Source organism: Phragmites australis, chromosome 6 (genome assembly GCF_958298935.1).
Source record: "Phragmites australis chromosome 6, lpPhrAust1.1, whole genome shotgun sequence".
Classification (NCBI taxonomy): domain Eukaryota; kingdom Viridiplantae; phylum Streptophyta; class Magnoliopsida; order Poales; family Poaceae; genus Phragmites; species Phragmites australis.
In genome coordinates this window covers 21,770,570-21,842,658 of record NC_084926.1, presented here as the reverse complement: position 1 = coordinate 21,842,658, position 72,089 = coordinate 21,770,570, and the positions used below count along the sequence as shown (strand labels likewise).

General features: G+C 42.5%; 3 protein-coding genes and 1 pseudogene across 4 annotated transcripts; 1 reads left to right on the top strand and 3 right to left on the bottom strand.

The window, feature by feature from the left end:
- Positions 1–14,201: 14,201 nt before the first annotated feature.
- On the bottom strand, positions 14,202–14,945 carry LOC133920543 (protein MAIN-LIKE 1-like). The gene is made up of 2 exons (XM_062365155.1): positions 14,664–14,945; positions 14,202–14,588 (listed from the first exon to the last, which is right to left on the bottom strand). Exons 1-2 carry the CDS (start codon positions 14,903–14,905, stop codon positions 14,288–14,290), a joined length of 543 nt encoding a protein of 180 aa, XP_062221139.1. The 5' UTR covers positions 14,906–14,945; the 3' UTR covers positions 14,202–14,287.
- Positions 14,946–20,459: 5,514 nt separating this feature from the next.
- Positions 20,460–28,985, top strand: LOC133922109 (stress response protein NST1-like). The gene is made up of 12 exons (XM_062367285.1): positions 20,460–20,734; positions 20,900–21,050; positions 21,171–21,266; positions 22,069–22,145; positions 22,622–22,701; positions 23,283–23,343; positions 23,863–23,930; positions 24,009–24,090; positions 24,204–24,290; positions 24,586–24,663; positions 28,396–28,515; positions 28,612–28,985. The coding sequence occupies exons 1-12, from the start codon at positions 20,567–20,569 to the stop codon at positions 28,786–28,788; spliced, it is 1,245 nt and encodes a 414-aa protein (XP_062223269.1). The 5' UTR covers positions 20,460–20,566; the 3' UTR covers positions 28,789–28,985.
- Positions 28,986–29,384: 399 nt separating this feature from the next.
- LOC133923066 (stearoyl-[acyl-carrier-protein] 9-desaturase 5, chloroplastic-like) lies at positions 29,385–31,495 on the bottom strand (annotated as a pseudogene).
- Positions 31,496–44,167: 12,672 nt separating this feature from the next.
- LOC133922108 (F-box/kelch-repeat protein At1g67480-like) lies at positions 44,168–46,249 on the bottom strand. Of its 2 annotated transcripts, XM_062367284.1 has the most exons (3): positions 45,576–46,249; positions 44,687–45,352; positions 44,168–44,607 (listed from the first exon to the last, which is right to left on the bottom strand). In XM_062367284.1, the coding sequence occupies exons 1-2, from the start codon at positions 46,106–46,108 to the stop codon at positions 44,725–44,727; spliced, it is 1,161 nt and encodes a 386-aa protein (XP_062223268.1). In that variant the 5' UTR covers positions 46,109–46,249; the 3' UTR covers positions 44,168–44,607; positions 44,687–44,724. The 2 variants fall into 2 exon arrangements, with proteins under 2 accessions (XP_062223268.1, XP_062223267.1); XM_062367283.1 differs by having other exon boundaries at positions 44,168–45,352.
- Positions 46,250–72,089: the final 25,840 nt, after the last annotated feature.

Below are 72,089 nucleotides of genomic sequence, written 5' to 3'. Positions count from 1 at the left end.
ATGTTGGTAAGGCATATGTTCCGATCTTAGACACAAAACACGTGCTAGGACTACCGGGATGATATTATAGTTAATCGTTGAAGTTGTGCTTATATGAATAATTGACTTAGTGATTAATTAGAATATTATTTGGACGGTTTCTCATAGCTTGGTATCAGAACTTGGTTTAACAAAGTATCCTAACGATGCTTAGGATGTAGGTTAGCAAGTGTGTCAAACTCACTAAGCAACCCACTAAAGTTCCTTTTTGTACCTTTTTGTTCTAATATGTATAAACTTGCTATACTATGCCCCTAAGTGTAACGTGTGCTTGGTTGTTGCATTTAGAGTGTTTGTTTATGCATTTTGTTATTTCCTATTATGATGCATTCGTTAATCATGTTGCATTGACGTATCCCGATAGCGGCAAATATCGGGGGCTCAACCAGTGCGAGGTAGGGGCCTAGTATGTTCTGTATGGCGATGGTACGGAAAGTGGATACATTAGCAATAATGTATAGACCTCCAACATACGATGGTGGTTATGGTCGTCTACACATGTGGCGATTACATGAGGTATCCCGTAAGGCGATAGTACGAGACATGAATATGTTGACAACAACGTACGAGATGTTGCTTGTGCGGCGAGTTACACAAGCATCGTTTGCACAAATACTTATTATTTCATGCGAAGGGTGATGAATGTGATTTTGGTGATTGTTTGGGAGAGATGCACTCAAGAAAGAAATGTGTAGATAAGGATCGAGCATATTTTCATATTCTATTGTTCATTTCGTATCATACCTTTGAGCATGCATTTTCATCAAAAAATAGTATATGGGTCCAAGCAAGTGATTTATGACATAGCGAAAATAGCACTTGTTTGATATATGTCAGAGTTTGACCTTTGCCTCTCTTTCATCTTGTCGTCACTTACTTTGGAATTGACGACAGGATGAGGACTCACGACAGTGTGGGTGATCTTCCCGAGGGTTCGAATGAGAATAACCCGTGTCGCCTCCTCCACCGAGTATGGAGAATGTCCTAATGCAGATAGAGCAGAACTGTAAAGCTCAGGCTGTTCTCCTTGAGGCCCTCGTGCGCAACACGGCCCCTCATGGAGGAGGTGGGGCCGGGTGCCGAGACGACTTCTCGGATTTTCTTCGAACTTAGCCGCCCACCTTCGCGCGGGTTGAGCATCCTCTTGACCCCGACTATTGGCTTCGCACCATAAAGCAGAAGCTCACTCTCCTTCGGTGCGAGGACCATGAGAAGGCTCTATTCACTGCCCATCAACTCCAAGGTGTGGCTGGTGCATGGTGGACCAACTACATAGTCATGAACGCCACCGGTTATCATGTCTCTTAGGCGGAATTCCGCGAAGCCTTCCGTGACTTTCATATTCCTAAGGGACTAATGGATATCAAGAGGCGAGAGTTCCTGGACCTCCAGCAGAGGGGCAAGTTGGTAATGGAGTATGTACAAGTGTTCAATCACTTGGCACGGTATGATCTGGAAGAGGTCAACACCGATGAGAAGAAATAGTATTGCTTCGTGAACGGCCTCACTTCTAATATGCAAGACAGCCTCTCGGCATATGAGTTCACCGACTTTAACAAGTTCGTGAGCACCTCCCTTAGTGGAATGCAAGATGAATAACCACCAAGAAGAGAAGAAGCGCAAAAGGACTTCGTCACCTTCTGTGGGCGGGAGCTCTCAACGCCCACGTGCGGAGAGTCAACCTCCTCAATCCCACATGACGACTTCAGCTGCTTCGCGACCAATATGGATAGTACAACGTCCAACTTTCTCTGCTATGCAAGGACAACCTCTACGACCCATGGGGTCTCAAGGGAGTGTGAAAGGTGGCCTCGACGGCCAATGTTACAACTATGATCTCATTGGGCACTTTGCACGGGAATGCCCTTTCCCGAAGCCCGGAGCCACAGTGAATGCTTCAAGTCCATCACCACCTGCGCAATCCTCTCATCAAGCCTCAAAAGCTGCACAAGTCCCTAAGCACGATCATGTAAACTACACCACCACTAAAGAAGATCATGAGGGTGCCAATGTGTTGATGGGTACGTTGTTAGTGAATTCTAATTCTGCCATCATTCCTATAGTCATTCTTTTTTATTTTGGAGCTTCCCATTCCTTTATAATGAGGAGTTACACTCAGTGTCATGAGCAGAAGATTAGCATTGCTCGTGCACCTTATGTTATAGAAGCGCCCGGAGCCAACATCCTTAGCGCTAAATATGTGTCCAATGCAACAATCATCATCAATGAGATGCCCTTTTTTGTAAATCTTCTAGTGATCGACTCCAAGGGAATAGATATCATTCTAGGAATGAATTGGCTCACTAAGAATAAGGCTGTCATTGATTGCGCTCAAAGGACTATCACTCTCAATAATTTATCTGGCACTCAAGTCCATCTGAAGCTTAAGGATGTTGATCCTTGTATTTATGCCCTGAATGTTGTGGCCACCATGGACCTTTTGAATATTCTTGTGGTATGTGAGTTTCCGGATGTCTTCTCAGAAGAACTGCCAGGAATGTCACCTGACCAAGCGGTGGAATTCTATATTAATCTTTTGTCTAGTACGGCCCCGATTTCAAAGAGGTCTTATCGGATGCCGCCAAATGAATTGGCAGAGTTGAAGCAGCAAATTTAGGAGCTGCTTGCAAAGGGTTTCATTCGTCGGAGCTCCTCATCTTGAGGTTGCCCGACACTCTTTGCGAAGAAGAAGGACGGCACTTTGTGAATGTGTGTTGATTATCATCGACTCAATGCTGTCACGATCAAGAACAAGTATCAACTCCCTCGGATTGATATTTTGTTTGATCAACTGACCGGTGCCCAGGTTTTCTCTAAGATTGACTTGAGGTTGGGCTATCACCCGATAAAAATCCGACCAGAAGATATTCCAAAGACGGCATTCTCCACCCGTTACGGGGTTATGAGTTTACCGTCATGTCTTTTGGTATGACAAATGCACCAGAATTATTCATGTATTTGATGAACACAGTCTTCTTGGAGGAACTCGACAAGTTTTTCATGGTGTTTATCGATGATTTCCTCATCTACTCCAAGACCGAAGGAGAGCATGCAGATCATCTGCAGGTTGTTCTTGGCCGACTTCGAGATCACCAACTCTATACCACATTCAACAAATGTGAGTTCTGGCTCAAAGGAGTCACCTTCCTAGGTCATGTCTTGTCGGAGAACAGAGTGGCTATTGACCCGAGTAAAGTGCATGAGGTTCTCAATTGGGCTCAAGCCAAGAATGCCACCGACATCCGGAGTTTTCTCGGACTCGCAGGTTATTATTGTCGGTCCATCGAGAATTTCTCCAGGATTTCTAAGCCTATGATGGAGCTATTGAAGCAATAGAGTGTATTCGAATGGTCAAGTGAATGTGAGTCAGCCTTCCAGACCTTGAAGGGACTGCTCACGACCGCTCCAATTCTAGCTCAACCCGAGGTGGCTAAGGGTTTTAACGTCTATTGTGATGCTTGCTGCATAGACCTCCGATGTGTTCTCATGCAAGAGGGTAGCGTTGTCGCGTATGCCTCACGCCAATTGAAGCGGCATGAAGAGAATTATTCAACTCATGATTTAGAACTTGCGGCAGTGGTACATGCCTTAAAGATTTGGTGCCATTATTTGCTGGGAAATCCTTGCCGTATTTATACGGATCACAAGAGCCTCAAATACATTTTTACCCAGGATGATCTGAACATGAGACAACGAAGATGGCTTGAGCTGATCAAGGATTATGAATTGGAAGTTCATTATCCCCGGCAAGGCGAACGTTGTCACTGATATACTAAGTCGAAAGGCTCGATGCAATTGTCTCTCGCTCCAGCCTAGAGTGACTACGCTTTGTGATGATTTCAGGAGGCTTGGACTTGATATCAATCCACCCTCTTCGACCAAATTAAGGACGCTCAGAAGATAGACAAAGGCATGGAGAAGGTCCATGACAAGATCAAGGAGGGGCAAGCCAATTGCTTTGCCCTGGATGATGAAGGTTTCTTGTGGTTTAAGAAAAGGCTAGCTGTCCATAAGGTCCCGGAGTTAAGAGAGAAGATTCTGGAGGAAGCTCATGATTCTTTGTTGTCTATCCATCCCATGAGTACTAAGATGTACCAAGACCTCAAGTTCAGATTCTGGTGGACTTGCATGAAGTGTGAAATCTCTCGATATGTTGCTGAATGTGATGTTTGCCAGAGAGTGAAAGTCGAACACATCAAGCCAGCTAATATGCTCGATCCTTTACCTGTCCCCTCCTGAAAGTGGGAGGAGATCGGTATGGACTTCATTACTGGTTTGCCTAAAACATCTCACGTGTGTGATTCAATTTGGGTCATTGTGGATCGGTTGACCAAGTCGGCTCATTTCTTGCCCATCAAGACCGCATACTCAGTCAAGCAATATGCGAAGTTGTATCTCACTTGAATTGTTTGCCTTCATAGAATTCTAAAGAAAATCGTCTCCGATCAAGGCGCTCAATTCACCTCTCATATATGGAAGAGCCTGCATGAAGCTATGGGAACTGAGCTCTTCTATATCACCACATACCATCCCCAAACCATCAAACTGAGAGGGTAAACCAAATCCTTGAAGACATGTTGTGAGCTTGTGTTCTCACATATGGGAAGAAGTGGGAGATTTGCTTGCCATTCGTAGAATTCTCCTACAATAACAATTATAAGTCGAGCATTAAGAGGTCACCATTCGAAGCTCTCTATGGCTGAAGGTGCCAAACGCCGTTGAATTGGTCTGAGTCCGGTGAAATAGTTTTCCTAGGTCCGGCTTTGGTCAAAGAGGTAGAAGAGCATGTCTTAACCATTCGCCAGCATCTACTCACAGCTCAGTCTCATCAGAAGAGCTATGCTGATCGTCGTCGGCGTAAACTGGAGTTCAAAATTGGAGATTTTGTCTATCTTAAGGTCTCTCCTCTCCGAGGAATGCAACGCTCCCAGATGAAGGGAAAACTAGCACCCCGTTATGTTGGCCCTTTTTGGATTATTGATCGGTGTGGTGGGGTGGCTTATCACCTGAAGCTAACTCCATCCCTCTCCACCATGCACAACATTTTCCATGTCTCATAATTGAAGAAATGTCTTCGAGTCCCAACCAAAATCATTGAAGTGGCCGTTCAAGAATTGCAACTAGATCTATCTTATTGCAAGCATCCAATTCACATTCTTGATGAAGCCGAACGGAAGATGTGCCATCAGTCAATTAAGTTCCTCAAGGTTCAATGGAGTAATCACTCTGAAGATGAAGCAACGTGGGAACGAGAAGACCGGCTTCATGTCGATTATCCTGAGTTCTTCTCCAACCTATGAGCGTTACTTTAGTATTATTCCTCACAGCATGACATATTTATATTCCTCATATCTTTTTGCTACTGCGCAAATTCTGAGGCACCTCGAGTCACCATACTCTTCCCCTACTCGTACTGAATCTCGGGACGAGGTTCTTTTAAGGGGGAGTGGTTTGTCGCATCCCAAATCTCGTAAGCATGTATTTAAGACTAATCATGTGTCATTAGCATCATGCTTAAGTTTGGCCAATTTTGTTTTGGAGCACCAGAGTATCTCGTTTTAAGTCAATCGGAAGAGAAAATAATGGAATTTGCAGTCAATATAGTTTGTTTCCCGTAAGTGGGGCCCACATGTGTGGGCCAACCACCCCATCTTCTCTTGGGGCAGCAGCCCCCACCAACTCCCTCTCTCTCTCCCTCACTCTCCCAGCTCTCTCTCCCTCCCACCATGCATCCCGAGCAGCCCCCTCTCTCTCAAGCTCTCTCTCCTCTCCCCCAATTCCTCCCTCTAGAAGCCGAATCGAGGTACACATGTGGCATTCACATGTTCACTAGCTCATAAGCTTCCCCTCCATCCAATTCATTTGCATTTTTCCAGAAGATTCGAGTCATTCTTGATGTTTCTTGGTGTTCTTGCTTGAAGATGGAGGAACCGCGGTTGGACTCCTCTTCCCGGGCGATTTCTTTGTTTCCTTCATCACCCAGTGGTCACCAACCTCCAAAAGCATTGTGGATAAGTCCCTTAGGCTTCCCTCGGCAAGAACACATGAATTGGTGGGTCAATTTTACGTTTGGAGCTAAGGTTGTGGAGTTCTTGAATTCTTGAGCTTTGGAGCAAAAAGAGAGGATTCAAATGAGATTTGTGCTAGGAATCGTGTTGCTACATTGGTGAGTGAGTTCTAGACTCTATGAACTATCTCAAACATATTTCCTTTTGGTTTGGAGATGCTCTCAAATCAAATCGACCGAGTTTTCCCCTTTGAAGCAACCTCTCTGGACAACACAGATAGTCCGGGTATCACACGAATGTTTCGGGTAGACCTGTAACACTCCGATGAATTGTGCCCAAAAAATTTGTTAGGGTTTAGGGTGCAATTTGAGTCTAGAACACTTTGATTAGTGTATATCCATGTTTAGGTGGAATGAATTTAACATGCGAATCAAATCGATCGAGGAATATCATCGAGAAGTGCAAGTCTGCCTAACCCGGATAGTCCGGGTTAAGCCTGGAGGGTCCAGGTAATTCATGGTGCTTTTAACCGAGCACCCTCGCTCGAAGCCGCACTCGGATAGTCCGCCCAACCTAGAGATTCTGGGTATAGCCCGGAGGGTCTCGGTTAGTTCGCCGGAACTTTCGAGTAATCCAAAAATAGCTAACCGAGAACCCCTGTTCGGAGTATAGCCTGGAGAATCCGAAACCCAAAGGTTCCGAGTTCGACCTAGAGTCTCTGAGATCCTGTTAGCTTTCCGAAGTCATTTAGATCACAAAGTTTTCTATTATTTTGCATGTATCGTACCTTTAGCTTGTTGTTATGCATATTGTAACATACATTACTGTACTTCATTCATACTCATCATTGCATGTATTTTTCTTTAGTGAATGAGGATCCAGAGCATGACACAGGTGTGGTTGAAGGTGATACCAAGCCGCACAGGTTCTATGAATTCTGCGTGGGGTAGCATCAGACAACCGCCTGAGTAACAAGGCAAGCATCTAAGCATGTTTCTCCCATTAATTTGAATCATATGTGTCTAATGTGATAAAATATGCTTTATGTACGTTATGCATGCTATTGAGTCGATGTCGGGTCTGGTATGGCTAGCACCTATGTTGATGCATTACACCCCGTCTTGGGTTATTGGTGACCTATCTCCTTGTAACTGGGGTTTAACTTGATGATGGTGTAGTCTAAAAGTTAATCGAAATGCTTAGCCATGCATAGATTCTTCTGTAGAAGTCGAGTGGTGGTTCAACCCCCGTCTGCGAGCTATAGGCTTTAATTACCGTCACATTGATAACAATGTTGGCTTGATGCTGTTGGTTGGTTGAGTAGTGAGTATGAGGTGAGATGCGAGCAGTATTAGGGGTGTTTCTCCTGCCCCGATGTGGAGTTCCCTGTGGTAGGTTGGGAGGGGAACCCGGACACCATAGACTACTTGTGTTGCTTAAACATCGATCATTATTGCAGTTGGCTGTATCACTTACCGTATTTACCACATGTTGATCTAATGGTAAGATAAGTTAAATACCTCTATAGTTGTGATCATTTGAGCTTACACATTGACAGTGTGAGAGGACGGGCCTATAAGAGACACTTGAGGTTGCTCCAGGAGTTAACCTAAGTGAACTCCGCACAGAGCGATGCTTGATTCAAATGGTTGGGGCTTATTGAGAAAAGTTGACACGAGTACCCCTTGGATGGACCTGTGTGGTCACTTAAGCCGTATGGTCCTTAAGCCTTGTGGGTAAAGTTATACCCCCTGCAGGGTCCAAAAACAATTTGAATTGTCGCGATCTCAATCTTGAGCATGCTTTTATCCATTTGCAGCAGTCTTAGAGTTACGAGTGTGGTTTGAGATAGTTCTTTATAGATGTTATTACTATGGTTTTTTTTTACATATCAGCAGGATCATCACGATGAGTGCATTCATAATTTGACATCTAAAAATGCAACTAAACCCCATATGCACTGTTACACATCAACAAGCCGTTGGATTCACAATCAACCATTACAAAAATCGGATAATCAAATTTCAGGCAACAATTCAACAAAGTATAGTTCATACTTCATAATTTCAAATTGCAAGTAATTAACCAAAGGGGCAAGGACCAACACCAACAGTGAACAACCAAAGTACCCAAGAGGCAACAACAACATTATGGGAAGGCAAGAAGCAAGCCAACAAGGCAAACAAGCCAGCAATAGAAGTACAGAACTAAAAGTGGTGTGGCCTCTTGTAGATCTGGTGTAGTGCAAGACGGTCGACCATTGGTGCTCAGTGTGGATCTGCTCCCTGGATCCCCGCAGTGCGGCGTCTGGCTTCGGCTTGGCTAATGGCAACCGGTAGGCTCTGGCTCCAGTAGGCAGCAGACAACATGCCAGCCTCCGTTCGTCTGACATGTGGTGTCTTTGCAAGAAGGAACCGCAGGATGGCCGAGGGGATTGAAAGGATGTGGCGACCACAAGATGTGAACAAGGACAGGCATGTGAGGCTATGGACAAGACACGAGTGGCGGTGGGCGGCAGCCAAATGGACCGAGTGAGGTTAGGATGTCCGGTGAAGGATTTTAAGGTTAGTTTAGCTGGGCTGGGCTACATGGGCTGAGAAGTCAAAGTGGTAACGTGTAAAGTCGGGGGCCCGATGGGCGCCCGTGGATGAAATCTTCAACTCAGACTCGACCCTACTCGGGCTCCCGACCCATCAGACTCATGGGTGCAGATCAGAACCCGCACCCGCACCCACGGGTCTAATTGCCACCCCTACCCTCTATAATTACTCACCAATTCTATTACTATTCTCGAACTGCTATTTTTCTTTCCCTCCATCCTTATTCTATTTGTCTCCTCCAGCCACCGCCCCCTCCCAGGCGCCATGACCCCGACACTGGCCCCTCCCTGCCGCCTCCGATGCTCACTCCCCACTGCCCCCGACCAGCCTCTGCACCCCTCCAACGTCGACCACCCCTCCCCGCCTCCTCTCCAAGCATCGCCTGAGCCGCAACCCAAGGGAGGGGTGCTGTGAGATGATCAGGGAGCGTGGGTGCCAGCGGATGCCCCACCTGTCGCCGCTTGACGTGGCCGTTGCGCGCTCTAGACCAAACGTGTTGCACATCATCTTGAGGAAGTCAGCCGTGGAGTAGCCCAACGGTGTCATGGACATGTCCACACTGAGCTCCCAGTGGAACATCAGCGTTGATGTCCACCACCTCATACCGATGGGCTTGGGCTGAACCTCCTCCTTTTCTTTCTTCTCCGCAAGAGGAATTCAATTCAGTTGGTCAGATCTGATGCCAAATCATATAGTCAAATCTCAGTCTATCAATTCTTTAGCACAAATTTGCATAAAAATCAATCATAGTTCAAGAGCCATTAGCAAATAAGATTCTTGGATGCTTTGATTCGTTTTCCTCTCCTAATAAATTCAGAATGAATCTAAAGAAATCAAAGTGAAACTACCAAAAAAAGTAGGACTGAACATGTGAGTAGATCTACTCTACCGTCATGTGCCTAGCTGCATAAAGTAGCTCCAAATCCTAACTAATCTTATCCAATGCAAGACTAGTCCTATCCGAGAAGAAAAGAAGGCTCAAGTAAATTTACCAGCAGCAGCTTCTGTGGTGGCCTCGTCAGCGCCATCGCCGATGTCAATGTTGACAGCCGCCTTGCTCACCGTCGCCGCCGTGTCCTCTGATTTGATGGTATCTCCTCCACTACTAACTGCACGTAGAAGAACAAGAGATACCTCACAAATCAGCTCATAGCAACAAAGAATCTAACCATGCAGAGGAAGCAACCGACATCGAGCAATTTACACAGAGCTGAAAAAAAAAAGCAGCAGCAGTGGCTATCGATTCGTGTGTACGTACCTGTCAATGGCTGGGTGACCGCTGAGGAGTGATGGGCGGAGTGGTAGTCGCTGAAGAGTGGCGCAATTGATATCCCAAGAATGAAGCTGCCTACTACTAGCAAGGTAGAGAAATGGATGGATGTTCACAAGCTTAGACGCTTACTAGTCCCACTCGGCGTCGATGTGCTTGAGGTAGGAGAACCAGAATTAGAAGTATTAGGCCGCGCCGTCTTGGCAGCCTCTGAGCATATCCACGTTAGTCTATTTTAGTTGCTCCGTTTGATATGTTTTGTATGGTCTGAATGAAGGTCATTCGAAATGATTAGCGATATCCAATGTTCCTTTATGTATGAGACAATGCTCCGTTTCATGCACAATATTACAAAAGATGAATAGTCAATAAGTGACCGTTTGATATGAAGGAACAATAACCAAACGACAAAGAAGCCTCATGCGTTCACGCACACGTCAGTGCACATTGATGAAACTGTTGCCTAAGACAGTGAGTGTTCATGAACATGTTGCATCTAGTGTTCCTTCGTATCACATTAATTTGCTATATCCAGTGCTCTTTTATATCACTCCAAGCATAGCCACGTTAGACTCCTTATAATATTAGTGTACGTGAGAACAAATAAAGGAGAGAGAGAGAGAGTGAAGGAGGACTTAGCAGTCTTGCACAGCTTGTATCCATGAGAGGATTTAATGATGCAATATAATATTATGCATGCACACGAGGCACAGCTAGCATAGTACATACTACTGTTACTGATTCTTAATAGCATGTCAGACGGAGAACAAAACAATAATCAGACGACAAAGAAGCCTTATGTGTTCACGCCAGTGCGCATTGATGAAGCTGCTGCCCGAGCCAGTGCGTATTGATGAACATGCTGCATCCAGTGTTCCTTCGTGTCACTTAATTTGCTATATCCAGTGCTCCTTTATATCATGTCACTTACTGACTATTCATCTTTTGTAATGTTGTTCCTGGCGGTGCATGCACATCATGATGCTTCTCTTGGCTATATAAACATGATGCTACCTTCATTCCATTGCACCTTTTATCCAGTGGGCAAAAATACGATTTTGTACAACATACGTGACCGTATTTGCTGAAATGGACAACTATTTTCCGTATTTATGAATTTAGCACATGTATTCGACGTACGGTGTGCCGAAAACGAATTTTCGGAACACGGTGTACCGAAAAAGTCATTTTCGGCACACCGTGTACCGAATACAACAAAAAGCGTATTTCGGCACACTGTGTGCCAAATACCAACTGTATTCAACACACCGTGTGCCAAAATACATGTTTTCTTCGTGCTCCCCCGCATTTATGTGATTTGACTGTGTAATTTATGTAACAAAATTAAAAATTTGTTGCTAATCTAAAACATTTTAAAATGCATGAGTAAAAAAACAGTCTTTAAGGCGACCAATAGTCTTAACAGGGTATATTCGAACATGCGCAACATTAACAAGGTATCAGTGATCATCTTAAAATGGCGATAGAAAGTGATGATGTAGATTAACGAAATCGTCGAGGCATTAATGGCATGAAATCGTCGTCGTCATCGTCCGGAGGTATCACGGTTGGAGCACGTGCTCTTGTATTGTTCGTTGAACCTTGTACCGTGTGGCTGTGGCTGGTGGAACGTCGAGGCATAGGTGGCATGAAATTGTCGTCATCGTCGTCGTCCGGAGGTATCACGGTTCGAGCACGTGCTCTTGTATTGTTCGTTGAACCTTCTCCTGTGTGGATGGTGGAACGCCGAGGCATTGGTGGCATGAAATCGTCGTCGTCGTCTTCAGGTATCACGGTAGTAGGATGTGCTCTTGTAGTAAGAGTTGAACCTTCTCCTGTGTGGCTGGTGGAACGCCGAGGCATTAGTGGCATCAAATTGTCATCAGCTCTTGTACCCCTTGGGTTCGCTGATCTTCGTCGTCTTCGACGCGAACCAGGTAGCACACCCCCGCCGAAGAGCATTTGCATTGCCAAGAGGTGTGGTGTTTCTTTGTTGATTAACTCTGCGTCTTCTGGGAATGCCTAAAGCAGAAGAGGGGTATTCGAATCAATAACAATAAGACAACTATGGTGATCAAATAGAAAATAACGAACCTGTATGTGGGATGCATACTGGTCGGGCAACATCGCCATCCTTCGTTGCCTCATACAGAAACCCAGTAAAGAAGGATGGTCGGCTAGTTCGCAAACCCTGAGGTGTATTCGGTGGCGCTCATGTAATAGGGCCCTAAGGTCGTCGGTTGTTACATGTAGAAGTAGAACGGTGAACGCAGAATATGGCGGTCTTGTATTCAATTTAGACACAGCTTGGATTAGGTTGCTCTCTTTGAAGGGATCATCCTTCCCTCCACGCACAACCTGCAAGCAGGCAGTTAATGCTATATCGATCGTTGTATATGTCCATGGGAAGGTAGTAGTAGAATTTCTCGCCATATTGAGATTTCCCTGCAACTTTTTTGGTCTGCACCAAAGCACGAATCGCTGGTTATTTAATAAACATTAAACATGTATGAAATGTCGAAAATGATATATACAAATGCTTAATAAGTTATTGATAAATAAGTTATGTGTCCTAATTAGTTGAAAAAGATTATGTAAACTAAATGTAATTACTTGAACACTGAAGTGTATGGTATAGTACAAATGAGTACATAATATAGTGAATATCACTTAGTACAGATGAGTACACAATATATTGCACGAGCTCTTTAATGACGCCGACGCCGCAAGCAATCCTCAGGAGTGTAAGCGTCTGGCGGGTGTGTGGCCCTCATCCCAGCCGCCTGAGCTAGCCCCTGCCACGTGTGCCCTTGGTCCTCATCTTCGTCCCGCTAACTCGGCCCTGCATATACCACGTTGTAGGATTGTCATGCGGGAGTGTGCCTGCCGGTAGTACGTGCTCGGTGGGAGTCTGAAATGATGAAGTCTCAGCTTCCTAGTACCAGTGTGAACCCCCTGGTGCATCGGGATATTGGGGGTATTGGCCGCTCAGTAGCTCGGTGAAGCTGCTCGCTTGCAATGCACCAGCCCAGTCAAAATCTTGAGTGCCACTTCAGGTGGGCGTCTGCTGTGTGCAGTCAATGACATCCTCGTGGTGAGTTGATAATCTTGGTGGAGTTGTCTGCGTAGCCTGAGTAGGTTGTGTGAACGGAGGGGGGTAGGAACCCAGTATGCACTCCTCAAGAGCGGGAGCTTCAGGTATCACCTCCTCGGCTCTAGCACAAGAACGTGTCCCATGATGTGCCGTAGATGAAGGGGCCTCCCGTGAATGTGCCTCATGAGCACTGGATGAGCGCCTGCTGTGGGAGGCACGGGACGGGTCCATGTAGGGTACGTCGTATCCCCTATAACGCGGGGCGCAACCACCTAGTCCACGTATCGCGGATCAAAGGCGAGACCCTCTCGTCCTCATGTAGTCCCGGAGAGGGTGCCTATCCCTTCGCGTGGCTGACCCACTCGCTTCCCCACGTTCATGCTCCGCATGCCTATGCATTTCGATCCCCGCTTCGGTCTGTTGTTGTTGAGGGTTATGTCAGTAATACGGATGAGAAACTAATGAAAATCGTTATAAGTACAACATCACTTACCACCACATGTAGAAGCCGGGCATGATCTTCGGGGAAGGATCTGGGGGCTGGCGGTACGCTGCCGCTGAGTAAGGTGGGACGCGTTAGTAATTGATACCACGCAAGGTACTCCTAGTACGTGCTATCATCGTACTGTCCTGCAGGAATGACGACATCCATTGGGCCAGACTCCATCCACCGGGTTATGTGTTCTGCATTAATCTCCGACCAGTCGTGGGTGCTTGCGTTTCCTTGGGCACTCCTCCTGTATGTGACATAAATAGTTAATTTTGTAACATAAAAATGGTACATACAGTAACACACTTACTCGTGCGCCTGACCAGCGTCTCGTGGGGGAGGTACTGGCACCAACTGACGATGACCAAACTGCCTCTGCACACGGTCAGGAGAATACACTTCTACATTGTTCATATAAAGCAAAAAACATCTAGTCATCCATAGGTCGGAGTTACGGAAACAAGATGGTACGATGAGGCCGCTAGTCGCAATTTCGGCCATTCTTTCACTACGCCATGGATCCCACTCTACAAGATCGGCACTGAGGACATCAAGGTCACTGATCACCCGGGAGTAGTTTCCATGGTCTTGGTGGTGACTCCATCGCAGCCTGGCATGAAGCCACCTATAACCCATCGTTGGCCTCATGTCGTCGGCGACGCCGTCGGAGATGGGAACTGGATAGTAGGTCTTTCTCACCCACGGTCGACACACCGGGAGATAATCCCAGCTCCAGAGCTGTAGAAGGTGTAGGCAGCCAGAAATAGATCCCATCTTCATTGACCGTTAGGTTGCGGCACAGAATCCTTTGTATGTAGCAGCCAACACAGCAGATCCCCAACTGTAATGTGTCGGCTCGTACGGACGTGACGTGAGCTCACGCGCTAACCATACAATATGCGGAAGTACATAATCGCCTGCCGTGTTGCAAACCATTATGCCTCCAAGCAAGATGTACAAATACACCTCGTAATGCTGCATAACTGTTGCCTCGTCCGCATCCGGTGGGCAAGGGCTGAACTGTGGTAGGCCATGAATCCATGACATGGAGAGCCCTACATCCTTCATGTCATAATGCACGTTAAACCTACAAGATGCAGAGAATCAATGAACCACGAACAACACTGCAACGTATGAAATGCTTTATGTAACAAATAATTACCTGCCGTGAATATAACTCTTCCACTGCTCCTTTGCTGATCGTGGAAGTACTAACGGGGTGCCCCTTATCGGGAGCCCGATCAGCATGGTAACGTCCCGTAAAGTAACGGTCATCTCTTCGCAAGGAAAGTGGAACGTGTGCGTCTCAGGACGCCAGCGGTCGACCAGGCCTGTGAGCAGTGAGACCTCGATCGGCAGCAGTGGAGTCCTGCCACCACCCTCCATGGGAGCTCCTGCCATCATAAGTGCGAACGGTAGTAGTCCGGCCTGTGCGAGGGGCTCGTGGAATCGAGGGTCTAACTCCTTAAGCTTGTGCACACTCCTGGAACGCAATGGGAGCAACTGCAAAGGTATGCAATAGATTTATAGAGTAAGTACCAAGGTATTAGAGAAAATGAAATTCACGTAATATCGATGTACCTGTTGCCCTGCGAAAATCATCCTTCCCCTATGGTTCTCGTCATACCGTAGTTGAAGAAGCTCGGGAAGGTGGACGTGAGCCATGCCAATGATTTCAAGCCTCATGGTTCAATTATAAAATAAAGTAAGACAACAGCTATTACAAAATGGGTATAACACCTAATACATTCATAACAAATTACAATACAATCCATGTTTCCAACAAACTTCATATAACAAACTCACTAGCACCAAAGCTAATACAATCCAGTTCGATCGTAGCCTAATAATTTACCGCCGGGTCGGACAAGTCCTCCTGTCATGGTCGGATTGCTTGCATATTTTGCACCTACGTAGTCCATCAACAGCATCTGATGCATCCATGTCACCTTGAAGCCTCGTGGCTCTAGGCCTTCCAGGATAAGTGCGTCTGGCCCTGGGATAAAGTACCCACTTAGGCCCCTCGATTGCTTTGTAGCTGGATCCGATGTTAAATGAACACATCTTTGGAAGCCATGTGCTCCTCAGTGCATCGATCGTGAAATAGGGTGATACGTATTGTTATCCGTCGTTCCCGCCCATGTCCATGCAAGCGGCCAAGATATGGGAGCACGGGATATGGTGCAGCTTTGGCTTATTGCATGTGCACTTCACCTCGTGAGGACCAATTTGACATTGTTGCACGGTGTCCCTCGCACTGTATCCAGAAGTGTACCGACGACGACACATGACCTCAAATTCATTGTTGGTCCGGTCGTAGATCCTAGTCCGACGAAAGTGTGCCTTACTCCTCCTTCTAGATAGGATTTCCTCCACCTTAGGTGCGAACCGCGTGCTGCACTCCATTGCAGCTAAACCACGGTCTCGAAAGTAGTCAGCTGTCCTATAGAATGTGAGCTCAATTATGGCACACAATGGGAGGCCGCGTACACCCTTTAGGACATTGTTGAACGCCTTAGCTATGTTCATTGTCATGATCGTATACCTATTATAAGACACAACAATTTTAGATACAATTTTTTGCGTAACCAAAAGGAAAATATGATCTTTCAAACGCTATGTTCTCACCTGGAATCGTGAGTATCATGGAATAGGGCCCAACGCTCCGCCGGCTTTCCCGCTATCCACTGGCTAAACGTACCACGTGAACGACTAATGATGGTTTGGCCCCCCACCATTTGCGTCCGCAGATGGTCCTCCTATGCTTCTTGTTGTGCCATCATCTTACGAGTGGTCTCATTTAACTCTCGTCATATCTCGTTGAACTTCGCCTGCTGGTTCTGAAGACATAACCCTTTGAACCTCTTCACAAGACCCTTGTTGTGATACCTTGAGTAAAGGTTCGCACCTAAGTGTCGCATGCACCACCTTCTCTCCACATCAGGCCAAGCAATGGAGGGGTTTGTGCTGGCATGCAGCACATCCAATGCATGCAAGAGGCCCTTATTGCGGTCTGATATGATGCAGACTCATTCCCTATTGCCGACGACACGTGTCCTCACCAAGGTGAGGAACTACAACCAACTATCATTGTTCTCACTCTCAACCAATGCATACGCGAGAGGAATTATCTGATTGTTTGCATCCGCCGCCATCGCTGTCATTAGGTTACCATGGTACTTGCCGCTAAGAAATGTGGCATCCACACATACCACTAGCTTGCAATGCCTGAAAGCTTCGATGCATTGGCCAAAGGACCAGAAAAACCTAATGAGGTTTCGATCAGTGTTGCTGTATGACCCATTATCCAGCCTGATCGGCTCATCCGCCATGGCCCACTGGGTCCCGGGGTTGGTCATGGCAATCTTCTGCATCAGCCTTGATGCGTAGTGGTACGAGTCTTCGAAACTTCCAAACAACATCTTCAATGCCTTCTGCTTCGCTCGCCACGTGGTGTGGTAATTGATCAGCATACTCGTCTTAGTCTGCACCGCATTCATAATGGATTTTGGCGACAAACATATGTTTGTGCCAACAAGGGTGATGAGTAGTTGGGCTATGAACCTCGCATCAACCGCTTGGCTCATATTCCTAATAGCCTCTTCGCTGCATGTATGTGGGGTGTGTCTACTCAGCACAAAATAGTTCTCGTGCTTTGGCTTATGGGCTCGTACAAAGTAAGGACAAGTCGGGTGCTTTCGTACACCAGACCTCATACTCCGTATGGTTAGATCGGGCACACTTGTGGTCCCTTCTTGTGATTACAGCATAGTTGCTGATAAAGTGGATGACCTCTTCCCTGTTCCGAAACTGTTGCCCCACCTAGATGTCACTATTCTGGTATCCCCAATTAGATAGGGTGTTATACTCACTGATGGTACAATTTAGCAGCCTAGTACCATGAAAGTACTGGATCGCCGGCACCTAGTCATCATTGTCAGCACCTTCTTCGTTGCCACTGCCACCGGCTTCATCATCCATGCATTGTGCATCTACCTCACTATGGTCCACTTCGGGTCCATCCGTACCCGAAGTGCTCTCCCCGACATTTCCTCCCGCCTCATCATGCATCACATTATGGTCTGATCCTTCCACGGTAGCCACCTCTTCACTATGCACCGATCGTGATACTATGTTTACGTACACTCCCATTTCAAAGTTCTCTTCTAATGCCTTACGTGAGTACAAGGCCCAAGCGTTGTTCCTTCTCAAATCGAACAACGTATGGACAATGAGCGAGCTGTTTAGTACAGGCCGTAGCCTAACACCCTCTAGGATAACATTGTAGGACTGCTGGTTTAGACGCAAAAGGCTCATACCATGTGTTTGTAAGCCTTCTAGATCAATTGGTAGCTCAACCGTACTCTCTACGTGCTGGCAGTTCTGAATGGACACGAGTCTCCCATGCAAAACAGCGGAACGTTCTCTATAATAAATATGGATAGTCATAGCGTCTCTGCTAAACAAACGTAAATGACCAAATAACTAATTAGATGTATGTTACATACGTACTCTATTTTAGCTAATGTATTAGCACGAAATAAATACTATACTTGCTCTAATTACATTTTCTAATCTAAATATTACGATTAATATTACACTATAGTTGCTTTTGTTGCGCGATCATAAAATATGCAAATATTGTACCTACTCTGTTTTTCCAACTTAATATTATTTATCGAATGTATTTGAACAGAATAAATACTATACTTGCTCTAATTACATTTTTTATTCTAAATACTACAGTTAATGTTACACTATAGTTGCTTCTGTTGCGAGATAATAAAATATATAAATAGTATACCTACTATATTTTACCAACTTAATATCATTTATCCAATTTATTCGAACGGTCCACTTGCTCTAATTACATTTTCTAATCTAAATATTACGATTACTATTACACTATAGTATCATCTATTACGAGATCATACAATATGCAAATCTTACACCTACTTTATTTTAGCAACTTAATATCTACATGCTATAATTATATTTTCTAATCTAAATATAAGTACATACATAATCTATGATACAAATAACTAGCTGATTCTGTTACGACATCATAAAATATGTAAATATTATACCTACTATATTTTATCAACTTCATAAATATAAGTACTTACTATTAAGGAAGGCTGTCCTGCTGCACCGCAGCTCCTCGTGCTTGACTGCTCGCGCTCGCGCTAGACAGGAAAACATGCAGGACGTGTGCCATGCGGGAGACAGCAAAAAGCGAAAAGGAAAAAGTAAAAAGGAAAAGCGAAAAGAAAAAGAAAAAGAAAAAGTAAAGCGCGACGTGACACGACGTGACGCAAAAGCGTATTTCAGCACACGGTGTGCCGAATACAGGTCATTTTCGGCACACCGTGTTCCAAAAATTCGTTTTCGGCACACCGTACGCCGAATACATGTGCTAAATTCGTAAATACGAAAAATAGTTGTCCATTTCAGCAAATACGGTCACGTATATTATACAAAATCGTATTTTTGCCGTGCTTGCCTGGTATGCTTGATATAGTACGTACTTAAGGTACCAGAGTTACCTAGTAGGTAGGTTAGCCCGCGCACCACGAACAACATCAGCAGGTGAAGCCACCATGAGCCCAGCAGCAGCCCCTTGCTCCCGCCATTCTTGCACACCTTCGAGACCAGAGACCCAAACAAGGAGTACTGATATAGTGCATATATATACATGAACAAGCACATCAAAATATGTTAAAAAACTATAAACAATACAGTAGTTGCAAAGATAGATGCACACATATATAAATTACAACACGTAGAAAGCGAGAGATGAGTAGTTGTTTAGACGGATGGGCCCCGCTCTATATGGGTAAAGGAGTATTATGGGTATGAGTATGCTTTACTTTTATCTATATCTGTACCTATATACCTATTAAATAAATATTTCGTTTATAAATGTATTCACAAGTATTAAATACTATCTATACCTGATCCTATCCAAATATTTACCTACGGACAAATGAATAATCAGGTTAATTTGACATCCGAGCTCGATGATGGAGGAAAACATGGGGGCTAGGAGAGGCACATTCCGAAGCCACCTCGGCTCCCGCCTCGCAGAGCTCCGAGTCTTCATCCCCTCATGCCTCTCTCACTCTCTCGTCTTGGCTAGCTTCCTTCAGTAAAGGTAGCTACTGCAATCGGAGAGAACAAATACATACTTACGGTGCAGCTCAATTATTCTATAATTAAGATAAAAGAATGAAAATAACAAAAGAAAAATATTAAATAGATATAAATATGTATTAAAAAATTTAGGATATTATAAACATTACGTAACTAAAACAAACATATAACCTGAGCTTTCCCTCCAATAATAACTCATCAACTGTAAGTTCCGATAGGACAGTAGGACGAATAACTACGATTAGAAAAAGATCCAGACTTATTATCGTCATATACGTCTCGCTAAAAATTCCATCCTAAATACCTAGTGAGAAAAAAAGATACGGAGAAAAGAGCACGTATATTACGCAAGTTATTCTTTACATATTTGCTAGAGCTAGATACACTCTTATAACTACGTTTTATCTTGCTCGGCGAAGGGATCTTCGGTGAAAGCAACAGTTAAAGGTTGTTGCCGAGGCTTCAACGAGCGTAACTTCAATATAGTTAATACAACAGAGTTTGATGGTTACTGTCGTAGCTTGTCAAAATCAATGATTTGTTCGTATCTTCATTCACATGTGTCGGCCAAACTCTTAAGACACATGATGAGATTTTAACTCAGATACCCTCTATATCTAGAATCGAAGATAACAAATAACCTTCAATTTTTTATAAATTAATTTTTAAAAATCTATAATCTAGAAATTAGATTTCAGAATTTCAGCTAAAACAAGACTTTAGTCACTGCCTTGTTGGCTAGCTGCTCAAAGAAGCCTCCCGCCGTCCGCCTCGTCACCGTCTCGTCTCCTCGTCTTCTCGCGCGAACTCGTCCTAAACCTCGCGAGAAGAGAAGAACGCCTCTTCGTTTTCGCCCCAAATCTGGTGGGCACGAATCGAAGCGCGCCTATCGAAGCAAACGCGGCGGTAGCAATGGCGGGGCTGTCGCTGCGGTGCGGCGACTGCGGCGCGCAGCTGCGGAGCGTAGTGGAGGCGCAGGAGCACGCCGAGGCCACCTCCCACACCAACTTCGCCGAGTCCACCGAAGCCGTGCTCAACCTTGTCTGCTCCGCCTGCGGCAAGCCGTGCCGCTCCCAGACCGTAAGATCCCGACCCTCCTGCCCTCTCCCTCCCGGTCCTCTGGTTGAATCCGGCCGGAATTGTTGGTTGATCGACCCAGTTCGGTGCATCTTGGCGGGCTCTTGATCCGGTTTGGGTTTCAATTTCATACGATCTGCTGGTTCTTGATTCGTCGGGTGCGCGCAGGAGGTGGACCTGCACACCAAGCGCACGGGCCACACGGAGTTCGCGGACAAGACCGCGGAGGCGACCAAGCCCATCGATCTCGAGGCGCCGCAGAAGCCGGCCTCTGCCGAGTCCATTGACGTCGATGCCTCGGCTAGTGGGGAGCCGCAAGGTTGGGCTGTTGCTTTTTTCGTTTTTTATTAGATGAGCGAAGGGTTTAATCTATTTTGGTCTCAGCTTTTGAGCGCCGATGGTGTAACTGACTAAATGTGCTGGTGTTTGGTTCTGGCAGAGATGGTGGTACCGGAAGTGAACAAGGAGATGCTCGTGGACCTCGAGACCATGGGGTTTGCCACGGCGCGTGCCACCAGAGCACTTCACTTCTCTGGTACGTTTAATGATAGCGTCCACTCCTTTAAATGTAATGTTATATTAATGAGCCTTTAACTGAGATCAGAAAATTTTAGCACTTTTTTACTTGTGATTATATGGATTTGGTCAAAAGTTATTTCATCATATATAAGAAGGTTAGATGCATGTACTTTCCTTGAAGAATCATTCAAGATGACCTGTTATGTTTACAGTATTATGTGACACTGCTCATATTTTCGTCATTCATACAATCCAATTTACCTTTTCCCTAGTTGTTATTTTTTGCAAAGTTAACAAGTGGCATCACCTTCCTTTAGGAGCTTGGTCTTTTAAGCTAATGAACTCCCATTTAACCGATGAAATACCCTTTTAGAGAAGATTCAGGATGAAACAGCAATTGGCTAAGGATCTGTTTAGGCTGTTTCTTGAGTATAGGCAATGTTTCTCAGTCTACCCACCATACGCTTGATAGTTAGGATATGTTTCTGCTCCCACTTGAACCAAAAAAAGAAAAAAAAATGAATTCCATCCCTTCACACTCTGAGTTCTTTGGCAAGCCCAAATAGATGCACACTGAGTGTAACTGGACATATTTCTATACTTCAATGCTTGCTGACTGCAATATGTAATATGGTGGACAAAAAGACATTTTATACATGGGAAGCCAATATGTTTGCCATACTTTTGAAAACTCATGTTAAAGTTGAGTCCAATTCTTAACTTGGTAACTTTTATTGATATTATCTCATCTAATTGTAAAGCAAAAATAAAATGTCAATGATGTTCATACTTCGCTGACCCATGTACTTTTACTATAGGTAATAGCACAATCGAAGGTGCTATTAATTGGCTATCTGAGCACCAGGAGGATCCGGATATTGACGAAATGCCTCTGGTATGATGATTCTTCTTCACTTATTTTTCACTGTTAACAAGAGTTTTGCTCCTTTTGATATTCTGATGGGTGCTAAATTTATCCCTCTATCCACAAAGTAAGATGTTCTTGATTTAGCACTAGTTGTTTTGCTATATTGTTTCCAGTAGTATGTGCTTGTTAGCAGTAGTTGTATTGGTTATCTTTTCATTAGAGTTCCTAAGTTTATCACATTGTGTTGAAACAATGTTGTGAAGGAAAGCTAATTTGAAATACATAGTCAGTTTGAACTAGCTGATGCTACATTGCAGTGCCAGAGTTTGGCCATTTATGGTTGCTTCCACGTGCATAGTTAGTACGAACTTGCACATGTGACCCAAGCTTTGGCTAGTTGTTTTCAGAATATTATAATTTTGTGTTATACCAACACTCAGCAAGCAAAAATACTTACCTCCAGCACATAACATCTGCAGATTACTTATCTTTTTCATCTCTAGGTACCGGCCAATACAAAAACAGAGGCTAATAAACCCAATCTGACTCCTGAGGAAATGAAGATTAAAGCGCAGGAGCTAAGGTGCTTTTATGAACCTTTCTTTTATCTCGTGTGCTGATGGTTAGATAGTTAAATTACTTATTTAAAAATGGCAGATTTTTGTTTTTAGTGCTATTTTTCCTAGTTCTGAATCAGTTCACTTGCATTTGAATATTTATGTTCTGCGGTTGGTGTGGTTCAGCTCTCTAATGCGTCTCTCTCTCTCTCTCTCTCTCTGTGTGGGCATAAGGTATTCAACACTGAGAAATGATCCAATTTATTTCATTTGAGAACACAACCAAAATATTTGTGTTGATAAGCAAATCAATTTTTACTTGTATTAAATGGCAATTTTGGAGCATTGCGACCTCTGGTTCGAGGGGTCTTAAGTGTGACCTTTTGCAGTGCTTGAACTTTAAGTCTTAAATAAAGAACCCTGATATAGAACTTAGTTGTATAGATTGGAAGTCAGAATGGTTTGGTATAGTAACAATTAAATAACCATATGATATGACCATACTTTTGACGTTCTTAAACTGTTTGTTCTTGAACATAAACACTTAGTTTGTATATTGTTATTCTTTGGAGGCATCTTATACCGAAATTATCCCCTCGATTTGTAGGGAACGCGCTCGTAAGAAGAAAGAGGAAGAAGAGAGAAGGATGGAAAGAGAAAGGGAGAAGGTATGGTCTTGGTCTCAACTTTTCCTTTTACCTTCTTGATATGTAACATTTTTTTGTAAAAGTACTTGAAAAAACAGGCAAGCCACCTTTTAGTGATTAGTATCATTAGTACAATTTAGTAAAACAAGCTGTGAGTGTTCAGTTGGTATGTATTATCTATGGATAAAAACATTGACTGATCTGGTAAAGCAAATGCACTAAATTGTACCAAGAACTTCGATGTATGGCTACTCTGCTCACTGTCAGGCAGACAGAGCAAAGAGGTGGTAAATTGTGCTGTTATGTTTTTAGGGTGGTTTGCTAAACCAAAAAATGCCACCATGGATTTGCATTTCTTTTTGGGTGTATCAGAACAAGTAGAGCACTGCATCAGAATAATTCATACCATGTAACATGTTACTCCATCAGGCTTCTTTTGCACAGATCATTTTTCATCAAATTATTCAAACATGCTATATCCTATACAGTACAAACTAAACAGAGACATTTGCTTTGGCTCACGTTTTTGACATTTTTCAGGAAAGAATTCGAATTGGTAAAGAACTACTTGAAGCCAAAAGAATGGAGGAGGAAAATGAAAGGAAACGGTTGGTTTTTATTTTTTTAGCTTTTTTATTTTAATGTACTTAATCCCTTTTGACTAATTTCTTCTCCACAATCGGCAGCATGATAGAATTGCGAAGACTTGAGAAAGAGGAGGAGAAAAGAGCTAGAGAAAAAATCCGCCAGAAACTGGAAGAGGATAAGGTAGTTTATCCACCTCATCTTTAGGAATCTTTCTTGCTTTGTCATCCAAGTTTCTAATTGATGTAGAAAATACTATTTCTTGGGCCTTCAAAAAATGTTTTTTCGATTCTCAGGCTGAAAGGAGAAGGAAACTAGGACTGCCACCAGAAGACCCCGCAGCTGCTAAACCAAGTGCACCACCTCCTGTTGAAGAGAAGAAGGTATTTTCTTTTGAATTTGAATTTCCTTCACCATGATAACTCGTTTAAACTGCAGTTTTATTACCATTTTTTAGCTCACGAGTTGCCTGGCTAGAAATTGAACAGCTGAGATGAAAGTTGTTAAGAATCTGAACTTATCTACTAGGTTAATGTTAATTGATTTCTGGTTGGGCAGCTTTTGCGGTTGCCTTTACACTGAACTGGAAAGGCCCGGTATATAGATCTAGATTATCTTGATAAGAAGCGCTTTTGAAACTATTCGTTGTTATTTTAACTGTGGTCTATGAATATCCAGAGTGCATTACCTGTCAGGCCGGCCACAAAGGCAGAGCGGATGAGGGATTGTCTACGGAATCTGAAGCAGCAGAACAAGGTACAATGTCTAGCTTTTCCCTTGAGCTCAACTCTATGTTCTTTTGTGCTTTTTGTGTTTTTTCACATCTTCCTTAGAAATCCATTCATTTGCTGTCATCTATTTATCAACTAGTGGAGCAGCATGGCACATATACATATTCGTTAGTTCTGTGTAAATATTATTGTAGATGTAAAAACTAAACACACCAATTTATAAGGTTGAAGTAATATATATTACAGTGACAAACTGCAAGTTTTGGAGGTATGTCGTGCTTTTACCCTTATAAGTTGGCAAGCAGATGGTAAATCTATTCTAGGTGACCAAATTAGTCTTCTGCACATAGCACATGACCTAGTGGGTTGCTAATATAAAGTCAAGTTGTAAAATGTGAAGAAAATTAGGTTTCGCAGACTTGGAATATTTTAATTTACTCTGCTTTATGTCCGCTTGTTTTGATGCTTCACATGATTTTCAACTATAATATCAGCAAGTAACAGCAAATTTTCTCTATTATATCATGTTAGTACTAATCTTTACTAGTAGTTGTTTAGAGTCTTTGCAAGAGTTAGTGTATGCATGGTCATGCATGTACGCGTAGTAGTATGTATGTCCCAGAGTTTTGCATGCATGTAGCTAGGTGTTAGCTAGTTCTTGTATCTACTAGTCAGGAGGTGTATTGTGCGGCTAGTGGACGACAGATGTTCAGGTACTAAGCATGTCGCAACGGCATGGATTGGTCAGTTTAGGGTGTGATTGGTTGCCCATATGGGTTTTGCTCGCATGAACCGTATATGCAGGTTGAAGGGAGTCATTTGTTGAAAAGAAGAGTGTTTGGTTGGTTGTATCTGTCTGGACAGGCTGAGCTGAGTTTCTGTTTAGTGGGTTGAATGAGAGGTCGCATGAGCGGTTGCAAGAGTTGAGACTGTGATTGGTTGCTCGTATGGAAATGATTTTGTGATACTGACAAGTAGACCTATTTGCATGAGCAAATGTAGCCGCTTGCATCTATCGGGTCAAGTTGCGGGCGTACATTTGCATTTGTCCAACCAAACTGGAACAGTGCATGTGGACAACCAAACACGCATCTTCTTGAGATTATACGTATTCGTCGAGCCAGTATCCATTCGTGCGGGCAACCAATCACACCCTTAGAGTACCGGTTCATGCGGATCGTGGATCATGGTCAGGTCAGTGCATGTATTAGTGGCTTAAGAATAGGACTTAGTGGTTAGCTGTGCGCTGGAATCTTAGCTTGTAATCAGGTTTGCATTGTTATATAAAGAATAGAGAAAAGATGTGAGTTGTGTGCTGCGTCGCCAAAACTACTTGTGTTGTCTAGTTGTTGTGCGTGTGCCCGAGAGGCAAGGCAAGAAGAGCATGTGTGCGTGTTAGTGTCAAACACCTGAGAGTGTGAGGAGTTGATCGAGTGGATCAGCTCCTACAAGTGGTATCCGAGCTGAGTTTGTGAGAGATCCTAAAGATCATGGCGTCGGATGATGGCTCTCTTGACAAGGTTGTCGTGCATGGCGATGATTAGTCCGGCAAGGCTGTGAGGGCTGGCAGCATCATCAAGGCGACCACGACGTTGGTGCTAGAGAGAGAAGGGAAGGTGTCCCTTCAGTACCTGGTGTTAAGCAAGACGAGGTACGCGGCTTGGGCGACGAGGATGAAGCTCCTGATGCGTGCTCAAGGTGTGTGGGGTGTGATTGATCCCAACATCGAGCACTACGTCGTTGATGAAGATAAGGATGAGATGGCCATGGCAGCCATCTCCATGGGGCTTGGTGATGAGATGTTGATGCAAGTATCAACGGAGGAGTCTGCATTGGAGATGTGGACAGCGGTGCGCTCCATGCATATGGGCGCTGAGCGCGCCATGGAAGCGAAGGTCCAGACGCTGTGCTGGGAACTTGAGAACCTTGCTATGGGTGAGGCGAAGTCGGTGGATGATTTCGTAGCTAAGGTAATGTTGCTTGTTGGTCAGTTTCGAGGACTTGGAGAGAAGATTGAAGAGATGTACGTCGTCAAGAGGCTGCTACGAGCCGTCTCCGACAAGTTCATCCATATTGCATTGGCAATCGAGCAATTTGGAGACATGAAGAAGATGACCTTGGAGGTCATTGGCTCCCATAAGGCGCACGAGGAACGCGTCAAGGCACGAGGAGCACGGACTAAGGAGCAGCTCCTCATGGCAAGGGGGCTTGAGTCGTCGTGAGGCCGTGGCCGTGGCCGTGGAGGCGAAGGCCATAGAGATAAAAGCAAGGATCAATGTTACAATTGTGAAGAATGTGGGCATCATTCGTGTGAGTGTCCTTCCAATAGGAAAGGGAAGAAGAGGAGAAAGCACTTCTCGGCGAGGTGTACGGCACAATGGACGATCACCCGGCTTTGTTTTGATGAAGCATGATAAGTGTAGTCAAGATTAGGGGGGAATATGTTAGTACTAATCTTGACTAGTAGTTGTTTAGTCTTTGCAATAGTGTACAGGTCATGCACGTACGTGTAGTAGTACGTATGTCCCAGAGTTTTGCATGCATGTAACTAGGTGTTAGCTAGTTCGTGTATCTACTAGTCAGCAGGTGTATTGTGTGGCTAGTGGATGGCAGGTGTCCAGGTACTGAGCACGTCGCCAACGGCGTGGCTTGGTTTGTTTAGAGTACCGGTTCATGCGGATCATGGATCACTTGTTAAGTAACTGCATGTATTAGTGGCCTAAGAATAGGACTTAGTGGTTAGCCGCGCGTTGGAGTCTTAGCTTGTAATCAGGTTTGCATTGTTATATAAAGAACAGGGAAAAGACGTGAGCTGTGTGCTGTGTCGCCAAAACTAATTGTGTTGTCTAGTTGCTGTGCGTATGCATCCACCAGAGAGGCAAGGCAAGAAGAGCCTGTGTGTGTGATAGTGTCAAACACTTGAGACTGTGAGAAGGAGTTGATCGAGTGGATCAGCTCCTACATATCATGCCACCGTTCACATGTTACCCCTCCTCCTTGTTCCACCTCACCTCTGACCTGGTCTGCTTCTGCCCTCCTTCTGCCGGTCCCTCCGCATTCATTGCCAGTCGTGCTTCTGCCGCCACAGCCCATTGAGGCTAATGCAACCCCCTCCGCCTTGCCACACCTCCACTCCCTGCTCGAAGCCCTTGACACTTACGTGCTTGTCCTGTTGTGGGCTCGTCGCTGTGTCCCCTACTGCCTTTCAAACTTGTGGCAAGCAGTTGCACCACTACATAATCACATTGCCACCACTGCGGCCCGCTGCCATGCACCTTCCCTGTATAGGGGAATCCTGGTGAACACCCTCACCCTGAACTGGGGGTGGGTTAATCCTAAACCCCTGCCAGCCACCTGCCGTTGTTGGAGCAGAATCGACGCTGGGGATGCTACTAACACTTTCTTTTGAATTCACTACCAGGAGCTACATATAGTTTTGCATTTCATATACCACTGCAAGAGCAAATGACACCGTTTGCATGGATTCACCATCGTGAAGTGAATGACTGGCATGATAATCTAGTCTAGGAATAGTTTAGTTCCTGTTTTGTGTTCATGCTTGATGTAATTTGGCGACAAGAGGAGATGAACAATGCTAGTTGTTCGTTCCGCTTATCTTACATCAAACTAGACTGGCCATTCAAATAAACTGACACTGGTAGCTACATTTTGTGATGTTGATTTTGCATGACCTTGAGAATTGAAGTCCTACAGTTGATATTCAAATTTATGTAAACATGTGCCATTTTTGTGACAGGATGACGATGCTAAAGTAAAGAGGGCATTTCAAACACTCCTTACTTATGTCGGAAACGTCGCTAAAAATCCTGATGAGGAGAAATTCAGAAAGATCAGACTCAGCAATGCTACATTTCAGGTGAAACTGATAAATCTTGAAATTGGTTAAATGCTTTGTTGTTAACCTGTTGAACAACATGAGATCAATAACCTGTTTACTCACCTCACCTTACAGGAGAGGGTTGGAAATCTGCATGGGGGCATAGAGTTCCTTCAGCTCTGCGGATTCGAGAAGCTTGAAGACAATGAGTTCTTGTTTCTATCAAGGGACAAGGTTGACAAGGCCATCCTGAATACAGCTGGAGGGGAGCTGAATTCTGCCATCACCAATCCTTTCTTTGGCGTTCTTTGAATCGTCAAAAAGCACAATGTATACTCCTTGATTTCGCCTTTGCTCGAAGTGCAGTTGTGTTTACATGGTGCCAATGATTAGATTTCTGCACCTGTTGCCAATCTCAGATTTCACGAGTTAAAAGTTGACATACATATTCCTTCTATAATCTTAGTCAACCTTTCAATTAACATGCAAGGACGCATAAATTTTACTTCCGTGAACGGGCTCGTTCAGTTTCATGACAAAATTAGCATGCTATGAACAGTTCGTCGTTGTGTCTCTCTACGTTGGGAAAGGAAGGATATAAATTCATAGAATCATGGGGAAAAATATAGATCGCAACTGTGTTCAGTGCGCCTTTTGATCAGCTGGGTTGACTGTCTGTATCAACTTACTGATCAGAACACAGAAATGGACCTTGTGGTGGTGTGCTGTATCGTATTATATGGACCTTGCAAGGAATGCATGAGCAGAATCCAAGCGATGAAGATTGCAGTCTGAACAAGCCATTCATTTCAGACACGGATTCTTGCTAACCACCTAATTATAATTTTATAAAATAAACCAGCTCGCGATGTACCATCATATAACATAAAAAAAGCTAGTGTTCTTTTCCTGCATCACTTTTAGCCACCAAATCGATCACTAAAAAACAAGTGTACTTAGAGCTGAACCTGCCGGCCATAAATCCAGCTGAATGGAGCGAACTCTGCGTCCTTCCCCTTTGCCTGTGCTCGCTCCTCCAGCTTCCTGAACCTCGGCCCCAGCGAGCACACCAACTCCTGCTCACGCCTCCCTTCTCCAGACAACCCGGTAAGCTCTCCGATATTCCACCGCCGGACCAAGAACTCGAGGATGTCGGCGTAGTCCCTGGCCGTGTACACTCCCAGCCGCTGCGCCACCTCGCTAAAATGCGCGAAAAGGTTGTCGTCCTGCTCGTCGTACATCAGGTGGGCAGGCATGGCGACCTTCTTCCTCATCATGTCGGCGAAGGCGCGCACGGTGTAGTCCGGGTCAATCTCGAAGAGCTTCTCCACGATGCGGACGTACGCGGACTCGTGCCGCTTCTCGTCGGCGGCGATTATGCCGCAGATCTGGGCGAGCTTCACGAAGCCGTACCGCGCTGTATTGCCGTGGGAGATGAAGGTTGCTCGTTCTTGGAATGATGTGTAGATGAAGCCCATGTAGGAGTTCGTCTCGGTTTTCGGATCCTGCCACAAGTTCAAGAACAGCAGAACAAAACACCAGCCAGTTGATCCCAAACGCTCTACGTACGCATCTTAAAGAGAATTAATTGGATGCTAGTTCTTACCATTCCAGAGCCAATCAGACACTGTATCGTCTTCTCGATCTTCCTCGTATCAACCCTTCCAGTGAGGAACAGATATTTGTTCATAAGATCACCATGCCTGTTCTCCTCGGCGGTCCACGCCCTCGTCCAGACAGCCCAGCTGGTCGGGCTAGCTCCGGTCTCGTCCCGGACACCGCCGTCGAAGTGTTGAGCATCGTCTGGTACGTCGGGAGCGCCTCCTCAGTAATCATGTCGCTGACGAAGCATACGTAGTAGTCGTCGGGGATCTCCCTGGCGCGATCCTGCAGCTTCCTGACGTCATCGTGGAAGCCCTCGGAGGCGGCGTTCGGCAGGTAGTCCTGCGGCTGCCATGATCGCTCGACGGGTTTCAGGAGGACCAGGATGTTGTCCTCCGCCCAGGAATTGAGCGAGTCGAAGATCTCCTTCTTCTGAGGCGGCAGCGAGTGTGTCACCGGGCGGCGCACCTCGCGGAGAGGGGCGAAGGGCTTCTTGGGAGTTCTGAACCTTCACAAACCAACACAGTAAATTGAGAGATGCAGATTGGATGTCCATATTGCCATGTTGCTTTTCATGTACTCTCTCAATTTCTTTGCACAGGACATAATTAGGATTTGAGGAAGTCTTTTGAAGTATACTTTGACAATTAATTTTTCTTACAATATATTATCAATTGCGACGAAACTAATATCTTATTACAAGATAAGTGAAATACAAATCTATTGTATTTGCATACTAAACATGCATATAATTTAATTAATTGTTCATCAAAATTTACAAACTTTGACTTTTTGAATACTGATACACCATGTATTTTGAAACGGATGAAGTAGTATTTATCTAGTACAACACCAGAAAAATGGTCAAGGCGATAAATAAGGGCCTCTGAATATATATTGGTGAAACATATATGTTGTTCTCCAACCAAATTTGAACCCGTAGATTGTTCCGAAAAGCACGATGAGAATTCAAGAACTCAAGATTGCTTCTAACGTTATGATGTATAAATCCTTCCATTGTTTGTATACTTGCAGTCAAAATAACTAACTTTGTTTTCAAATTATGGGATTATGTTGGATTAGCAAGGCAAAAGCGCAGCCAAAAGACGATCTAATTTTTATGAAACAATTGTTTGTACTATGCAGCTCAATTCAAGAACTGATGCATATGAATATAAGAGTAACAAGGGTAAAGATCTACCAATTTTAGGAAAGTGTCGCTAAAAAATTAGCAGCTGCAATGATACGGCATTGTCAAAACAGAAGCATCTGATTCAAAAGTATATATCCTCCTCCTAATTTTTCTATAGCTAATAGATGGCACATTATATACCGGCATATTAGTTGCACAACATGGGGATTGACATCCATAACCTTTAACAGATTGGCTCACAAAAACAATTTCAGATCTCGGCATTCGTATCTATTTCTGCATGACAATCACTGCTCAAGTCACATCGGAATCCATTGATGAGGCAGCGCTATGCTATGCGTTTAAAAGTTAATTTCGTAGGCTACGTTAGTTCTTTGGCTGCCATACCTTAAATTTAGCGACGTTTGAGTGCTCGATGTTTGAGTAAATAAAACTAAGAGGTTATGATGAGCATTACTCTCCTAGTGGTTCATGCTTTTGGGGCGCTACTGGTAAGTGAGAAATCAAGTTGAATTATGTCTTGTTTTTCTTGCGATGAGTGATTGATATTGTTATTTATTTAGTTTGATGATCTTCGGTTTTTTATGAGTTTTGATGTGATTTGAATTGATTTGAGATTTTATTTGAGCATATTGATTATGGACTAATTGGAATTGGAGTTGGAGATATGTGTTTGCTTGTCTCATGGTGTGCAGGTGATGGATGCAACTTGATGGTCGACGGCGGGATGATCGGAACCAAGCAGAGTGCTTGGTACCAAATGATTAAGGAGGTCGAGCGGAGTCAAAGGTGATCCTAGCTGAACACGTGGAGGTCAAGAAAAACATTGAAAGCGAATGGAGACGGCGTGTTGACAAAGTCAAGCGAAAGGGATGCCGATGTAAGTGAAAAGACGGCCCGAGCGATCGGGAGCGGGAGAGACTTGTCGGCGGTCAGGATCGCATGACGGAGTACATGCATCGACATTGAAGCGCTTTCTTAAGGTGTAAGTAAGGCGGTGAGTCACGCTTTGAGAAGCGTGCAGGCGGTTTCGCGGTTTGGCCTCAAAATCGTGGGAGGACTGGAGGAGTATGTAGCACCATTGCGAAGCTTGCGTCGAGGCGAAGCTAAGTTGTGAAGGCGCCGCGGCCGTCCGATGAATGGAGAAAAAAATAGATCAAAATGCTCTCGGTGGTAGGTAGGAGTGCACTATAAAAGAGAGGTATTTTGGGAAAAAGTTAGGAAACTTAAGAGCCAAGTTTTCTAGACCTATAAATAGAGAGGTAGGACTAGAGAGAGTTTTGAACCAGCCACTTGAGCCCCCTTATGCCACCCATTTGAGAGCTTTAGAGTTAGGGTTTTAGAGGAGAGAGAATGAGTGTTTAGCCTATGTAATATGTGAGAGTTTTGAGAGATAAATCTTTGTAATTCGTCTAAAATATGACTGATATCTTTAAGTAATGAAGTTTATGTTTTTCGCATATGCTTGAATTCCCCTCCTTCTAGTTTCCCTCTATTGTTTTTCGGTTTTCGATTTTGGTTTTTGTTTTGTTTTTTGGGCTGAAATTTCAGCATCTTTTGAGGTCATTCTTCCTGTTGCTGGAGGTATAAAACTCACATACAAGTGTATACTCATGGGTCTTGAGTACCTTTGCCTCTAGATCATCAATTTGGAGAGATTCTTTACTCGATGATTTTTTCTTTGAGCTGCAGTTTTTCACCTTTGTAAAGTTGTTTTTCTTGATGCTAGTGGTTTAAACACTCACATACTCATGTATTTAAACGGGTCTTGAGTCCACTTGTCACTAGACTATCATCTTGGAAGATAACCTTGTCCGGTGTCCATCTTCTCTAGTTTTTTTTAAAGTTACGAGTTTTTGTACACAATGACACATGAAATGGTCTTGAATAGAACATATAGTTCATATTACATCCGTGAAATCATGTTGCCATGGAACTACTCTTCTCGCTTTGTTTCTCTAATTCTTTTATTTCTGTTTGAACGTTTTGAGTGCGTTAGATGAGAAATAGAAAAAAACCCATCAATTTCAAAAAAAAATTATTGAAATGCCTATTCACCTCCTCTTATTATCATTCTCATTCCTACAGTAAGTATTGCAAGCCCTTGAACAATGGTCGTAACATAATAACAAGTATAGAACCTATCAGACATCTGCAGACAGCTTGCGAATAGTCCGACATGTTGCCCAGCATGCGAACAGCAATCTGCTAACAGCATCCAAATGACATGACCAGGTTTTCGATAGTCTGGTACAACCGAGTGAACTGACACTCTGACAGTAGCATGTACATGTGCACATGCTCAAAGGTAATTAACAGGCTTTAGACACCAAATCATAACTTGGTATGAACTCTAAACAAATATAACTTGGAACGGTGGAATTCTGCAGGAATTTCTAAGGAAATGTGGTTCGGACCGGGAGAAAGTTCCCGCGTTCGAAACGGGCCTAAATCGACATAAACAGGAACAGTTGTATGATGATATCAAGGATCATGCAGAACCTCAGGAAAGTACGGCCATGATCCTACGGCGCTCCCATCCTCAAAAATCCAAGATTCAACCAGTCAGCCACAAAAAATCCAAGAAACGAACACTTGATGTAACCAAAGATGACGTAGTCTGAGCACGCACTCCCAGGCAGCAAGATCAAGATCAAAACGGCAGTCCAAGAAGAGAACGACTAGTGGCATGGCTCGGAGGAGGAGCAGAGGCAGAGCAGAGCTTACTGGGCCGGCGAAGCCGTTGGTACCACCGGGGAGAAGACTCTCCTCCACCTCCCCGGAGGAAGAGGAAACGGGGCGTGGAATGCGCTGCAGGAAGGCAGGGATGCCGCCATCGGAGACATGGCCGCCGCCACCACCAGTGCCACCCACCTTTGTGCTGCTCACTCGGCTGCGAAGGAGAGAGCTTGCTTCGGTTCTTTGGAGAGCTCCGCGCGTCTGTTGGAGGGAGGTGGCCAGTGCCGCGGGCAGTGGAGTCTCGAGTGTGCTTGTGCTAGTTACTCTCCCTCCGTTTCGGTTCTGGACTCCTGGTATTTAATCAAGACTCTCGTTATTATTACACTTGTGGTCTTCCTCATTCTGACCTGAAATTCCCCGTAGCACCCTTATCAACTCTGCCAACTATCATCCCTCTTTAACTTTGTTGTTTATGTTCCGGTTCTTTCTTATTTCAAGTTTTAGCTGCGTGCAGAAAAATCATAATATGACCCAATGCGGTTATGCCGCTACTAAAGTTAGTACTTCGAGAATGGTACGGTGGCTTTTAATAGTGATAGATCCAAAACTAAAGTCTGTACTATTTTCAAAACGCATGTTTGTGTCTATAGAAAGTTTTCCTTATATCAAACTTGAGCAAAATATACAGGAGTTTATATTCTAGTGTTGTTAAGATGAGAAAAAATGAAATAAAAAAAAATATTTATGAATACACTACTATAAATCAAACTGCTTTAGAAATGATATTTGCTTTTATCATTTTACTACATATTTTATAGTTTACAAATAAATACAAATTTACTGTTGGATACAATATACATTGTTCGACAACTATTATATAGTTATTATTTTTAATTAATATAGTAGCTAGATTTATAATTGATACATTATACGAATGATATATTAGATATGTCACAACTACAGAAAAAAAATTGAAAAGTTGATAAAATCTAATATTTCATCAAACTGATTGACTAATACATATAATGATTAACTAATTAAGATTCTTTCATTTGTTCTGTTTTATCAAATTAGTCGTTAGTTACGGTCAATACTTGATCGGTTGTAGGGACCGTGACGTCCTAAGAGGAGAGGTGAATTAAGACATTTAGTGCTATTTCAGCTCTAAAAACAACACAAAATAAACATATATCAATTTTCTATCTAAATGTGCTCTTTATTCAGTGTATCTACTCTACCGATCAAAGCGCTTTCTACCTATCTAAGAAGGTAAATTGTAAGTAAGTAAATACGAAAATATAAATAAGGTAGAGAGAGCAAACTCAGTACAAGAATTTTTTTTCCGTGGTATCGATGACATGAATGCCACCCTTAATCCACGTTGGAGCTCCACAAAGGATATGCTCCCGATCGGCATCCGATCACAGCTTTTGAGCCACCAAGTCACAAAGACAAGGCCTCCACCTGGATAAGCCACCAAGCTACCAAGGCAAGGTCTCACCACTAGCCTCTCTTCCGGTTCCTTACCGCCATGATCACTTCGAAGCTTGATCCACAAAGGAAGAGTCTCCGCATCCCCGCACAATCGCCTTGCCACCGCTCCACACCAAGTCGGAGGGTCAACAAGCTCGCTGGTGAGTCACCAAGACTCTAAGGTGCCGGTGTACCAAGAAGTAGAATATTGGATCACTCCTTGATCCACTCTATAGGAAGCAATCACCCAGCAACACACTCTCTAGGCCTATAATTACTAATTATTCACTAATCTTATGCTTAATCGCCTTGGATGATCACTTTAAGAACTTTGATGGCTTGGATGTTTTCTCAGGTGTATATAAACTTCTCTGGACTCAAGCACCCTCAAATAACTGAGTGGATGGGTATTTATAGCCTTAAACCCGTCAATTAGCCGTTAACGCAACGGCTTTGAAAAGTTGTTAACATCGGATGATCCGGTGAGAACAATAGTACTAACATCGGATCATCCAGTGAGTACTTACTTGGAAACTAGCTGTTGGAACTCCACTCAAGCCTCTGCGAACACTGGATACTCCGGTGTATACTACATCTTCGTCACCAAACTTTTCGGTGAGTATACCTTAGCCATCCGAGCCAACATTTTCTCTGTGTAAATTGCTCCGATGTATTCTTCGATGCTCATCACTTCATCACCGGACTATCCGGAGAGGTCACTGCATTCTCCCCTTTGTCAATAATGTTTCGGTGCTTTACTCCGGTGTGTTCCAATCAATCACCGGACTATCCGGTGGGGTCTTCTGTTTCTTTTTCATCTTTGCATTGTTCATTGTCCGGTGTTACCTACATTCGATCATCAGACTATCCGTTGAGACTTTCATGCTCTGTCCCCCTTTGATAGAGATACTTCGGTGAGTACAAATACTTAGAGCACCGGACCATCTGTTGTAGTAATTTCGGGTGCATGTACGCCGGCTGCAAATATGACAAGTGCCAATAAGGATCATAACTAGATACTCAAATAGTAAATGAGAGGTTGTATTGTACCGTACTTGGAACTGTAGGATTCACTACTTCGTTGGTCCTCGTGAATCGGACAAGAACTCAAGCACGTAGGGGGGGTGCGTTGGCCTTCCGCTCAACCGGGCCAAAGCGCTGATGTATGACGTTGATCCAGTCAACATCCAAGTCGATGACCCCTACCGTAGCTCCCGCACAAGGTAAGCCTAAGAGGTAGGCTACGTCCTGCAAGGTCGGGGTCATCTCGCCGCAAGGGAGGTGGAGCGTATGTGTCTTCGGCCTCCATCGGTCAACTAGTGCAGCTATCAGCGCCGCTGCCTCAGGGTTCTCCATCGATCGGGCCTCAACCAAACGGCAAAGCGATAGGAGTCCCGCCGCTACCAACCTAAACAATTAGGAATATAAATAAACAAGGGAATGCAATACATCAATGATATGGCAAATTCGTACGAAAGTATCGAAGTACCTGTGCTTCCACCGATCGTCGATCGTAAGTAGCTCTCCAGGGCCATGTGGTCGGAACACTCCTAACTCCGTCTGGTGCTCGACGGACAAGAAGCTGCTATGCCTCTTGTCCACTACAGGGTCGAGAAGCTCGGGGGTCGCAGGGTCCACCGTATCTGCATTTGAAAGACATGTACATTAATGCATTGCAACATATAGACAGGAAAAATATACATTGAATGCAAATTCACTTTCCACCTATATGCAACATGAATATATTGCGACATGTACTTACAAATAAAAGGTTCAAATGCTAGATAGTGAAGTACAATTAAGACAGCAAGCTACGCTAAATACAATCACACTAAAACGTGTCATAATACTCACCTAGACAACATGTGCATTTTTAGGACAATACTTGTACATGTGACCTGTTTCATTGCACTGACTGCATCGCTTGACCCTAGGACCCGCCTCGGATTCATCCATATCATTGCGAATCTGGCGAGTTTGTCAGCGACCAGGTGCATTCTTCATCTTTTCCAAATCAAGCACAGATTCGTGAAGGCCCTAGATTACTTGTAAAAGTGTCAACAATGCCGTAACCATACAACTCATGATTCCAGGTGTTTAATATTTGATCCTTCATGAATTACTTTGAAACATATTGCCTGGGAAGCAAATTGTGCTATGCACACGCAGCTATGACGTGTGTACAAGGTTTGTGAAGTAATTGTGGCTTCTGGCAAGTACAAATGCATGTCCCACTCCTTAGCACGCACTCTTGAACATGCCGCTCACGTCTTCCACCCCTCCGACCCTTATCCCAGCACAAGACACTGAACCTATGCTCCGCGGTCCCCTCTTGATTTACGCGATGCATGTGGACCTTCTTTGTGGCCTTCTCCATATACTCACATAGCATCCGTCCATATAGCATACGATTATCCTCCATTATATTTTTAGCAGCTGCGTACCGATCAATAAAGTACTTACAAATCCCATGCAAAATACCTTCTACAATTCAACAAGTGGGAGAGACCTCATTCCTTGCATGACCCAGTTATAAACCTCAGCAAGATTTGTTGTCATTACTCCATACCTTGCCCCATCATTGTCGTACAGAAAAGCCCATTTTTCATTTGTTTCATTACGTATCCACTGTGAAAAGCTCCTAATAGCTGACCCTGACCTCCTTACTATCTGCGGAGTATCTGTTAGGAGAGGTCCAAGAGCTATCGGTTCATCACTAGTTGGTGCAGCCTCCGCTGTCTGTTTTAGAGTTAGTTCGTCCAGTCTTGCTCATAGGGCATTGAACTTCCGTTGCTGATTTTGACTGCACAACTTTTTGAAAAGCTTCATCAACCCTTTGCTTTTGAACTGTCTGTAGAAGTTCGCACCCATATGCGCGCATGCACCACTTGCTCTTCAGGTCAGGCCACTGCGCTGCTACACCCCGTCTAACACTACCATGTTGCATATCCAGCAAAGCCTGCAACAATTCTGCATATCTATCATGAATCAGACACACATCTGGCCGGTCAAGAACAATAACATGTTTCACCCGCTCAAGGAACCAATACCATCTGTCCCCGTTCTCACTCTCCATGAAAGCAAACCCCAGTGGCAGGACTTGGTTGTTACCGTCGACCCCAATTGCAGACAATATCTATCATTTGTACTTCCCAGTCGGGAATGTTCCATCCAGGCATATGATGGGTCGACAATACCAAAATACTTTGATGGTTGCAGCGAATGCAAAGAAAGCACGCTGCAATACTCATTTCCTGCTGTACTCCGCATCAGTCGAGGGGTAATGCTTGATATCATAGTAGCTACCTGGGTTCCTTCCGCAAATTGTGGCTAATTGACGAGGTAGATTATGATATGAATCTTCATATGTTCCGAACCTCATCTCAATAGTCTTCTGTTCTGCCCTTCATGCCTTCGCATAGTTTATTATGTACTGGAACCTTTGCTCAATAGCACGGATTATTGATCGTGGCTCATACCTTAGGTTGTCCACAATCTCCCCGTACATAACATTAGCAATAAAGGCAGATGACAGGTTCCGGTGGGCAAACTCTATTTCCTCAATATGACAATTATGTTCCTTGACTATTGAGCACTGCCAGTAGTCTACCCATTTCCCTCTAAATGTGTGCACCCGATAAGGACATTGAGGCACCAAACACTTCACATCATACTCCCTTTTACTGGATTTAACAACATTAAACTGCCTCCGAAGAGACATCGACCAGAATTTAACTGCATCAATAACTGCCTCCTTTGTAGGGTACATAGCACCCTGAGACACCTCGTTCTCATGGTACTGCCACGATGTTCGATCAGCCTCACTAACCACCAGCTTTGAAAATTCATTATCTCTCCACTCTGCAGGCATTAGAGCATTACCCTCCTCGTCAGATGAATCCCCATCGACAAGGCCTTCCTCCAACTCTTGATCCTCCAACTCTATCTCTTCAATGATGCTAGGGATATGCTCCCCCTCATCGGCTACACCCATCAGTTGTATCTCAGGAATATACCCAACATCTGCCCTAGTCCCGATATTAACCAGGTCTGATTCATCTTCCACTATCTCACTTGGTCCCGCTACTGCTTCCACGGAGTTCACCTCCATTTGATCTTTCAGGTACGCCTCAACTAACAAAATCAGAGACAGGTCACGTTCACAAGATATATCTATATACTGCCTCCAAGTTGATGTGGCTTCGATCGGAACAAGCTCACCAAAGTATCCATGACTAGCACGGCTGAGGACAATTTTCAGTTTAAGCTCATGTTGCTGCGGATCCAGTTGGAAAAACCGCATGAGCCACTTGCACACACCCACAATGGTCCTCTCATTAGCTTTACTAAGACACTTCATGATATGACGAAATCCAGACAGATCTACACCGTTAGGACCGTACCTAATTTCACCTTCATCATAATATATCTGAAAAATTAATTTATCTACCATCCCTGAAAACATTCACAAATATAACCAATGTTAAGACCAGCGAACTATATTTCTCAGTATCAGAGATAAAAAATTTACCAACACCGATTCATACATAACAATAGGTTTTTCAATAATACCCCTACCCAAACTTACCTACAAATATTACTCTATACAATCTATATTTAATAGCTATCCTACCGTATCGGAATTAATATTCACAGTATACTACCATTTTCTAAACGCTACATCCTAGATCATACTATTATCATACAGTGCTAGCTCCTATATCACACAATACTACCTTACAATTATTACTCTATACAATCTACATATTCAAAACTAACATACTACAAATAATATTATGTATTTCACTACTATCCTACCATGTCGTAAGTAAAATTGACAATTTTTTACTAAACACAGTATTTTCTAAACCCTAGGTCATACATGTCTAAAACCTATATCATATACTACTACTGTACTAATTAACAACAATAAAAGTATAGAAAAACTTACCGAAAAATGATCTTCAAATCCACGAATCAAATGCAGCAGGACTTCGCCGCGCTCTCTTCCTCTCCTCTCCTCTCTTCTCCTCTGCTCTCTTCTCCTCTCCTCCCTCTTCAGAGTTTTTTCTTTTTTTGAATTAAAATGAGAATTTCACCTCATTCTTGGATTTTTTATAGAGGAGGGAGCAAGGAGGGAGGCAGGCGGGCAGCCACCTTACCGCCTCCTGAGAAGGCGGCAAGGAGCCGTACCCGCCCTCTCAGGGGGCGGTAAGGCCTCGGCTCGAGCGGTCACCCCCTTGCCGCCCTTTGAGGAGGCGGTTAGGCCACCGCCCTCCCAAAGGGCGGTAAGCAGGTCTAACCGTCCTCTCAGGGGGCTGCAGACGTCTATTTTTATAATTTTTTATGAAAAATCTATTTATTTAAATTTTTAATTGAAAAAATATAAAAAAAAAAACTCCCTTCAGCCCCAGGTTAGGACCAGAAGCCCAACTCGAGGGACATAAAGCCCAGCTCATCCAATCCTGGGTATGGGAAAATGAGAATTTTTTTATTTATATATTTCGAACGTAGAATTAAGGGCCAAAATATACTGTCACCTGCTTCGGTTGTTCCAACTCTGTAGCTCATCTTCCTTCATTAATCGGTGTGCCATTCCCTCGTCGTACTGAACCAAACTCTTAAGTGCTCAGCTGTCCAGACCATCTTAAAAACGAATCAATCCCATCTATATGTTGAGTCCAAAAATTATATTAAATTAATCCTAATATATAGTGATTTTATTAATAACAATCATTACAATATATATACTTAATTGGTAATTATCTTATAAAAGACCTTCAAAAGTCGAAGAACCAATAAACTCTGTAGCAAATTATAAGCATAGTCTTTATCTTTATTGATAACTCTACAGGTAATCGACGAAGAACATCTCCCTACAATGCATTCTTTACGAGGTCTTCGAATTCATTCCCAACTGTGTTTTGTTATAGCAAGTGTGAGCACGTGTCGTACTCAGTAAGTTGTGAAGGAAATAATATTCATATAAAGACTTTAGGCAGCATATGGCTAAATGGCTATAAAATAGTATTTAAATAAAAACATTTAAAAAATAACAATAATTAAGTGAGTAATAAATCACCTTAAGATTCTATCTATCTTGGCTTAACCAACTTCTTACTACCTCAATCAAGGTTCTAACCACCAAGATTGAATAACAAACACCTCAACCAAAGCTTCCACCACCAAGATTGAACCACTAACAAACCAACCTTAACCACTATTTCGACCATCATGATTGACCCATACTTCTATTATGGTTTTCACCATCATAGTTGACCTAACCAAACAAACCACCCAATTCTAATCATGGTAGGTTTTCAATACCGCTCGTGACCATAAGCACGGTTGAATATTCAGTTTTAGCTCTGCAGAGGTTATACACTTTACCCACAAGTAATAGAACTTTTTTGTTGATACCTGTCAGCATCTTACACACTTCCAAGGTGTGCAACAAGTTGACCACTACAAAGTCTTTACAATATCCCTCTTAGCACATGCAAACTCACTAAGGTTTCATCGTCATGTGATTCCACTTCAACAACGAAAGATCCCTCTTGCGTCTTTCGAATCTCAAGTACACCCTTCTATTCCCCGCTCTTCTGCTTGATCTACACTATGCTGATAGTAAAGCAAATTACTTGGCTAGATCTATCCCATATCAAGCTTGTGGTTGCATCGTAAACACAGAAAGTCACCTCATGAACCGGTACTTAGATTTGAGTAAGACTATCACTTTCCCATCCGTACATCACATACTGGTCTAATCATACCACATGCTCAAATCCCTATACCATGTTGCTATAAAAAAATATTTTATTACACTTTATCAATGTTGCATAGGACCATTATAAATTTCTATCATGATTACCATCCCAAAGCCAGACTAAATATCATCTACCATTACATAACACAAAACCATACTATAGCAACAAGAATGATAAGGAAAAACTAAGATAAAGCCTAACTCTTGGATTTCCCAATAAATTATTAGCATGTATGTTGGTAAAATAAAATATTTTGAAAACTAAGATAAATATGATCAAGAACACAACTTACCTTCATTGAACTCAGTTAGATCTTCAAAATCTTAATCCTGCAATCCTTCTAAGTCCTTCTAAGTTATCAAAAATTAATTTCCTAATTATTATTATTTTCAAAATTATTATTACACCAGAAATCTATTTATTGCGCAATACATATCAATTATGACATCATTACAGCAATAAAACAAACACAAAAGGAAATATTGACTGGATTGACACGTATGCAGTGGTGCTGACATGGTGGCTGACGTGGCAGGGTGAGGTGGTGGCTAACCGGGTTCTGTTGCTGATTGGGATTATGTATGACACGTGGCGATTTGCTATTGGCCCACTAAGAGATATGTTTTAGATCTAATCCTAGCCCTCGGTTTTGGATCGGATGGCTCACACTCACCCGCTCTTGACTCCGGAGACTCTCCCCGCAACGACTCTCCCCACGGCGGTGCACGACAGAAAACTCGTCAGAACGGCGCTCCGGCGCACTATGGTCAATGGTGAGCGGCGGAAAAGCATCAGGGAAGCGCGAGGAATTCACCTAGGGCATATGTCGACATCGGTGTCAACGATGCTCCAGAGAGGTGGACGATGGTGATGGGCGGCTTGAAGCTTTGGCTCTCGTCGAAGATGAGCTTTGGGCGATGATTTCGTCTCGACTTGATGGGTGAAGGTTGTAGGATGCTCTGAAGAAGGCTTAGGGGCGCATATATATATGCGGGCAACTCCCCTATCTCTAATTCGACTCAGATTTGAAAAGAGCGGCAGCAGCGGGTCAAACTACGATTCCGACGATTCAAACGGCCTCTGACTCTGATCCCTTGGGCAAAAGCTCCACATAAAGCTCCTTGATTGTTCCTTGTTTGCTGCTTGGCTTATATCTAGCTCAAACTTGCGGATTTGATTGGGATTTCGTGCGGACAGTTGTTGAACTCAAGTGTGCATCTCGAGTTTGGCTCGGGCTTTGGCAAAACCGACGTGGGCTTAAGCTTCTAGAAGTCCTAGCGAGTCCATTTTGGCGATGGGTGGTTGATCTAGGACTCAGACATAACGACATCCACGCGTGCGGGGGCCGACTGCTGCTGCTGTGAGGTGAAGCAGAGAGGACAGAAGAGAGGAGAGGAGATGGTGGGTTGGGCTGGGCTGGGCTGGCTCTGCTGGGTTGGACTACGGCCCGGAGAAAGAAGATAGAAGAGGGAAAGGAATATGGGCTAGCTGGTTATGAAGGATTTCAGCCGAGAACATCTTTTCCATTTCTTTTTTCCTTTTCTATTTCTCTCATGTATATACACATGTATATATATACATATAACATATATACCACATATATATTCTTATATTAGCTCACACAGTCACTCAACAATCAACAAACAAGCAAATATGTGCACGCGCGCGCACACACACATATATATCTATAAATGTTCTTTTATAAGCAAAATAAAATAACCCTCAATGTATATATGTATTTATATATATAGCACACATACTCACATATATGTGTATATGCATAAAGGCACAAATACACCCTTAGGATTTTTTTAGTTTTTGCAAACTCTTTTATTTTCTTTGAAAAAGTTTTTAATTTTCTTGGTTTTGAGAATTTAGATTGTTACATCAGGTGGGCTAAACTCTTGAATGACACTTGGATATTAGCCTGAATTATCCTTTCAGGAGATCAGCTGTGTTTGCATAGCTCAGATGTATATTATGGACGCTGACAACCCATTTGATTATACAAAGCTACTAAGACAATAAGAAATGGTATATCATCATGTAAGTAGACCGATTTGCTAGCCAGAACCATTACAACTGCGTATCAGCTATCAACACAGCTGCCTGTTGGTATATGATACCGGGAAGATCCTCGGACGTTGGGAACAAAAGTCACGGGGACAGTAAGTGTGACTTTCCTTCTGGTACAACAATGAACAGTGTTCTTGCCGCAGCAAATTGTTACACTGGATAGCTACAGTAGAATAAGTCACAGCACTGTCCATCGCCTCACCAAAAATTACTGTTCACCCATGACTTTTGATCTCCAAGTCAGAGGATCCGTTTCCATGATACCGATGCCCAGCACAACACCATATCAATTGAAGGCTCTATGACCAGAGTTCAATACAAGTGAAACGAGAATACACTATGGCACTTCTGCAGTTCAATGAACCGCAGCATAAATATGTTCTATTATTTAAGAGTGAAACAGGTGAGTAAATTTCAAGCAAACAAGAGTGCACGAGAGTAACAGAGGATTCCATCTTACGAGGATGGTAAGTCGCCGCACAGGCGCACTCCAGGGCATCAGGCTTTAATGGTCACGCTGCACAGGCATGATCCCGACGGCTTCAGCTTAGACGTGCACCATTCAGATCCCGTCGGTGCAGCAGGATCGTACATCAGTGTCTGATACCCAGGCTCTTCCTCAAGCGGGAAAAGCAGGAGCTTGTCGTCATGTATTCCAAAAGAAAAACGAGTGGTTGAGCTACCTGTAAGCGGCACTGGGATCTTCTGCCAAGAATTATCAGCCGGGTTGAAAATAGCTAGAGACCTCTGGTTCTTCCACTCGATGCAGAAGAGCTTCTCGCCAAGAACAGCATGAGCCGTGACCATCACGCAGCCATTCTTGACCACACCCCAGGCATGGTTATTAGGATTGTACACATCAACGAAACGGGAGTTGCCAATTGTGAAGCTTGAACGGCCACCCATGACATAGAGCTTTCCTTCAAAGCTGCAACCAAAGCAACCCCATCTTGGCCTGCGTAGGCTCTCAATCAATGTCCATTTATTCTGCTCTGGGTCATAAACTTCGACGCTGGATAAACTATCACCATTTGGACCAAATCCACCACCAGCATATATCACCCCATTGACCTCTGCACAGGCGAAGTCACAACGAGCCACATTCATCTTAGCAAGAACAGTCCACCTGGGAAATGAGAGCATAAACTAATAAATCAAAATGATGTGACCTTAATTAATAATCTGTTGAATAATATCAGAGCCCATGAGACTCTATTGAATGCATTAGGATTCTTTCAATATGCTGGTTTAGCCTTTGAACTTTGTAATGTTAACAAGATCACTTTCGGTTTAACATATTCTACCCTAGCATAACAACTTTATTGATGTATACGAGGATCCAAGCATACCTGTTGAGGAAACAATCATATTGGTAAACGTCATCTGAAACGCATTCCTTCCCATGGTCAGCAGCATAGCCAGCAATAATGATGAGCTTTCCATCAAGAACAACCACACCAAAGCCAGCTTTGGTTGGTCCAGGCATTCGTGGAAGAGGGCTGTGCTTTTGCCCTTCGCACCCCAAAAGCTCCCAATAAGACCCCTTCGCACCAGCATCTGCAGTCAAGACATACACCATCTCCTCAAGCTTCCCAACCTCCTTCCTTACAGCTATCAATTCCTTGCTCTCGAGAAATGACATCCACCTCTTGGAAACGGCACCCATGACAGGGAAGTGACTACGAGGAACGAGGGCAAGACATATCTTAGCCAAGTCTTCAGGCAAGCCTGGTATTAGAGTACAGTATGGATTGTATTCCCCTTGGGGCATAGGCCCTGAATAAAGCTTGGGCCTTGTTGGAGGCTTGATCTGCATTCTAGCACAGAAGAATGTCTGTGATTGAACAAACTGTTCTTGTGTCCCAACAAATGCAAGCATCATAAGATGCAGCAGAAAGCACCTCAACGTTTGCCTCCCCTTGTTAACCAATAGGAATAAAAATCCTTATGTTACTTATAAACCTTATCTACTATAAATGGCAATGGCTCAAATGGAATGATTCGTGGAATCCGTCGCCTATGGGAATGGTCAGAGACAAGGGTTTGAATGATGCCGAAATGAGGTTCTTCAACTTTGATGTCTCTGTTTTCGTTATTCTTGCTTTATCAAATGCCATCAGATATTGAGAGACTGTGGAATGGATTTTCCTGATAGAATCAGCGGTAGTCTCCTTATTGACGAGGTAGAAACAGTTTCCTCCCTTACACATGGCCCTGATATCTAAAAAAATAATGGAACATATGAACATAAGCTGTTAGCAGGAAGAAAATTGTAGTTGCCAGGCGTTCTTTCGAGAGAGTGGGAGAGGGATGCATACCTATGTCCATATAAATTTGGATCGCAATTAGCCAGCAGTAGAATCCATTTCATGCAAGTATAATTACCTGCAGTGAACAAAGAAGCTTAGACCGAGGGAAAAACAGATTGACATAGGCTTATGAACTTAATTTCATCAATCAAGAAGGCATCCTAGGAGCAGCCGTGCCAAATAATTTCATGTTACTGTCTAGCGACTTGATAAAACAGAGTAAAACATCCATGGCAGCTGTTCTACTATTGGTGGTAAAAGGTTGCGGAGAAAACATTCATCTGACTGTTCCATATCTAAGTGGTATCACAAGAGAACAGAGCAGATATCAAATTGTAGGAGAACTGAATAATCTGACTCCACCCACAAGCACAAAAAGATACCATTGAACATTGAGAAGCAGCAAGTCATTCAAGTTAGCGTAGAAAAATGATGAAGGTTGGGATACCAGGAAAAAATTCTCAATCTCTCCTACACAGGCCAAAATTAAGCTGCTAACATGCACAATTTTCCAGGTAAAAGAGGGTTGTTTGTCTTAAGATATGAGACACCGGAGCTCCGGAGTCAGCCATAACAATGGAAATATAACAGAAAAACATCTATGAAACAGAACTAATAACAGCAATTGGACATGCTAAACATTCAGTAACAGGGGATGGTTATGGTGGTTCAGCTGAATCCCAAAACTACGGAAAATTAACCAACTTTTGTAGTCCACCATGCGGCAAACAAATCCGCAGTGAACAGAAATGGAGATTTTGATTTGATTGCTCGCAGCGAAGAGAAGATTCCACAGGAGAAAACGAAACCAGAGCTTCCTTACCAGCGAAAGAAGAAACCGACCCAAGCCCAGGTGGATCCCCGCTCGACACCAGAGTCCCGGGGGAGATGAGGACGACGAAGGGGTGCCTAGGGGAGGAAGAAAGAGAGGCGCAGCCGCGACGGAATGGAGGATTACCGGATCTGGATCGAGGCGGTGAAGGAGAGCCGACAAAACTTGGGGGTCTGCGGACACGGTTGGTGAGAGGTGGATGAACACGGTTGGGTTCAGCCGGATAAATATATAAGCGGCTGTCGAGGGCAGTTCGGGCATGCCACAACGGATAAAAAGCCTGTTTTCTTTCAAACTAGTGTATGTAAAAAAAAGCCTATTTTTAGTTTCAAAAAATAAAATATGTGGTCTGCACATTAGAAACAGGTCATTTTCTGTTTATAAGGCATGTACAACGCTACGTTTGTTGTCTATTGTAAATTCAATTTTTTTCTATATAAAGTGATAAAACGTCAATCTCTTCTGCGAGAAATAGCTCCTTACTTGAATGGAGGCATTAGAGACCGTTTTCAGCGTTATCATGAAGGGATACGTCTTGCACATACATGATTACTAAAATTTGTTAACCAACCTTGACAATATTAATGAGGATGTTGTCGTGTGATTCGTGAGGATAATTGGAACACATCACTCTACAACGGGTTATAGTCTAAATTGTGAGTCTTGGGAAAAAAGAATAAGCCGCCTTAGGCCAATTCTAATGCTCTACCTTAGTTTATTTGTTAGGCATTAAATGATCATGCTATATAGAACTTTTTATGATACGGCAAAAAACAAAAGAAGAGAGAGTTGGTGTCTTTCACAAGACAAAAGCTAAGGACAAAATTCAACACTAGAAATAAGCTAAAAAAAATACATTAGGGTTGTTAGTGTCCATGTTCTTATGTTCTATGAAACAAAACAAATAAATATGAATCGATAAAAAAAATAGAAAATGAGAAAGAAACTTTGTGTTGGAGAAATAATTTCTATCCTGATGTCCATATGATGTGGAAAGGTAGATATTGCTCTAAGACATTTTGCACTTGAGTGGCAATTGGCAATCCCGTGTGGCCGTGTCGCTGTTGCATTCTTGTGAAGTTGTTTTCGCACCTCTGTGTCCCGTCCTTTCTTGGGTTTCCTACTAGCTTTGGGCTGTAGTGCTGCATTATTGAAGTCCATTCTGACAGGTTCAAATAACGCGTATCTAAAATTTGGTCATTGTGTGCTTAATATTTTTTACCTTTATTTAGCGCACGTTCACGGAAGGATAAGTGCTTGCTACTATCCGAGTCACCAGCTTCATCTCGTAGCAGCGGTGGTAATCGCACCCTCTAAAATACTTGAGTCATAGTATCCTGAGTTCCTGACGTGTAGCTGATATTCGTTGATTCATTCACGGATAAGATACTAAAGTTCCATTCACTTATCTTATATATACGGTGAATGGCATTGCCACTGACCTACGCCCCTCGTGTCACTTCTATCAATTTGGTCGATGGTAAGGTTTTGCACGGTTCTAATCTTTACAATCTAAACGCAGTCACGTTCCTATCAAACTACTGTGCTGTGTTGGTTGGTAGTCACCAGATTTCTCTCCACTTTTTCATCCAACCCCTCCCTGTTTGTATCAAACCACTACTACAGAAATAGATTTATATACTGATTTATTGCTGCCGGTTTCTTACATACCGACAATGATAGAATATCACTTCCGGTTCGTATCATGGATTGACGCTAAAAGACCATTAAAAAAGAATCGACAGTGAAAATCCACTATCACTGTCAACTCTAGTCACAAGCCGACAGTCATTCGAAAAGAACCGACAATGAAAATCCACTATCACTGCTGGCTTTAACCAGAGCCGACAGTAATAGTGGATGATAGCTTATTTTAAAAAAATTATAACTTTTTCATACGAAGTCGGATGGGAACAAACTTTATATCAAAACTATAGTCCTCAATGAGATCTATAACTTTGTAGTTTAAAACCTTTTCATTTGATGTCATTTAGATATCCAAATAATCATTTAAAATTTCAGACAGAAGATGTCAAAAGGATTACATATGCTAATGGTCTCACTAGTACTTCTGTGTGGGATGGTAAGAATGTATCGTGTGAACTGAGAGGTTTTGAGTTCGAGTGCCAGGAACCGCATGCGCGCGTATTTCACGTAAGAAATCACGTGACTTGTGACTTACAACGGCGCGGACGTGGGGTTCCTCGGGTGTAAAAAATATTTTTTTTCAAAATTTTCAGCTCTAAAAAGATCGATTCGGCACCCGACTATCACTGTCGGCTCAAACACTCAACCGACAGTGATGTCAACTATCCAGTGATGTTAGTGCCTTCATAAGGGCAGTGATAGTCCCGGACCGACAGTGATAGTTGGAGACTATTACTGCCTGTTGCCTATTGTCGACTCCAAAACCGACAGTAAAACCCTTTTATAGGCCAGCAGTGAAAGGGGTTTTTTTAGTAGTGAACTCTGTTGATCCCGATCTTTCGGTCAATTCCCTGCCACCACCACCATCGCCTTCTCTTTCGTGCATGACCACCGCCACTACGTAGAGCTCCCCATCAGCGCACCGCCTCTCCCCATCTCTGGCGTCCTCCTAGGACTCCTCACTGCTTAATTCCTCACCGCCGCCACCATTTCTCCCATACGCGACTGCCGTCGCCTTCACCTTTGTGCATGACCGTCGCCATTGTCTCCTCTGTTGGCGCGAACACCTCTCCCCATCCCTTTGCTATGCACTTCCGGACCTCCACTCTAGGCACCCTTGCTTGAAGCGCCGACTCTACTCTAGGCGCCCTCATCGCCTCTGCTCCTGGTGCTTGCTTTTTTTTATGCTACCTCTCTCTTTTCTTTTTTAGATAATCCTTCTACAATTGGAGCTCGCAAGTAGCAAGGACCAGGCTGAAGGTCCATCCAGTTGGATCTATATGGTAGCGGTGGCCCTACAGAAGTATGCGAAGGCGGAAGGGGGAGCTGATGGCGTCGAGCGGTAGGGAGAGAGTGGGGTGGTGTTGGAGGTGGTGGCGTCCTCTACCAGCGTGGGAGGTGGTTTCGGCCGGTGATGGAGGGGGTTCGGCGTTAGATGTTGTGGTAACCAGCTGCTCTACGTGGGATGTGCTTCGCTACAATGGCACAAGTCAGTTGCTTGCAACATCAAGCGAGGCCATAATTGTAGCTCACTAGGTCCCTAAGATTTGGTGGAAACAATGGTGTTACTATATCAAGGATATTGATACACTAACAGTAGACTGGAAGCAATATCAACTAGCTTTGAAACACGATGTAACATCAGGAATTACAATCGAAAATCTGACAATCCCAATTGAACTATCAAAATACTCCAATAATTGATGGTTTGCATCAGGTTTATCTGAAGTTCAATGGTCGCATTACTGCTTGCATCAGTGTTTTCTGTAGTTCTATTCCAATATTGATGTATGTATTAGATGCAAATAATTGTACTTACGTTATCCTCTCCACTGTCACATATGTTGGCTAGTGGGTCAATGCCTGGTGTCTTCATAAGGGTTGTTTTCACATATGTTGACCATACATGCGCTTTCTACCATGAGTCTATCAGAAATTAATATTTGAGCATGTTTGCAGATAAATATCTCTCTCATAAACCATTTGATCTCATTTGACTTCTCCAGTCTGAGTATTAGTAAGAGGGGTTTATTTAATGAATTTAGTAAATAGATATATGTTTGTAATCTCATCATCTTTTTAGTTGGATCTTATGAGTTTCATATCTAATCTACTCTAACTTGGTTGGAACGAAGTGTGAGACCCCGAACCTAGAATCTTCTATGACTCCTGTATCAGTACTTAGATCAAATAGTTGATACATAATATAACAATCGTGACATTATAGTCAAACTTCATATATAAGTATTAAGATTAATAGGTAAAAAAATTACAAATCATACTATATATTACAGACCTGTCCGAACAGCCAACTAAAAAGCATAGTGGAAACGACGACCCAAAGCCACAAGTAGCTAGGGTGCAAACGCAACGTATATAGGATAGCTTCAAAGATAAGGCTTTACAGTTTATTTTTAAGCACAAATTTATATAGGTATTCAATTGTATCCTCTATTGTTGATTTTAAAACATTTTGAACTAAAATGCCAAGTACAAGGTATATCTATGGTTTTTTGGTCCTGAGAGGGGTTACACTTCACTCCACAGTCTCTTTCATCATCTTTGATGTACCTCTAGTACCGCATAACTCCTAGGAGATTGAGCCAGCAACATTATCACACGGGCATCTAGTCTATACACTCACTCATCAGGACACACACCTCGAGTCTAATCATGTGGGTCATGCTTCGCATGTCCATGACCACGGACACGACTATTCAAATAGATTTACACTCTGCAGAAGTTATATGCTCTACTCACGCTATATGCTCAGCCTCCAACAATTGCAAGTGAAGAAACGAATCATACCGAGACCCAACACGTTTCCTATCGGGCTTTTCTATGAGATTTACCCTCAAGTACTCCAGACCTTGTATTGAATTCCAGTCACTTTTTAAGCCCTTGGCCGGTTCTAGAAATATTCAAACAAAAGTATAGATGGTCATTTGATTGCTCACTACTCTCAGCCTCATAGTATGATATCACTATTATAAAAAGGCATATCCATACTGATTGGAAAATGACTTTATTATCAATTTTTCAACTGACACTTTTTATTTGGTACTGATAGTCGGCTACTATCGATGCTGGTTCATCACTCGCAGTGATACTATTTCTAGAGAATAAAAAAAATTGACGATAACAATAGCGACATCCAAACTGACTCTTGGCCTTTCGCGGTGAATTACTGAACCCCAAACCACTACCACGAACAACGTGAGTACGATATTATTTGCAGAGACCACAGAAATTTTAAATCTCCACCGTAGAAAACCCAAGAAACTTTTACATTTGTTTCCCAAAGACAATCAACACACATTACGGATTTTTTTTACATTTGTTTCTCAACCGCTGCCAGCTTCGTCACATCCGGAGTACCATCCTCGACCACAGGCTTGACATTCTGCTTGCCGAACACCTGAAACAGGTCACAAGCAGTAAGAGATTAGGCCTTAAGCACATCATAATCACCAGAAAGCAAACGATTTCTATTAGAAATGTATCATTAGCAGCAACTCTTAGAATAGCTCTTGAATACAACCCACACGTCTGAAAGAATTTGGTAAGAAAGAACACCCTGTAACTTGTCAATAAGCAGTTAGATTACTACGACCACTGTGTCACAGGTTGAGGATTTTTTTTAAAAAAAAGAAGAAATCAGAGTTGATACATCGATCCAAATACATATACTGTGAGGGTAACTGAACATATTCAGAGGAGCCTTATTTTCATAAATTTCTATAAAACCTCCTACTTTCAGTACATTTGGAAGTAAGAAATTATGTTAGGTGATATGTTGGTATAGAGAAATTTCATGCTGCCAGTACAATTGAATGCTAGGTATATTAGGTTATCATGCTAGTAAGTAGCGTTAATAGTGAAAATTAAAGTGACGCTTTATCTGGCAATGTCAATTTGGTTATCTTGGTTTTGTAAGATAACCTAGGTATATTTGTTTTTTAAGGCGGTAAGGCGCGGCAAGGCAACCCACCCCCTTCCTAACTTCTAGGCGCTTAAGACGGGCGCCATACACAGGGATGGCCACAGCAATGCCCAGAATGCCAGCACGCTTCATCGTCTAGGCGACGCCCCCAAAAACCATGAAGATAAGAGATCCTGAACTCATGCTGTCCAATATACTACAATGCTTGGCAAATATGAAATGATGTGAAACTGTCAATTAATTTTCGATGTACAAGAAGAAAATTAAATGAACAATAACAAGTATCAGTTTACCGGTTACCACATTCACATGAAAATTACAGAAGCCACTAACATTTTCATGCCCAAATTCTCACTGATCATTGGAAACTAACATAGTATGTAAGTGGGTCTTAAGATTCACAGCGATATGTCTTTTTCTTATCTATGACATGGTTTCAAAATTTGATGAAGACCATGAAATGCGGTCAAATCGGTGCGGTCTGGTTTTGTAATGCATCCAAAATTTGTATTTGGATTCGAAAAATCCAAATTGGATTTTAAAAAATAAAATAAAAAATTCCATAAAAGTATAGACCATTCTAAGACTATATGTGAAAAAAGTTTTTTAAAAAAAGTCTTTTGCATCAAGACATATTGCTCAAATATTGATAGATTGAAAAAAAAGGCCAAAAAAATTAAAAAGGACAAAACGGGCTGAATGTATAGTGCAAATAACGAGCTTATCCTCTTTGCTGTCATTGGCCAGAACCCTCCCCGAGCAGCTTTCTCTAACCACCCGGCCAGATTCACCGCATGCCCGAGCAAATCTGCGTGCGCAAGGGAAAAAATCACTCCGTAGGAAGCACATGCCAACCGACCTAAACTAGTATTCATGATCTGTTATGCAAAAACCGAGCACCTGAGGAGCCGACACATTTTGAGGTAACCGCTTGGTTAGCCGCTAAAAGCGTCTGATTTTTTACATTATGCGCTCAGTTATCAGTGTGTTGTCCTGAGCAATTTGGTTAGGGTTCAATTCAGTCCATATTGACCACATTTGCGCCAGATCTGCTCGATATTCGACGGTGTGTGGTCGGTTGTCCAGCTTGTCCAGTTGGTTAGGAGGTGGTTAGGTCAAAATTAACCGCATTAGGGCATGATCCAATCGGTTGTAGCTTGTATGTGGGCAGTTTATACCTTTTACTGATCGGTTTGTGTGTGTTATGCTCGGTTAGGGGGTTGGCTCCAACTGGTTAGTGTTGGTTAGGGTCCATTTTTAGTTTGTTAGGGTTGGTTAGTTTTGGATAGCGTTGGTTAGCACCTAGTACTTGGTTTTGTTCAGTGTTCATTCAGTGTTGGAAGCTAGTATATGTATAAGTGTTGAAGACAATGTGAACTTTTGGAGTGCTAATAGGATGATATATGTTATTTCCCAGTAATCGATGGCGGATAGAGATGTGGTGTGGCAGTACGAGGACAACTTGTACCCGGAGTTTAGGTGCAATTACTGCAAGAAGGAAAAGAGAGGTGGTGGTGCCACACGGTTGAAAGAACATTTGGCAAGACACGGATGAAATATTATAAGTTGCGATAGGGTGACTCCAGATGTGCATGATTAGTTTAGGTGTGAGCTTGATAGGACAAAAGATAAGAAGAAGGAAAGGTTTGAGGAGAGGCTTCAGAGGCAAGAGGTAGCTACCCATGTAGATTTGACAAGTGATAATGAGGAGACGGAAGAGGAACAGGTGCAGCATGCCATGGCTCAGCCTAGGGAGGAGGAAGAGTTCAGGAGGGCAGGTCATTCCTACGAGTAGGGAGGTGGTAGTGGAAGTGCCAGAGGAGACAATGTTTTAAAGAGGATGCTTAGGAGAGCATGTGACAGAAAGTCTCCACTTGGTACGCATTGCATTGATATATCTAACCGTTACATATGCTATTTTCTAAACATTAGATCACTTTATCTACTTTCAGCGTACTGGTGGTCTATGTTCGGTTCATCTACTACACTAACAAAACTTGCCAGATGCCTAGTGTCTCAGTACGCTCCATCTAGTGGGTGTGAGAGGAACTAGAGTACATTTCCATTCATTCACATGAAAGTTCGTAGCCGATTAAGCGGTGACAATGGCAGTTAGGGAGGCGATGCTCCTCCACGCCCATCCTCTACCATTGTTCCCATATAATTCACTAGTGAGAGTCAGTTTACTCATACCACATAGGACTAGGACTATGGTGCCCCCATCCTCACGAAGGCATGTCATATCATGGGTGGATACATAGTGTGCACAAGGTGGACATGATGGACCACAAGATAGTGCAAGCACTTATAGAAACTATGGCATGTAGAGTAGTTCTGGATCTTATCCGTATTACTATCATGTCCCTGATGCTTAGTTATAGCCTCCTATTCAGTAGGTCAATGAGTGTCAAGACACTGAATTTTATGCCATATTATAAGGACAATGGTCAACCACTTCTGTATGGACAGGACAAAGTTAGACAGAGTTTAAGGCTGAGTTGCTATCTACACGACGAATAATGCTCATATCCACTGAGGAGTACAATATGGCAAGCCAAGTTCACGCCGTTAGAAGCGGGTGGTAGAGAAGGTGATGCTTACCTTCTGGAACAAATTTCTAATTTTCTATACATAACAAAATATCTAACTATTTTTTTTCATCTCGTAGGTTGCGTGTGGATGCAATGAAAACTACGGATCATCACTTTTGGTAAGTATGGATGGCAATATGCTAGTATAAAGTTGAGCTTGTGTGCCATGTGATTGTGTTTTATGGTAATGTCTGTATAATTCAACAAATTTGGTAATCTCTGTGTGGATGGTAGTATGCTAGTATGAAGTGTGCTTGTGTGCCATGTGATTGTATTTTACTCAATGGATGTCTAAACAGCGGTTCAATTACAAGTTGGAATGGATCAGGTTGTTGTCTCTTTTGTCTGAAGTTTGTGAGAGTCCAGTTCAGTTCATACTACGATGACTTGTGGTAATCGTTACTCGTGTGTTTAAACAAGTCGTGTATATGCATATAAAATATTAGCTATGGACTGCATTAACTCTGTCATATTTTTGCATTTATTCCCTGCGAAAATATTCATTATGGTCCATGAATATGTGATTTAGAATCAGACTGTAGCTTCTGCTCTATCTGACCAAAAAAAAAAAAAAAAAAAAAATCTGCTGCTTGCAGCTACGCCATTGCATCTCGGAAGTCCTACAACCATAATATTCTCGAGTTTACCATCTGTTTGCGCCAGCTCTACGGATGCTTGGTTTACTTTATCGCTGCATACATAGATGGCTTCAACTTCTGGGTCAGTCCATTCTACTGCTGGGCATACTTCATATGTGCAAACAGATCATGGGTCATGATACCAACGCTTATCGCCATAAGGAGCTGGAAGAAGATTTGCGCAGCGTTTCGAGCTGAAAAGGTGAAGAAGATCAAATAAGGCTGCCTTAACCACAGTTTGGCAGGAACTAATTCACATTGTAATGTGGGTAAATCATTTGTTGATGAAACTCATGGCAAACTCTTGGTGAATTTAGGATGGAAAAAGCTTTACAGAAAAGGAAACCATTATAATAATCTGATGTCGATAATGGACTATGCATACTGTGGATGTAGGAATATGTAGAGAACATGCATTTTGATGTTATTTATTATCATTACAAGAACTACACATGGAGTTGATTATCTGAAAAATGTTGTATGAGCAATAGCCGATTGAAATGAAAATGTGTTTACAATCCCAACCAGTATGTGCACATAGTAGAAACCTGAGAGTGTTCCGTGATCATTCTAATTTCTATCCCATACAGAATTGAGTAGAGAGACATATTAAAATATTGGCAAATCTGGTCCTTTTTCTTTTGTTTCGTATCTGCTGAACAACTTTAAAATGTTGAGAAGATGATGATTGGCATAACCATATCTTCAGTCATCCAGCAATGGGAGCACGCAGAGTATAATAAATCCAGTTCAGTAGCAGCTAAAGCAATGCACAAACTCGGACGTGGCACGCCATTTTTCTAGCATTCTATTTGATTCTACCAAGGAGTTATTTTTTATGATGTATCAATTATTCCAATATTAATAAATTCATAAAATATACTATTAAGACTTTTAACTGAAGAAATATAGTGCAAAGTAAGTATCATCTGTTATTTATGTAAACTATAATAAGCATGAATGGGTAAAAAGGTACAATATTACAATTAATCGGTCATATAAAAGTAATGATCGTAAACCACAAGAATTACCAGAATTAGTTAGGATCGTATGAAAATTTTGGTCATCATCCTAAAAAAAAATTGATCATCATCGTATATTCTTTGTATCTAAAGATATAATATATTAAACACACATTTTAATATCTACTACTACTTACACTATCAATGACAGGGGCTATTAGGTGCGGTAATGCCGTGTCATCTTTCTAGTGATGTTTCTAATCTACTAGTAAAATGGTGGGTCCCACATTGGAGGTAGTTTATGGAAAAAAATTGTTTAGCCAAAAATGTAAATGGAAATATACTTGAATTAATTCGAACTATGTCTTACTATCTTGACTGGGCTGATATATACTAACAAAGCCTTCCATCCTTTATAAGACGAATGTAAAACTGAATGATTCAACTCCACTACTAGGTTTGCCTAACCAATCACAAAAGAAACAATGTCATGAGATACTTGTAGGTATATTTTCCAAACTTTGATTATGTATATATTTCTGAATATTTATATTAGATCCAACACATGAAAACAATTAGTAGATGAAGCTTTGTCTTGAAAATTACTCCTACTTCTTAATATTATTAGTAGTCAATTTTTTGTTTTTTGTACATATCCGTTTCCAAAGTGACACTTTTTCTTTTTTTACTTGGGGAGTAGATTCATTGAATTTTCTATTTCATTGCAAAGAGAAATGATTAAACACCTTTTAAAAGAATCGATCGTACAGAAACTAATTAAAGGACATGCAATTAGTACGTTCTAATCATACCCTGTCTTTGATATGTTTTGGAAAACTATTATACCCTGCAATTTCCTCATAATCTCCTTGTAGTATAATTTACTCGCAGTGCTATCGCACGTCCTTTATATATTACTTAATACTTACCACGCAAAATAATGCTAAGCTAGTTGATAACAGATTGGCATTGTTATCAGCAAGTGGCTGGATAGCAAAGGTTGCGTGTGAGCTCCAGCAATATGGTCAAGATACGCCTACCAAGTGATCAAGTTGCAGCATCCGGTTCTGTTGTTGTTCTGTGAATTGTGAGGAGAAGCAGCCTGAGGCTGCCATTTGAGGAAGGCCGCAACCAGGGAGCAGCCGGATCACCACCTGGTTGCAAACTCTTTCAGAATCGCAACCAATCGGCATCTAAGATATTATATATCTCAATATATGTGTCTTTCAAAGAATGCGGTGAAGTCAATGATTGTCGAAAGATTCACTCGAGTACCAAATCGATATGTCATTGAGTCATGACTAGCTTCTCTTCGTCTTGTGGAAGATTCGACCCCTCGGGCGTGTCTATTTCTACCCGGCGGTTTCTATGTGATGTCTGGACCATACATTCTGATTCAATATTTAGAGTTGTTACGAATAGTAATTTGTATTTTATAGAGGTCATAGATCGATATATATATATAAATAAAAGTGTATGCAAAGAACCTCTGATAAGGGATATTACATAGGCATAATAAATCATAATATATCTCTAACAACCCACCCCTACCAATATACTCGGTGAACTCATGCTTTACCGGATATAGAGCAATACCGATATCTCATGTACTGTCAAAGTAAATAGGAATAGTTGTACGAGACAAAATACCAAAATCCTCAAGTAACCACCATAACCAACTAAGCTCCATTGTCAATAACACCATGGCTTGCGACTCATACTCTGCACATGAACGAGAAAATGCGATCTACTTTTTAATCTTTCAAGCAATGAGAGAATCATCAAGGAAAAATAAGTAGGTAAAGAGACCAGCGATAAGAAGGATCTCTAGACCAAGTAGCGTTAGAATATGCACAAAGCTATAAAGACAAAGCTATAAAGACCTGGAACATGAAAAAAAATAGACAACGAGAGATAGTCCCACGAAGATAGCACAAAACACGCAGAAGATGACTATAGTGGAGTTCAGTGGGAGCAAAAATGAGCTGACCGAGGGTGTGCATTACATGAGAAATGTCAAGACAATTGATACCAAGGTAAATAAGACTCCCAACAAGATGATGAAAGCAAATTGGATCCACAAGGGGCTCACAATCTGTGGATTGAAGATGAAGGTTATGCTCCATAGGAGTCTCAATAGTGCGCTCATCAATGAGAGAAGCACGATCAATAAAATCCTAAATATATTTCTCTTGGGACAGAAAGAAACCCTCAGATGTACAATAAATCTCAATCCCAAGAAAGAAATGAAGATGACACAGATCGAACATAAGAAACTGCTTGTTGAGACCAGCATTCACAAAAACAATAGACTCAGAATGATCTCCTGTAATGATCATGTCATCACATACAAGAGAAGAAGAGTTCAATCACGAGTCAAAATGTGGACAAAGAGCACTAGAATAAACTAGCAACAATGATCATAGAAGAAAAGAACTCAAACCAGGCACTAGGGGTTTGATTAAGGCCATAAAGAGAGCACGCATATGCATCATGTTTACCAAGCTTATAATGTCACCCCCAAAAACCCTAACCTAATCATCGAGCACACATATGCATCATGCCATCATGTTTCATACTTTTGGTTTTTGTTTAAGTGTTCAAAGCTTTTTGAAATGGTACGTCGGTAAGTGACTCATATTTTCACCATATAATTATGAGTGGGAATCGCTATTGAAGTAGCTTAGATAGCCCAAAACCATTTTGGTAGGAAAGGGAAAAAGAATTGGTGAAAACGGGAAAAAAGAAGGAGAACTTTCTGCACATGGGCCTAGCCCACGGTCTGACCGCTAGGCCTCAAAGGCTCCCACATAAAGCCCATCGACAACCTCTCTTTTCCCTCTCTCTCACTTCCCACTCCACTCAAAACCGAGAGAGACAAGAGAGGCAGACCACCTCGACCATCACGACAGCCGAAGATCGATGGATAAGACTTTCCCAAGCTTCCCGAAGCGTCCCTAAGCTCCTTCCGCCGTCTTCCTTGCCCGAGAAGCTTCCTCCACGTTCTTTTTCCACCTCAAGGCCAAGCATCACTCCAGAGCCTGGTCTCTGAATCGAAGCCTCCTCAGAGCCAACCAACCATCTAGAAAGCTTCCCCACACTAAGGTAAGATTTCCCTGACCATTTTCCTATCATCTTCGAGCTCAAATCGATCCCCATTAGCTTAGACCCAAGCTTCACCCTTAGCCATGGATATCATCCATGGGGTTCTTGAGTATGGCCCCGTGCATATCGCCTAAACCACCTAAAATGAACTCCCCTAGTCTTGTAAAGTGTTTTGGAACTACTCTTGGTCGAAAACATCATCAAAGCCTTCGCCGACGACCTCGCTGAGGTGCTGCAGGTAGCTACCGCCACCTGGGCTGGTCTGACCATCGGGATGTGACTTGGTTAGTTAGAATTAAGTATAGACTTCATAGCCAGAGTCATATCGCCACTGTGGCTGGTTTGACCGCCAGACCCCCACGGTTTGACCGCTACCCATACCAATCTGACTGTCAGCTACTTAGAACCCAATAAGCTTATATTGTCTCATGCGATGATTAAACCTCTTCTAGTCCAAACGATGAAGCATTCATTTGCAAATGTTTTCATGCCATGACACATTGCACCTCGTTCATGGTCATGCTTCATAAGCATACTTCTTAGCTCGTTCATTTATTTATGTGATGCGTTGTTCCATTTCTTAGAGAGTGACATGTCGACAATTCAAGAAGTCGAGGCCAATATTGAACCGGAGGTGTACGTGAGCGAAGCACCGGAAAACAAAGGCAAACAGCTATCATATTGTACTATTATTTTATAATAGTCATGCGTATGAACTTGCTATTATTGTATGGGATAGTTGCATTAAGTAAGTTTGAATCATGAAGGTCAAATGGGTAGATCCTATCTGGTTGCATTATCTTCCTTGTGATTGATGTTACAATTTTCTTGTAACCATGGACAACGATTAGAATCAAGTCTAGTGATCGTAAAATGCTTAGTTATGATTAGTGTATCGGTAGAAGTCAAGCGGTGGATGTCGCCATCATTCGCGAGTTGTAGGATATGTAATACAAACTATGTGATGAAAGTTAAGTCAAAGTGGTAAGTGGTGTTGGTTTACGAGACTTGAGTGGGTGGTAGGGACAAATGAGAAAGGAGTCTCAGATATCGTAGCCCTGCTTGAGTTGATTAAGGACCGTACCGATGTTTGTCTATGCCCAACACTTATCATACTTACCACATATTTGTGTATAGGACGGATGAGCTGAATATCTATGTGTGTGCATCGACTAACTGTGTCCTTGCGGTGTGTGCTAGTTCTCATCTTTATAGCTAGTTAGCACGTTCAATTAAGCCAAATGCGATTTGGATGGCTCTCACATATAACCCTGACAATCTAAAGACATATCTCCTAAAACAGACCCAAAAAGACCACAATGAACTAATGAAAACATGTGTGACCCACAGACATAGCCAAATCGATGATGCTACTACTGAAATGAGCTAGTAGTGGAGAGAGACTGCGAGAGCACAAAGACAAGCAACAATTGTTGCATTTTTTAATACTAGAGTCACAGTTTGCCTTGACTTCAAACATGTAGATCCCGATTAAGTCAGTTGTAGCTGACGGCCATATCCCGAGGATTCCAACGAGAGGCGGCAGTGGCTCAAACTTGAATCTGAGGATTCCAACGTGCTCGAGACTCTATCTCTTGGACAAAAGCTCGCACATAGGCTCTTGGATCTTTCCCTTTTTGATCTATAGCTCACCTCTATCTCTAACTCATGAATTTGATCGGGACTCCATACGGTCGGTGGTCTCCTTTGCGTGTTCATCTCAGACATGGATCGGGATTCGGCCAATCCGATGTGGCCTTTAGCTTCTAGATGCTCTAGCGAATGCGTTTGGGTAGTTGGTGCTTGCTCTTCGGCTTGGACACGGCGTCGATGGTGCGGCGGTGATGACCAGCTGCTGCTACGTGCTAAGGCACAGAAAGAGGGAAAAGAGAAGAGAGGGCGGGCTGGGCTAGCTTGTCCGAGTGGGCCAAGGGAAGAGAGCAAAGAGAGGAGCTGAGAGCTGGGCTGGATTGGGCCGAAACAGAGAGAGGGAGAGAAGGGTGAGGTGGGCTTCGGCCTTTTTCATTCAAAAAGCTTTTCTATTTCAAAACTATCTTCTCTCATGTATATACCCGTGTATACTTATACATATAACATATATACCATATATTTATACTATATTGGCTTAAAAAACAAAAAGCAATCGAGCAATCAAATATATACATATATATATATATACATTTATATATCTATAAATATTCTTTTATAGAAAAATAGCCCTCAATGTATATATGTATTTATGCATATAACACACATACTCACATATATGTGTACATGCATAAAAAGCACACATACACACTTACGAATTTTATTTAATTTTGCAAAATCCCTTTATTTACTTTGATTTTTTTTTATTTTCTTGATTTTTAAGAATTTGGTCCGTTACAATTTCATTACTTCGGAGATGTCGTCACACGAAAGTTGTTACATCAACTTGATCGCGCGTCTCTGTGGAGAGTGCAACTTGGCAGCAAAAAGTATACAACACATCAAGAAAATAAATCGACAAAAAAGATACATCAATAAAATGGTAGATCGAGGTTGTGTTGATTTTAGAGGTGGAAATAGATTTTACGAAAAACTAAAAAGGAGCCTTTAGTGGCCTGGATGGGCCAATGCTCAATAGTTACCTACAGCGCAAACAAAGGCGAGATTTTGTAAGCAAAGGACGTATGTGATGCAATGCAACGAGTCCCCATGGTTGGTTGCTGCCGTTGCTCTGACGTCGTGGTACGTGATGCATGCATCATCTGATAAGTCTGCATGACTTGTGGCTTTATCTGGGAAAATTCAGACTACACAATCCGAGGCAATCTATTGAACGCCATCGACCAGCGCGACGTCCACGTAATGTCACTTATAAGCTACAACTCAGTCTCGGCACATCATTTTCCCCTCTTCCTCCTTTTTTATTTTTATTTTTGAGCCTATATTGTCATGCGCTATGACCGTTTTGCCCTTATAAGCTACAACTCATTCTTGGCACATCATTTTCCCCTCTTCCTCCTTTTTTATTTTTATTTTTGAGCCTATATTGTCATGCGCTATGACCGTTTTGCCCATACAGTCACAACATATGAATTTTCACTCCATAATGGTTGGATCAAACCAGATAGCAGTGTTGACCAATTTTTACATATGTAATGGTGAAGCTCAATAATATTTTAACACGCCACAAATATTCAACATACCTCAAATAACATGTCACAAACAACCCACTTTCACAAATAACATGCCACAAACAACCCACTTTCAACAGACGCATGCAAGGATCTACGCGTCAACCATTACATATGGAGTGAAAATTCGTGTGCTTCAAAAATTTGTGGCAGGTTAAAATATGCAATGTTTAATATTTTGCATATGCAATTAAACCTGCTTCAAATATGTAAAATGTTGCATATGTAATGTTGAATATTTGTGGCATGTTAAAATATTATTGTGCTTCAACCATTACATATCCAAAAATTGATCAACACTGCTATCTGGTTTGATCCAACCATTATGGAGTGAAAATTCGTGTGCTGTGACTGCATGCTGGGTCACAATGGTCATAGTGCATGCTAATTTAGGCCTGAAAATAAAAGAAATAGGGAGGGAGAGGGGAAAATGGTGTGTTGAGATTGAGTTGCAGCTTATGAATGGCATTCTGTGAACGTCGCGATCTTTGATGTCGTTATGTTGATTGCCTCACTTACAAACGACATAGTCTATATTTTCCCGCTTTATCTTGGTCTGCGCTCTGGTGTTGTACATGATGCATTCGCGTCTCGCACTGGCCTGCGTCCATATTGCAGCGATTGCACAGGAGTTTTTGCATGCTTTCTTCGCGTCATTACGTTTTCACGATGCTGTCATTAGTGGTCAGCCCCGATACCCACAAATGACTCCATCCCACTTAAGGGTGGCAATAGGTCAGGTCAAGACCGGGTGGAGCGAGAACACATCCGACCCGAAACCCGAGAGAGCAAACTCGATCCAGTCCCAAATGCTTATCGGGTGAAAAACCAACCCCGCCCCCACCCGCTCCAGGGAACCGAGACTTAATGATGGCGACGGCGTGTAGCTGAGGCGCAACAAGGGAGTGCGACCGAGGCATGACAACGACGGGCGATCGGGGCGACCAGCTCCTCCCCACTGACACTGCCGACTGGTGTGTTCATGCGCACCACATTTGCTTGCACTCCATCAAGGCCTAGGCACCACCTCGTGCAGCCCCTCCATCGACCGTGCTGCCCCCACCGCATCCTGACCGACACCATCCCCCAGCCACCTAGCGGCTGCTCCATGAGCTCCTCCTTCACAATGCCTGCCGCCACCGATTCCATGGCCGCCAAAGAACTCAGCTTGCGTGGACCAAGAACCCTGACCGCAGCAAGAAATTGAATGTAACTCTCTCTTCCCATGAAGAGACCTCCCAGATGCGTCGTCGCCGATGAATGATTTTGCCGCTGATGACCATAAACAGATTCCTGGTGCTTCTCCACCTCGATTTTTCTCTTGTCCCAGTAGATCGGGCCTCTATTCACACCTGATTTGAACCGCATGTAGTATCTAGGCCTCTAGGAAAGTGGTAAGTATTTCTGTGATTTATGACAACCGTATCATTGTGACTAACGTGTATGTTTTGAAGGGAATAAAAAACTTAGTTCACAATAATTGTATGGATTTTCTTGGTCTCTCATGAGATTCTATTGGATGATCAAAAGATATTTGTGTCAAAATTAAGGATTTTCTAGTTCTAAGTGTCACAAGGTGATGAAGGACACTTAGAGTAGATATATGTTCCTTTATAGTCTTTTGACTATACTATAAATGGGGACTAAGTATTGTAGCTTGACCTAGTTGAGTCTAGACCTAGTTGATGCACACTTACAAAAATCTAGCACTAGGTATCTCAAAGAAACCTATGGGTGAGAAGTCAAGAAGTTAGTGCTTAAAGTCGATTGAATTGGATGAGCATCAGAGTTTTTGTTCTCACTGGATTGTTCAGTGCTGAAGGACTTGTACTAATCAGACCTTATTCCTGTCTGAGCGGAAACTGAATGACCTCACCGGATTGTCTGGTGATGGTAAATATGTGCTCCAGAGTATTTAAAAGAAGGGATATTTTCTGAGGAAAATTGAAGTTCAGTACACCGGATTGTCCGGTGTTCAGAGAAGATGAACACCGGAGCATTTAATAAAAAGTTAGATTTTTGGAGGAATTGGAATTCAAGGCATCGGATGGTCCAATGTTGAGATGTGTAACACATAGGAGCATTTTCAGACTTGGTGTTTTGAAGCACTTGAGTTGATTTCCAAGTCTCTAATCATTAGTGCTTCAAGAGTAGCGAGTGTGTATCTAGCTGTTGTTTAGACTTACTAGGGATCAAGTGAACTAGTTAGCTTGTTACTCTTGGTCGTTGGCAACACCTATCCGGTCATGGTGATTGGAGGTGTTCTCTGTGAGCTCTTGGAGTTCTTGTGGGAGTCCCGGGAAGAGCTTGTACTTGGCTTGATGCCCGCCAATCCAGAGATGGATAAGTGGTGATCACTAGTAAGCACTTGAGTCTTGGTGACTCAAGGGAGGAGCGATATCCTTGTGTGGATTCTCCAATGAGGATTAAGGTAGAGTGACAACTCTTTGATACCTCGGAAAAAAATCGGTGTCCTCTTTCCCTACTCTTTTTCTATTCTGTAATTTACTTCTAGTATCTACTTTCATGCAAGTTTTAATTCCGCAATTTACTCTTAAGTTATATGCTTGCATGTTCGTTCTCCATGTTCTAGCTTGCTTACTCGAGTAGTTGCTTTTCCTTCTTCTAGGCTCAGGTTGCTCCTTGTTCTAGAAATTGATAATTATTTTAAGGTTTGATTAGTGCCATATTCACCCCCTCTAGGGCTATTAGATCCTTTTAATTGGTATTAGAGCCTCATGCTCTTAATAGGCTTAAAATCGTAGAGTAATGGCCCTAGAGAATGGCGGTAGTGTGCCAAAATTCGAGGGAAAGAACTTTGTTTATTGTAAAGTTCACATGGCGAGCTATCTTGAGGCGATTTCCCCCAAAATTTGGCTTGCCACCTCCATTGAGTTTGATCTAGCATTTTCTGAGCAATAAGTTAGGTGGAATGCTAATGCTTGAAATGCCATATTTGATAGAATTAATGAAGAGGTCTTTTCGGGAGTGAGGAGTAAGGAATTAGCTCATGATATTTGGACCGGACTTTGTGAAATTCATGAAGGATCCAAGAAAATTCGGGAGGAGAGATATCATGTGCTAATGAACACTCTCAATCAACTCAAGATATTTCCTAATGACCTATGCAATGACATGTACTATCGTATGAATATACTTATAGAAGAAATCAATTCTCTTGAACTAACTCAATTGTCTCAAAGAGACATTATTCACAGGATATTGATGGTGCTTTCCAAGACACAATACAATATTATCATATCTCTTGTTCATGAGCGAGATATCAATGACATGACCATCACCGATACCGTTGGAAAGATAAGAGCTCATGAGATGTTCTTATTTGGTGATCAAGAAGAATCCTCAACTAAGAAGAACCATGCTCTCAAGGCAAAAAGTGACAACAAGAAGAAGAATAAGAAGAAGATCAAGCTTCCATCATCAAGTGAAAGTGATGAAGATGATGATGATGACTCTGACTTTGACACCGAGCTTGCTCTTCTCATAAGAAGAACTACAAAGATGATCTCCAAGTTCAACAAGAAGGGCTACAACTATGATCCAAAGAAGAACAAATTTCTTCCAAAGAAATTCAACAAGTCTGGTAGCGGAGAGAAGAACAGGTGCTACAATTCTGGTCAACTTGGCTGCATGTCATATGATTGCCCTCATCCCAACAAAAAGAGTAAGAACAAGGGAAAGAAGATTGAAGCAAGTGAGGATGAGGACAAGCACAAGAAGAAGAGCCAAGACAAGCACTCAAAGAAGAAGTTCTTCAACAAGAAGGGCGGACGCCGCAAGGCACATATTATTGGTGAATGGGTCTCCTGTGAAAGCTCAAGAAATGATTCAAGTGATGTAAACAATGATTTCTCGGGCCTCACTATAACCATTGAAGAACCACCGCTTCCACCACCACCTATGTGTCTTATAGTAAAAGGTAACAAGATGAGTAACAAAAAGCTAAAACTTGAGCATATGGATTTGAAATGCAAATATCAAGAACTTGAACTTGCCTATGATGCTATTGATCCTATCTTGAATGAATTTCCTACTATTGAAGTAGCTAAGGTTAATGTATCTACTTCTTGTGATGATCTCCTTGAAATACCATATTTGTCTTCATGTGATAATCTATCATCTCTTAAGACTAACCATGTAAGGGAGAAAGAACTTAGGGATGAGATTACGAGTCTCAACTCATGTGTGGCACAGTAGACTAAGGGGGAGTACAAGCATAAAAAAATTCTCATGAAGAATGCTATGTACTACAACAAAAGAGGCCTTTGTTGCTTCCCAAACCCAGTGGAAAATATCATCAAGTCACTGGAGATCAACAAGTGCTTCATCAAGAAACTCGGCTCCTATTGTCAACATTGTGAAGTCACCGGTCACTATGCAAGGGAGTGCCCAATTCCTTCCAAACATCTCCCTACTTTGTCTTCTAAATATAAATCCAATTTCAAGAATAGCCATTTCTTATTTCATAAACTTAAAACTGGAAAAGTACTAGAAAAATTCGTTGGAATTCAAGCTAAGGGAAGGCTTCGTAAGCAAATATGGATGCCAAAAGCTCTTGTGACTCATGTCAAAGGTACCAAATTTGTTTGGGTACCTAAACAAAAAGCTTGATCTCATATGTGTAGGTGAACTACAAAGTCGGTGGTAAGCATTGGGTGCTTGATGCGGATGTACACAACATATGACTAGCAATGTAAAGATGTTCATCTCACTGGAAGATGAAGTGGGCGAACATGACAAGGTCACCTTTAGTGATAATTCAAAGACAAATGTGGTAGGTTTGGGTAAGGTGGCAATCTCCAATAATGTCTCTATCTCCAATGTATTTTTAGTTGAGTCTCTTAGTTTTAATTTACTTTCTACAGCTCAACTATGTGATTTAGGCTTCACATGACTTTTTAGTAATATTGATATTTTCATTACTAGCAAGAAGCATAATGATCTAATCTTTAAAGGATTTAGACATGGAAATATATATATTTTGTGGATTTTTCGTCTAATGAAGCTAGCTTGACGACGTGCCTCTTTACCAAGACATCTTTGGGCTGGCATTCAAGAACGGATTGATGGTCGGTTTGAAGGATGTGATCTTCGAGAAGGGTAAGTTGTGTAGCGCATGCCAAGCGGGAAAGCAAGTTGCAAGCTCACATACTTACAAGACAATGATGTCTACATCAAGACCCTTAGAGCTACTACACATGGACCTCTTCGGACCAACAATCTACAAAAGTCTTGGTGGTAATCTCTATTGTATTGTCATTATTGATGATTATATAAGATACACTTGGACTTTCTTTCTAGATGACAAGAGCAAGACCGTTGGGATCTTCAAGAAATTCGAAAAGAGAGCTCAAAATGAGTTTGAAGCCACATTAGTGAAGATTCGAAGCAGCAACAGGATGGAGTTCAAAAATACTCAAGTTGAAGAGTATTGTGAAGAAAGAAATATCAAGCATGAGTTTTTATCAACCTATACTCCTCAACAAAATGGCATGTTAGAGAGGAAGAACAAGACATTGATCACACTTGCAAGTGCTTTGTTGGATGAGTATGGTACGCTAGAGAAGTTTTGGACGTAAGCAATCAACACGGTGTGCCATGCTTCAAATAGAGTGACCTCCACCGACTATTGAAGAAGACACCATACGAGCTTCTCATTGGGAGGAATCTCAATATCTTCTACTTATGGGTATTTGGTTGTAAGTGCTTTATCTTCAAAAAGAGAACGTCTAGGGAAATTTGAGCATCGTTGTGATATTAGATTTCTTGTTGGTTATGCATCTAACTTCAAAACTTATAGAGTATTCAACAATACCACTGTTTTTGTTGAAGAAACATGAGATGTGGAGTTTGATGAATCTAGCAGCTTCCAAGAGAAGGTATTGCTTGTGATAATATAGGTGATGAACCTTTGAGAGAAGTGATAAAGAAGATGGCTATTGAGGATATCAAGCCTTAGGAGGATGACGAAGACATACCTTTTACTTTTACTCCACACACCTCCTTGGTGTCCCAAGTGGATCAAGATGAAGCAAAGGATGAACAACCTCTTCCATCACATGATGTACACATCTATCAAGAGGAAGATCAAGCTCAAGCTCCAGATGTTGGACCACCACAAGACACACCATAAGAACTGCAAGTGAAGAAAATGCATATCTCAAAGGATCACCCAATTGATTCGATCATTGGGATTCCATCAAGGGGAGTAAGAACTCGTTCTCTCCAATACACTTCATTCTATGAACATTACTCATTTGTTTCTTGTGTGGAACCCACTCATGTAGATGAAGCCATAAAAGATCTGGATTGGGGGATATCAATGCAAGAAGAACCCAATAACTTCACCCGTAATGACGTTTGAATTCTTGAAGAGAGGCCTCAAGAGAAGAATGTCATTAGAACCAAGTGGGTCTTTCGCAACAAACAAGACAAAAATGGTGTGGTGGTTCTCAGCAAGGTAAGATTAGTCGCTCAAAATTTCGCACAAGTGGAAGGCTTGGATTTCAACGAAACGTTTACTCCCGTGGCAAGGCTTGAAGCCATATGTATCATTTTTTCATTCGCTCATCATAATATAAAGTTTTATCAAATGGATGTGAAGAGTATTTTTTTTAAATAGCTTTATAAATGAACTTGTATATGTTAAACAACCACCCAGTTTTTGAAGACCATAGATATCCTATTCATGTCTATAGGTTGCACAAGGCACTCTACAGACTCAAGCAAGCCCCAAGAGCTTGAAATGAGCACCTACGTGACTTCCTCATCAATCAAGGATTCAAGATCGGGAGGGTAGACACCATATTATTCACAAAGATCATCGACAAGGAGCTTTTTCTTTGTCAAATTTATGTTGATGATATAATCTTTGGTTCAACTACAAGGAATTCGAGGACTTAATGTCAAGAGAGTATGTGTTGTTGATGTCAAGCTAATTTGTGGCGAGCTCAACTACTTTCTTGGATTTCAAATCAAGCAATTGAAGGAAAGGATTTTTATCTATCAAGAGAAGTACACGAAGGATATTATCAAGAAATTCAAGATAGATGATTGCAAGCCAATCAAGAGTCCAATATCTACCAATGGACATCTCAACATGAATGAATTGGGTAAATTGATTGACCAAAAGCTTTACAGTTCTATTATTGGGTCTATCCTTTACCTTACCATATCTAGGCCTGATATAATGTTTAGTGTATGCATGTGCGCTAGCTTTCAAGCTAATCCTAAAGAATCTTATCTTAGCGTCGTAAAAAGAATCTTAAAATATCTTAAGCATACCCTAGTATAGGCTTGTGGTATCTCAAAGGTGCTAGTTTTCTACTTTTGGGTTACTCGAATTCGAACTTTGCCAGATGTCGTGTGGATCGTAAGATTACTTCGGGTGGGTGCCACTTGCTAGGGTGGTGCCTTATTTCTTGGTCTTCTAAGAAGAAAAATTCCGTTGCCATGTCAACCGCGAAAGCTGAATATATAGCCTTCGGAGCATGTTGTGCTCAAATTCTTTATATGAAGCAAACCTTGTTAGGCTTTGGTGTAAATCTAGAGCAGGTTCCATTCCTTTGTGATAACAAGAGTGCCGTAAAACTTGCTAATAATCTGGTTCAACACTCTATCACAAAGCACATAGATATCCGCCATCACTTTCCTAAAGACTATGTGGCTAAAAATGATATATCTCTTAGTGGTGTAAGGTCGGAAGATCAATTGAAAAATATCTTCACCAAACCTCTATATGAAGCCACATTTAGTAGGTTGCGAAGTGAGCTAAACATTTTAGATGCTTCTAACATCATGTGATGCCCTTGTCATATAGATGCACATCATGATAGGTGCTTGTCTAACCTTCTCAAGATAGTGGTGAACATGAGTCTTGCTTGAGTGAGTGGCCTCTTTATTTTGCTCAAGACATGTAGTTGGGTTCACCATGAAGAAGTTTGAGAAGGGAAGTAATATGACAAGATAATTTATTTTATTGCTACACATTCACATGTCATATAATTTGCACTCATATTTAAATTCATATACTTGTTATGCATTGCATGTGCATTGGCGGTAGAGATCATAAAGGAGAATATCACTATTTGAGATTGTTATTCGCTTTCCATGTGAATATACACCTCTATCAGTGTGATTAGACAAATATAAGTGCTTAATGCCTATTGAGTCATGTCCTACCGAATTTAAAGCCTTAATCTTTGAATTCATAGGCAATATGGCTCAAACATTTCCTTGGAGTTTTCTTCCTCATTTTTTTGGTTTTTATTGCCTATTTCAAAATTATTATAAGATAGTCATTTGGCAAATATTTGAAAATGAGTATTTGATAGAGTAAGATTTCACTCAAACTGGTCCAAACATGTATTTTCGTTGAGTGGTTATTTGAAGTTTGGACTTGGCGTGAGATTTTAGTTCAGGTGAATTCTTTCCTTCTCACCGGATGGTCCAGTGACCTTCAGTTTTCTCTCAACGGACCATCCAGTGGTCTAGTTGTTGGCGTTGCTAAGGTCTTTGGAAATTTGTTCGGTGCTTTCTCATATTGCCTCACTGGACCTTCTGGTGCTTGTATCAGTAGCAGAGAAATTCAGATGGTCTGAAATAGTGTGATGGGTTCAAAATTATTCTCACCCGAC

What these genes read in the sequence shown, in the direction of transcription:
- LOC133920543 (XM_062365155.1), bottom strand. Translation starts at nt 14,905, where the DNA reads ATGATGGCAGGAGCTCCCATGGAGGGTGGTGGCAGGACTCCACTGCTG. An exon ending in AAGAGTTATATTCACGGCAG is followed by an intron (nt 14,589 to 14,663) that starts GTAATTATTTGT and finishes TGCATCTTGTAG; the next exon opens with GTTTAACGTGCATTATGACA.
- LOC133922109 (XM_062367285.1), top strand. Translation starts at nt 20,567, where the DNA reads ATGGCGGGGCTGTCGCTGCGGTGCGGCGACTGCGGCGCGCAGCTGCGG. An exon ending in GGCTAGTGGGGAGCCGCAAG is followed by an intron (nt 21,051 to 21,170) that starts GTTGGGCTGTTG and finishes TGGTTCTGGCAG; the next exon opens with AGATGGTGGTACCGGAAGTG. An exon ending in ATTAAAGCGCAGGAGCTAAG is followed by an intron (nt 22,702 to 23,282) that starts GTGCTTTTATGA and finishes CTCGATTTGTAG; the next exon opens with GGAACGCGCTCGTAAGAAGA.
- LOC133922108 (XM_062367283.1), bottom strand. Translation starts at nt 46,108, where the DNA reads ATGATGCTTGCATTTGTTGGGACACAAGAACAGTTTGTTCAATCACAG. An exon ending in TATGATTGTTTCCTCAACAG is followed by an intron (nt 45,353 to 45,575) that starts GTATGCTTGGAT and finishes CTCATTTCCCAG; the next exon opens with GTGGACTGTTCTTGCTAAGA.